Here is a 59300-nt window from a genome sequence, read left to right on the forward strand (position 1 = left end):
GAAGTTCACACGTGTTCGATTAGAAAAAAGTTGACACTTGTATCTCAAGGAAAAACGTAGTGATGACAAACACACCTTGACCTCGTTCATCTATTTGAGATTAAAATAAAATGACCTAAATACCCTTATCTTTAAGGTTAAATGAAAAAAAAAAAAAAAAAAAAACCTCTGTGATTCTACTTTTCAAAATCGTTCCTCATTTTTTAACTTAAAAAATCTTCTTTTTCAAACATTTAGCTATCAAGATACAATTTTTTGAGAAAATGAAGGTAGAGAGAATAGAAAATTCAAGAGTCTTCTACAAGAATTTGAAAATGTTGTATTAAAAAAGAGGTTGTATAAGTTTAAAATAATTCAATCCAAAAAGTTTTAGGGTTTGAAGAAGGAATTTTTGGGAGAGGAAATCAAAGGCTTATGATTAGAGGTCAATAAGGTGTATTTGGGTCATTTTTAGTAATTTTTCACGTCAGATTAAGATCAAAGATGTATGTTCATTTTTGAAAACATAGGATTATCTCAAATATTCACCAAAACGTGGATCACCTTAATCGGTGGTGTTTGATTCCGTTTTACAACACCGCTCCTGCCTTTTAGTGGGTAAAAAACATAATTTTTCAATGTGATATAGTTTGATTAAAAAAAATTGCATTCATATATCTCCTATTTTAACGCAATTTGGATGACTGGGTGTCAATAGCTTTTCACATACGCGTTTGCAGGAGAAGCAAGTACTATAAAAAACAGTTTCTGTGAAACGATTAAATTAATCTTCAAGAAATCAAAATATTACATACCATATTCTCGTTCTTATACATCTTCTTCATCAAAAGCTATTCATCTCTTTCAATATATCCTAAAACCAACAACCGTATGTGATCATTTAAGTTAAACCTTCGATTGATGGCAATCAATCTCGCATATCTAACTCCAATTGACGCACCAAATACAGGTATTTTTGAATAAATGAGCTGAAATTTTCTTGGGTTTTAGGTTGACAAAACCTAGAGCGTTTAGAAATTGACGGAAAAAAATCTAAAATCTTGTAATTTTAAAGTTCAATTGAAGGAAAAAATCTGAAATCTTGTGGTTTTAATGTTAGATTTCAAATTTTTATGGGTTTTTGGTTGACCGAACCATGTGGGTTGTTTCATTGATGAAAAAATCTGAAATCTTATGATTTTAAAGTTCTATTGATGACCAAAAATATGAAATTTTCACGGGTTTTTTGGTTGACCGAAGCTTGTGAATTGTTTAATTGATTGATTGAATATCTGAAATCTTGTGGTTTATGGTCCACCAAACCTTGTGGGTGTATAAATTGATGAAAAAAATCTGAAATCTTGTGGGCTTATAATTCTATTGATGAATAAATCTGAAATTTTGATGGGTTTATGGTCAACAAAACCTTGTGGGTTTATTGATGAAAAAAATCTGAAATCTTGTGTATAATTATATTGATGAATAAATTTGAAATTTTCTTGGGTTTATGGTCGACCAAACCTTATGGGTTTATAAATTGATGAAATATCTTAAATCAACACTTTTACAAGACTATCAAAAAAGTTTTTCAGTGTTTTAACTTTTTACAACTATATCTGACAATTATTTTTAGTCTCAGAATCTAATAGTAAAAATTAACAATGTTATCAAATGGGACCTTAATTGTTTGCAAAGTGATTCTCATTTGTCATTTTTTTCCTTTAATTTAAAGTTCTCTTTAATAAAAAGGTAGTAGGTAGCTTAAATAGTTGTATATTGATCTTTACAGAACTATAATCATAAAAGATTAAAAGTCAAATTTATAAGAATTTTATAATCCAAGTAAACTGGTTCATGGTTTTACAAAGAGTCTTCATACTAGACGTCCCCCTCTAACATACGGCACCATCATAGAATCGTAGATCATTTGTCTCGAAATACACAATAAAAAGATATATTTTTATACCTATCTCGAAGCAAATGATCTACGATTCTGTGAGGGGGCATATGTCAGATTTTGGTGGCATTAGAACATCACTTAACTTTTAAAAGAGCTGATATTCTAGCTAAAAAATCTTCACTCGATCAATACTTGGCAGTTGGCATGTATCAGATTTGACAAGTGAAGACTTTTTAGTTAAAAAATCATTATTGTTTTAAAAATCATCGAGAATGGCTCGACAGTCAAAATTAGGATTCAATATTTTTTTTTCTCAGTTTTTCTTCTTCTTTCTTGAGATTAAAATTTTTTCCGGTTTACAGATGAGAATTGGCTTAACAATCATCCAAAACCGAGATGACTCACCAGATGCAAAACCAAGAAGAGTAGGTCAAGTGTTTGAAACCCCCCCACGAAGCTATGAATATCTTGGGGCCACCCTCTAGGGTCCGGTTGACCCTAAAATCAACTTGTTGCACGTATGACTTTTCAAGGGGGCGGTGCATGTGACCATGGGATTAGTCCCACCCAAAGGGTGGATACCCACGATATCCGAAAATAATATATTGCAATATAGACCTTGACGTCATGAGTTCAAGTCCAACTAACCTATTGAAAATAAGTAAATAAATAAACGAGGGAGTAGGTGTGTCAATGGATAGTCGAAAATCGAATCCAAATTCGAATAGTTTTATATATTTGAATCCTTATCGGATATAGATTCGGATATAAACATTTTGAATCCGATAATATCCTATCAAAATAATATAAATATATTATTTTATTTGATTAATTTTTTATATAAATAATATAATATTTTTTTCTTTATTATATAAATAATATAATATATATAATAAGTTCTTTTTTATATATAATGAAAAATCAGTTGGATAAGAAAAATTTTTTTGATTTTTTGATATACAAATTATATGAATTCTAATCGGATATTGTCCGATATCCGATAAGATAATCATATTTGAATCCAGATAGAGTTTTAGAACATTTATTGGATTCAAATTCGGATCTCAGATAAAAATTTCGGATTCGGATATTATTGTATCCATACCAATAAGCATCCATCGACAGCCCTACAAGGGAGGGGAGGCTACCAGTAGAAAAACTAGCATCATGGCTATAAATGAAACTTTATCCAAAAGCGAGATTTTGGTTCAACAAATTTTATTCCTCCATTTAATTCAATTTTAAAACTAACTGAAATAAAGGATCAAGATTCATGTTACGAGCTAGGCAAAGTTTTCACACTACATCACCAACTGAACAAACATTATACAACATTACACATCAAGCCTTTCACAAGACCCAGAACAAATAGTTGCAAGTCACATGCCAAGGCCACATCAAGAGTACACCAATCTGTAATCTCCTATCAATCCAGGTGTATTTAGGTTTAAACCATGTTTTCAAAAGATTTAAAAAAACTATTTTAAATGCCTAATAAATTAGATATGTATTTGACCCATCAAAGTGAAGTCAACTTACATTGAGTTGACTCGAGGAGAGCTTTTAGTTAAAATTAGAGAGCTGCTATTGGCACACCCAAATTTTACTTATTAAACCCCAATTAAAAATAAAGAAAATAACTATAAGGTGAATCTCAATTTCGTGCACTGAATATGATGACATTCCGAGTTCAGTACATTGTTCATTTTAATTACCAGAACAAGTATTTGTCATTTTTATAACCTACAAACTTGTGAGTTCATCACTTTTATCATTTCTAATAAACTTCATTATAATGGTTAATATACAAAAGAAAAGATATTTCATTGGTTAACATATTTATACATACTAAATATGCAAGGGGAACAACACCACATCCTACTTACCACAAATAGATCTGATTCACCATGAATATTTTATGTCTCATCAGGCTTTGGTTCAAGTAGTACAGGGATTTTTTCTTTTTGATCGCCGCGCAATACCTCCACGATCACCTAAATGTCAAGAATTGTTTGATGAAAGGTTTCCAACATAATCAGCATTGAACTGAAAAGAAAACATCACTCACAGACATTTTCTGACTACAACAGTTATCAAGTGAGTTGTGGATACAGAGAGAAGAAAAAAATATATTATATATTGTAACCAGTAAGATATCTTTATAGGTTTCTGAGAACATTGTTAACAAGCATTGTTTCAATGGGTATATAGAAAAACATATAAAATAAACTACATGTTGTAAGAACTCCAAAACAATGAATTAGTATGGCGGCAATAATAGTAGCTATTTCTAACAAGGAAGTTGTGTCATACATGCTTAGGTCGTACCAAGTAGGATTGAAGGGAAAAAAATGTTCTGGAGTACAAAGTCGGACAGCCAAGAAACAGCATCCCTAACTCTCCTCTTTTCTTTTACTAGGCAAGCGAGATTAGTTGTCGGTAATTAGTAGGTGAAGGAGTGTTTTGATCCCAGGTCAGGATATCAATACTGAGACTTCAACAATCTTAGCAAGCCTTCCCATCCATAGTTATCCTTACTATTATATAAAAGCAATTATTACCTCGAGTGTCATAGTACACCCCAGACCAGTAATCAAAACCTGCCTTCACATTTGCATCTATCAAATTTAGAGGGAGAAAAAAGGTAATCCACCACTCCTTAATTGTGTTTGTACTGATATCATCCCATATCAACACCACACAACAGTGTGGGAGGATCCAAAGATGGATGGGCGAAAAGATTAATAAGGGAAAAGTTAAAAAAATAAAATAAAATGAGTACATCTAACAAAAGATAATTGGGATAGATGAGACTCAAGACATCTACAAGAAAACAGGCAAGGAGTTCATTGGAGGAGGTTGAAAGCTCTGAACGGATGATAGGTCAAACAAAGTGAATTTCAGTTCCAGTAGTAATAAAAGATATGAACATGTTTGTTCTAAATATAACCATAGATAGAGTGGAATGGTGGAACACATATAGAGTAGCTAAATGAAATAGTTCAGATAAGCCTTTGTTAATTGGTATAGTGAAATTGAAGGTCTTCTAGCGAACAGACGCATTTTACGTTCTTTTATTGTTCCATTAATTAAATTTTTTATTTGAACAGTGCTATGTGCAAGTGTTGTAGTTTACCTCTAAATTTTGGATACAAGTTATAAGTACTAACTTTTACAGGCGTGTATATTAGTTGATAAATTTGAAGTAAATAATCCCTCTCCAAGAACATGAATCAGCATCTTACCCGATCGCCAACTTTACATTGGTCAAGGATCCTGTACAAATCACTCCCACTAGTCACTTTTTTCCCATTAATAGATGTTATGATATCACCCAATATGAGTCTGCCATAGGTGTCCCGTTTGGTTGGTCGCAGACCCTGCAGAATAGAGATAATGATCAGCTAAGCTTGAATGCAAGCCATATTGCATTAGAGGTTAACTACAAAACCACACTACACCACACCCCAAAAAAATAAAAATTAAAAAATCAATAATCAAAACAGTGCCAAAAAAAAGGGAAATCTACCAAACAAATAAGAATGTAAAGTTTAAATAATGCACGAAAGGAAGAACTAATACCGCTTTGCCGGCAGGACTATTTGCAGGAGCATCTAGGATGAGCACTCCACTAAGTCCAAGTTGCTCCACAGATTGATCAGGTGCAAATTTGATTCCTAAAATAGGTCTTGTAACTTTCCCAAACTTCACCAACTGGTCAACAATGCCACTGACCTGGAAAAACAGGGGTGAAAGCAGTTATATTATTTCCCTGAATCAATGGAAAACGCCTGAGCTATGTCAATAATATGTTCAAAAAACCTACGGTGTCAACTGGAATTGAAAATCCGACTCCAGAGGATGCACCCGATGGAGAATATATTGCTGTATTAATCCCAATTAAGTTTCCTGAACTATCAAGGAGTGGCCCTCCACTGTTACCAGGGTTTATGGCTGCATCAGTCTGTATAACATCCTGAATTGGACGCCCAGTAGCAGCAGAACTGATTTCTCTGCGAAGACCACTACAGAAAACAAAAAAAGAATGTCTCGGTAAAATCTAAAACAGATACTTTAGAGTCAACTTAAGCTCAGAAGAATATTTTATCATAGAAAGGCACAAAAAGAATCTGTATCTTCCATTCTAAAATTCCTTGGAAAAAAATTCAAGTACGGCCATATGATTATTAATACAGTACTTCGAAAACTCGGGACTGACACACTTGAGTCACCGAATGAAGTTGCTTTTAAGGTCAGGTGAGACATTTTTTTTTTTTTTAGTACTGGGAAAAGAAAACAACAAGCAAAACGGTGAGGATGAGCTGACCTACACCTAAAAGAAAGACAAAAGAAAAGATACAAGAAGAAAGCAGAACACAGAGCTAAGACTCTGACAGATTACAAACATTCTCCCAGCGAAATAAGAAGTCCTCAAAGAATACCCCTTTAAACTCTTTAAATTGCACCGAAAAAATAAAAGCCCAAGAACTGAAAAAAATAACTCTTGAGAGGACTATTCCTTTTCCTTCAAAGAGTCTAGCATTTCTCTCCTTCCAAATACCCAACTAATCGCCAACGGAATTAAGCTCCAAATCAACTTTTTGGAAGAATGGAACCCGTTCCCCAAAAGAGGCTGGTCTTCCCGTCCTTCATGGACAACATTAAGTTGTTGAACACAAACTACAATTGTTTGATAGTCTTTCCTATTCATCTTTTCTACTTTTCAGACATTCCTATTCTTATTTTATTTGAACAAACCTTTTAATTTTCATATAATTAAAATACTATATTGAGTCTCTATGGTTTTTCACTCTCAAAGGCACTATATTAGCTATATCAATGTAGTTCACATTTTTTCTTCCAACACTGACATGCATGACTGTTTCATTTTAATACAGTAAAAGAATCTATATTTGGATGTTCCATTCAAGAATACTTCCAAATATGATACATGTATTCAACCCAACTAAAATTGGAGCAGACGTTAAAACGTTACATTGACTATTTTCTTTGATGGGTTGGAAGTTTCAAATTGAGATGATTTTTGTAAGGTATGGAGATCCTCACAAAAAATCAGTCAGTTCATATCTTGATGTGGGCCTTGCAGACCCATGTAAAAAAAAACAAGAGAGAGAGAGAGAGAGAGAAAATACAATGGTACAACAGTTTGACCATGCCTTGGAGACCATACTGAAAATTTTGATCCGTCTAACATTCTAAAAGTTCAGTGGAAGTTGAAAATTTCACAGTTATTTAAGCCAACCTCTTGCACTATAGTTACTATCTTAGAATGGACAATATTTTGTGAAAGCGAACATGTAGAGATTGATTCACTTTACAATTTGATCATCCATGATGTCATAATAAATTTTATATATATAGGCGAATGCTAACGTCCAAGACCTCATGGGGACGTTAGCATTGTCCAACATTTTCTTTTTCCAATTATATTCCTCGTTGTTTTGTCTTTTAGTGAAAAAGACAAGGGTATGTTAGTCTTTTATATAAGAAGTACATTTATTATGTAAACAAGCCTTTATTGTGTAAAAGACTAATACAACCTTGTCTTTTTCACTTAAAGACAAAATGAGTAGTAGTATTGAAAAAAAGTATTGGGCAATGCTAACGTCCCCATGAAGTATTGGACGTAAGCATTCCCCATATATATATATATATATATGTAGAGAGAGAGAGAGAGATCCAAACCTGATAACACCGGTTGTAAGTGTATGGTCAAGGCCAAACTGCAAAAAAGATGAGAGAGAGAGAGAGAGATATGTAAACAAGCAAAGGTCATCTAGTTAGTCAAGTGGATATACATCTGTATTGCCCTTAGAAAAATGACATTTATGCACTGAGATGCATATATTTCGCTAGAAGGTTCATACACATTGATTTCTCCAACAGATAGACATTATATAACAGTATCACGTCAAATTAACAAGTAGAGTGGAACCATACTCACGGGATTTCCAATGGCATACACTTTCTGACCAACAAGCAAATCCGCAGAGACGCCAATGGGTACAGGTTTTAGTTTATCTTTTGGTGCATCAATAAGCAGCAAAGCAACATCCTTGTCTTGGTCAAATCCAACAACTTTTGCTTCATACGTTGACTGATCAGAAAGAGTGACCCTGTATATGACCAGTGGTAATTTGATTTGTACAATGTTGACAATGAACATACTAAATTTAGAGAAACTATTTCGGAACTTTTCAAAACTGAAAATCAAATTTGGAACCAGAACTTGACATTGAAGTAGGTCAAAATTTATGAAGAAAAAAAAAAGGCATCTAACTTACCACAACACTGAAAGTAGAACAAATTAAGAGAAGAAAAATGCAAAAGCCAAATAACAATTGAAACCAAAAACATAAGCTTCATATACTTTGTTAGGAAAATCAAGCTTGGGTACCCTAGTAAGTGGTAACCATACCTTTTTATATAAGACACTTTAAACTACTAAAATTTACGTGCCCAATTGAAACCACAAGCAAAGATCACCTAGTGCAAACTTCAAGTGGAAAACATGTCAATGCAGAATGAAGATCCAGCGGCCCAAGCTTGGAAACATAGTAAGACGTGCCTAAAAGCTCTGGCCACCCCAACCCATTGACATACCTACTCATGATTGTAACAATAGTTCTCCTATGCTAGCAACCTACATTTTCAACAATTGTAAATCATATAAAAAAAGGTAAAGATGAAGCATGGGGACAAGAAAACAATAATTAGAGGTTAGCTATATCCTAGCATTTTCACACTTAAATTAATTATTAGATGCCTCGAGAAACCGATTACAACCATCACTTATATTGAACTAATCAAAGATAATCACTTATCCTAAACCTAATCCAAGTAACCACGCCATTATGTAGCCCTAACCACCATATTATCATACTACTCCCTACCTATCCCCCCCCCCCCCCCTTTCTTCTCCTTCTAGTTGAACACTTCTTGGTTTGCTTCGACAATGTTAGTTGAACACAATATAGTGTAAATTTTAGTAATAAGGATCCGATAACATGAAAGGCAACAATTGCAATTAAACAGCTTTGTATGAATTTGTAGTTATGGTTGTGTGGTTGAGAGACTAGTTCTGTAACTTGGGCAGGCTGGCCCGGGCTCAACCCGATTTATGGGCAAGCCTGAGCCAAGTTATGTAGAATTCAAGCTGAACCTGGGTTAGAATAATTCAGCTCGACCTTAATTCAGGCCCTAATGCAACTTGAACCTGAGGCGCTATATAATAATATATAGATATTTTTCTATTATTTATAATTTTTTATTTATTTTTAAAGATGAAGATGAATCACGGCCTAACTCTAACTCAACTCGAGTTTAGTTACATATGAGATTTAAAAATATATCAAATTCTACTTTACATTTTGCTCCATAGCCCGATAAAAAAAACAAACAAACAAAAAAAAAACAACCTGAGATCAGAAGCACCACGAATCACATGATAATTAGTAACAATGTGACCATCTTTGTCCCAGACAAAACCCGACCCAGACCCCTGTGGAACCTCCAAGACATCCAATGTGAACGCATCTTGCCTAAAAAGAACAACAACCCATCACCAAATACAGGCCAAATTCAATCAAAATTCGAATCTTTTAAACTTTTGAATTTTCTCAAAAGATACCTTACAGCAAGATTAGTGATGTAGACGACAGAGGGTGTATTATCCTGAAATAAACGAACTGTAGAGAGCTCATCGGCCTGTAATTTTCGAGGAGTGGTGACAACGAAGGCTGATGCGGAATCGACATCAGAGATGAATAGAGAGAACGATAAAGCAAGAGAAGTGAAGAAAACGCACAAAGATTCTAAGGAAGAAGAGATGGTATGGCTGGTGAGGAAGAATTTGGGGTAGAAGGAGCGATTCTGATTGATTTTGCAACTGTTGGTGTTGGTGTTGGTGTGTAGAACACATCGAAGAGGAGAAATGGTGGAGAAATTAGGGTTTCTGTGGAGAGAGAAAAGGGGAGATTTGGAGAGAGTGACATTGTTAGGTTTTCTGGTTGGACATCGAGGAGAGAATGTCGTTGGAACAGTTGCAGAAATGAGTGTAAAAGCAGAGGCCATTCCTGCTGAGACGGCCAGCTGTTTGCACTTGGGACTTGGGAGGCGAGCTATTAATATAAGTGGTGTATCTCGCTGTAGAAGCTGATACAACCTTCTCGACTCCCAAGTCTCAAATAAAGTTTATAGGGAAAATTACTTAAAAGGACCCGTTAATAAGGAAAATTACTTAAAAAAGACCCTCGAGAAATAGTTTGTATGTCTTTGGATACGACTCCTTGACTACTTCTAGCTCTTGCGGGGAGTTAGAAGTAACTTCCATACATTTGGATGAGAAGTTAAGCTCCAAGATCTGCTCTTATGAGGAGTAAAAATGCATTTTTTGTAGGAATAAGAAAAATGAGCTTTTAAGATTACTTTTGTACGGGGTAAAATTATCGTCAAAATAACGATCCTGATCACAAAATTGCCCTTTTTAAAATATCATTTTACATGAATGTCCCTAACCTTATTTCATTGAACACCGTCTTCTTCCCTCATTTCATCACGACCTTGGTTCCTCCAACATCCATCTATCTTTATCATCAACTCCATCTTTTCGATGTCGAATTCACAATCGGAGCAGGCATCACAATCACCTTCACTAGTAAGCTTTGGGTGATTCTTCTACCCTTTATATTTAGGTATTTATCCCCTGTGTTTGGAAAACGATGAAACCCTATAGGTTTATGCCCTCATATCTTTTTCTCTCTAAGGTTTTTAGTTCTTGAAAATTTATGATGAAAACGAAGGTGAGTGCATAGGTCATGCATGATGCAATAGTATTGTAATTGGTATTGAAAAGATGTGGATGTTGGAGAAATCAGGTCTTGTTTTCTTAGAGGTTGAAGACAAAAAATACAAACTATAATGACTACATAAAAGGGCATTACAGTCTTTTTCCCAAAAGTAGGATATCTCCCAAATATCAATCTTGCCCAAGAGCACTTCTCAAAAGTACTTTTCAAATTTGTTTCCCAAACACATGTATACCTTAGAGTACTTTTCCAACTCCTTCAAAAAGTACTTCAACTCCAACTCTTTCTTGGAGTATTTCTATCTCTACGGTCCACACAGACAACTTTTTCTTTCTAAATGGTCCATTGACCTCATCTCTCACATTTCTCACGATTGAATGTTATAATCATTCAAACTCATCGTTTTCATCCAAAAATTAGATTTTCGACATTCAAGTTTCAGAGACTCCATTCTATTGAAAAAGATTTAAGAAAGAATAATAAGTCATTTTCAAAGGTTTGTTCAAATATTTTGAAGATACATGTAAAAAACTAATATTTTTTTCACTTTTTTCTTAGTTTTTGAATGAAAATCGATCAAAAATGGTTCTTTTTGGTTGAAATCATCTAAACAAGTCGTTCTCAAGTTTTTAGTTGATCTTTCCATGTATTTTAGTTGAAAAAACTCGAAAATTGAAAATGAGTGGGTTTTACCAGTGTTGAGTTCGATAGTAAAAATTGTGAACTCTACACTAAATAAAAAAGCGTCGAGTTCGACAATATAAAAGTGGTGAACTCGATAGTAAATAAAAAGGTGGTGAGTTCACCATAACAAAGGACCATTAAGCAAGAAAAAAGTTTACTAAATGTCGTACCATGCTAACTCGCAAAACTTAGGGACTATTTAGCAAGAAACCCTTTTAGGAAAGTCCTTTACATAATTTTTCCAAGATAATATCTAATGATTGAAATCATTATAGCTACGTGATTTTCGAGTCCGAAGATCACCTCCACGAGGATTTGGTGTTGCCACCATTCTTTTTTATAAAAAGGTGTGAATGATCACCCAGAAATTAGTTTTGAAAAAGACATTTTTGGCATCATAGTGACTCTTGTACGAATTTAGACATTGATCTACCTAAGATCTAGGTAAAGTTTTTGGTTAGAGATCGAGGAAGGTGTTAGGCGCCTATTTTTCTCCACCTTAGGTGGTAACTTTGAATATATGGCCATTTATAAATAAATAAGAGAAAAATTGAGTAAATGACGATTTGTACCTTTAAATGTAAGGGGTTTGATATGGACTTCGATCATAGGGATCATCTCTATACATATCTTGCCTTAATTCATACAATTTTGAAAAGTGTTAGTTCTTGTGGTTATGCGCCCACTCTCATAGAATGAAGGGGCCCAATCACTTTTGGCCTCAAAACGATTTGAATGGTGTACATAAGTTGTGAGTAGAGATTAAAGATATTAATATTTTATTTTGAAACTACATTTTCAATCGAATCGAAAGTTCGATCTTACATCTTATGATTTTCTAAACAAAATTAAAAAAAGAAAAGAGAGGTAAAAGAGGGATATGGAGAGGAGAGAGAGGGAGACACAGAATAAAGTTCTTACTTTAAACCCACCTTGTAGCTTTTGCTTTCTTCTTCTTTCCTTCTTCTTCTTAGGTCCTTGATGTAATATTTTAGGTTAAGTGTTTTTTAGTTAAGATAATAGAGTGAGAAAGGAGTGAATAAAGGGTTGAGTAGTGAGTTGAGAAGAGCTTAGAGAGGTTTGAGAGATTGAGATTTAGAGAGATGGCTTGAGAGGGAGAAGTTCAAGCATGAGGAATTTTGTGGGAAATAATGGGATTTTTATAGATGTTGGTGGATTATTTTTTAGGTTAAAATGATCATAGGTAAAAGGTGGGGAAAAGTCATGAGTTTTAGGCATGTATTGTTTGGAATCTTAATGTTAGGGAGGGCTAATTAGGTAAAAAGGATGGATGGGTTGCTTTTAATCCAAACCCATAAATAACATCCAATTAGGTTGAGAGCAACTCATTCCTAGGTTAAATGTTGGTTAGTATTGAGGGGTGTGAGTGTTAAGTAAAAAAGAATGGTCATGTAAGGGGGGGTAAGTATTTTGATTTTGGGAGGTGAGTTTAGTGGTGACATGTCCCAAAATGGTAGATGTGTGTATTTTATGTGAGTTAAGTGAGAAAATTAAAGAGAAGGGGTGTGGGGATTGCTTATGATAACGGTTTGGAAAAAATGATGGGGGTCACTTATGACATGTGGTGTGGGTTGATTAGCTTTTGATGGTTATGATAAGATTGAGTAATGATTTTTAGAGGTGAGTTGTGGTGGTGACAAGTGTCTACCTTGATGATCATTTATGGTGTGGACTTTGATTGATTAAGTTTATAGACATGGGTTTGGGCTTGAGTAAGAGTTTTAACTAGAGTGAGTTTTTGCATGTTGGGCTTAGGACTTGGTGATGGCTTAAGTTAGAAATTGTATTGGACTTAAGTCTAGGGTTGGGCTTGTTTTAAGATGGGACTAAAATGGGTACTTGGGGTAGTTGAGGATTGGTGGGCCCTAGGTAGGCTTAGAAAAGGGTTCAAGATTCGATTTTAAGTTTTGGGTTAGAATGGTGAGGATTTGAGAAGGTAGTGTTTTTTAAGAACCTTATTGTGGGTCTATGAGATTTTAGAGGTCTTAGGATTTTTATTTTTAATAAAAGGATTGGATTTTGAAGACTTAGGCCTCGAAGCACGTCTATGACCATTTCGAATAAAAACACATTTTGGAACCCCTTTTCAAGTAAGGGCCCGTTCAAATTGGAGTGTCTACAATCGTGATATAAAATTAATAGATAGGGTGTTATTCGACATCACGTATATGGTTTGGAGAATATTTGAGGTATCCTTTTTTTTTTTTTTTTTGTAAACTAAAAAGAAAATGAGCTTTGATTTTATTTTTATTGTTTTTTTTTTTCCACAAAATCAATCATCTTCAAATCTTATTTTTCATTTTCAAAATTTGATCATCTTTAACAATCAGAGGGTATAGAATTTTGTTTAACTGAAAAAACAACGATAGAAGAAAATTCTAGATTTTTCTTTTGAGTCGGGATAATTTGACGCTCTTTTTTGTACACTTCCTTCCTAGAACCATAGATCATTTGCTCTGGGAGAGCAAGGACTGTGGCGCCCCGCCAAACGCTAACACAAATCCCAAGGCCAAATCCCAAGGTACTAGGTGGCACCTCGAAATTTCGGCATGGTCTCCTCTGTTTATGTTAGCGTTTCACGGAACTCAAACCTGATAACCCAATTCATAACAAAACCTGTATATAAAAATGTAGATACAGGAAAATAACAGCGGAAGACTAATTACATCTAACATGTAAGTAGATCAGAGTGCGGAAGATTTATCAATATACAGGCTTACCAAAACATTCTCACTCTAACATAGTCCTAAACTCTCAATCCAAAAACTACACACATCCTGGATGAAACTGACAACGCTAAGGGATGTGGCCCTAGTGCTCACCAGGCAATAAACTCTGATCGTCGATCTGATCGACCAGATACTCCTCAATTACTGCCTCTACGCCTGCCTCGACAGCTGCAAGTGCTGAAACTAAAAAAAAATAGGAAGGAAAGGGTGAGTAACGAAAGTTACCAGAAAGTCCACAGCCAATTCCTACCAATAACCCTTCCTAAGCATGATCGAATAAAGCATACTGAACATTTTAATACATGCAAGATTTACAAGATAAAATACGATCAACTGGTACGTATAGCCAGGGATGAGCAACTAAACAGTTTAAAGATTACACATGGCATCAATCATCCATACTCATTATACATTTTCCATTCTATGCAAATACCGTTGACAACATTAAAATAATAGACATGCTTCTCAGTTTATAATTCGAAATATAACAACAGATACATAATACAAATGGTGGAGTATTGGAATTAAAGAGTTGGGATTCACGACTGGATCGCTCCCAGTCAGGACATGATATTCCCCATAACATCGTAGTTCCTGATTTTGTGGCTGGTCGTGTCTACCACGCTTGCGGAACCATTTATCCGGCTCAGGCTGGCCGTTTGACGTGACCGTAAGCAATGGGTCTCTTTTCGATGTGTCAGAACGTTTGACTACTACTAGATTGTTAGTGATCACTGACTAATCAACTTCGTCTATGCCTATCAGGCGTGCATGTGATTCCCAAAAGATACTCCACTCGTATACGACCACCTTTACAAAACACGTTCACTGGTAAAGATAAGAAAGGAATGGACCCGGATTCCATTGTGACTCCACTCTCATACGCGTCCCATACCACGTATGAGTTTGGTGGTCCCTACCGTACATCCCAGGATAGTGCACCCTTCCGGATGATGTGACACACTATCCCTTCAGGCATTCACCAACCCTTAACAGCTCACAAAATAGCTACGTATATATATATTTTCATTTAAAACAAAAAGAGAAATTAACAGAACAGGGTTGAGAACGGATATCCAGTTCCTACCATGCAACCGTGGCCACGCGGCCTAAAATAAATAACAGTACTCAGCGCAAGCGCTAACATAATCGGAAATAAACATGCAACCCTTTCATTAATAACCTGGATATCCTTTCACCAACCTACACACAACATACAATGTAAAATGCAGACATCACCCCTCGGGCGTGATTCTGACATTTTACCGTTCATTCCCTTTTCCCATTCTCTCAACATTCTCATTTTTCATCCTTTCAAATCAACCATTCATTTTCAATCTTTCAAATCATTCTTTTGTCTTTCCATTGAAAACCTTCAAGTTTATTCACAAACAAGGTCCCGATGATGCACGGGGCAAAAGCTGTTAAAAATCATGAAAGCTGGTGAAATTTGGCTAAGTGTCGGAAACTCAATTTTTTAAAGTTCTCAAAATTGAAAATGGATTTTTCGAAATGAAAGTCTCGATCATGAGATTCGACATCATATAGTTTTTGTAATCTAATTCAAAGGAACGCGAAAGTTATTTCATTTTGAAAACTTGCCGAAAACATCAAAAATTACATTTTGTTCTTAAAACCAAAATTCGGATTTTGATCCTTTGAGATTTGGATCTTAAAACCATTCCCATTGTTCCGAAATGGGGGGTAAAACCTTAATTTCATTAAAGAACTTAAAGTAAATGGAAAGTAAAAATTAAAGAGGACATTTACTTTAATGTTTTTAATGACATAAAGGGTGACAAACAGTGTATAAGGTGTGAGGAAGTCAAGCCAAGAGTCAGAACACTGTTCTGAAGAGAACTGTGTCTGTCGGTGGCTGTCGGCGGCAGGAACAAGATGCTGTCGGTGGAACCGACATAATACACATCGGCAGATGTCGGTGGGACCGACGGTCCTGCCGACAGTGTAAAATTTCTCGCGCTGTTTAGCTTCGTCGGTGGCAGAAGCTCCATTCTGTCGGTGGGACCGACAGAATGCCTTCGGTAGGTGCCGGTGGAACCGACCCTACCCGCCTACAGCCTGAACCTCACTCGCGATTTTGGATTTTTCGATCCCTTTTTCGATTTCTTTTTCATTCTTCGAACCATTCTACCCACCCACGATTTTGTTATCAAAATTCGATCAAACATAAGCAAAACACCTACTTCTACCATGAATTTGAAATCGAACAACCAATTTCTACGATTTAAATGCAAACAATAAGTTTTGTTTTAAAACCCTAAATGCACATTTCGGAAATCTAAAGCTACCAATAAGAATTGGAAGTCCCTTACTTGGTTGTGGACGTCGAACGTGATAAACTCACACAATGATCAAGGTTGGTGGCTCGAGAGTCGAGGTTGGGCTGACTTGGATGCGAAACGAGCGAGGGTTTGCAAGGTATCCGACAATGACGTTTCCTTTCTCCTCTAAAATGAAGTATAGACCTAGCTCCTAACTTGATGAAGCCCTCGGACGGAAGATGTGGAGGTTTACTCGAGCTACCCGACTGATTTTGATGGAGGATGGGGAAAACAAACAAGAATGAACAACCAAAGGTGGTGAAGTTGTAGCTCTCGACGTGGCCGACAACTTTGTCTTCTTCGTCGAGGTTCAACTCGACTTCGTTCGGGCTAGAACTTGAAGGGAATGGGTCGAAACCCTTGGGTTGAAAGTGGCTGTCGTTTGGGTTTCTTAGAGAATGAGAGAAAAATGAAATAAAAGAAAATCAGATTTTTCTTTTTATACCAGCTAAGGGCATACTTGTAATTTCCCCTTATTTCTAGTTTCGATCGTAACTTAACTATTCGGACTCGGAAAACGACAAACGAATATACCATTTCGAATAATTTTTCGATTCGGATCTAATGGTGTCATCAAATCTTTTTGATTCTCGCTCTAATGAAATTCTACTGTTTTGGGTCCCACTTAACACGAAATTCGAGGATTCTATAACTTCTCTATCCGAATTCGAATTCGGACTTGCTTACAGGCTAATGTATATATTTCGATCCTTTTGAATCTAATGGCGAAGTTGATTTTCCTCGAAATTAATCATAACAAGATCCGAGTATTTTACTCTAAGTTTCTCCTTCGATATTTTCTTCCAAATCTCACCATTTAATTTCCTCGAGATATGAGTTGAAAATCCGGGGTGTTACAAGGACAAAGATTTATGATTCTTTGAAGTGCCATGTCAGATAGCATACAAAAAAAGTGTCAGATTATCACAATTATTTTATTTTCACAAATAGTTAGGAGAGGATTGTAAACAATGGATAGATCATTTGCTTCGAGATACACAAGTACAAAGATTTAAGGTTTTTTGAAGTGTCATGTCAGAGAGCTTACAAAAAGAGTCAGATTATCTTGATTATTTTCTTTTTACAAAGAGTTAGGGCAAGGTTGTAAATGATGGATTAAAGACGAAGTTTAATATATTATAAGAAATTCTTCATAAAGGTTAAAAGAACTTAAGATGAAGGATTTTGAGAGAAAAAACAATGGATTTTTTGCTAAGAAGTTGAGGTTAAGGGCATTTAAGTATCAGATTTGACAAGTGAAGACTTTTTAGTTAAAGACAAAATGCAGTTTCTAAGTAAAATTTTTGGCAGTTGGCATGTATCAGATTAAAAGGCAGTTGGCATGTATCAGATTTGACAAGTGAAGACTTTTTAGTTAAAAAATCATTATTGTTTTAAAAATCATCGAGAATGGCTCGACAGTCAAAATTAGGATTCAATATTTTTTTTTCTCAGTTTTTCTTCTTCTTTCTTGAGATTAAAATTTTTTCCGGTTTACAGATGAGAATTGGCTTAACAATCATCCAAAACCGAGATGACTCACCAGATGCAAAACCAAGAAGAGTAGGTCAAGTGTTTAAGTTGTCTATAATATTTATAATAGAAAACCTCAATAAAGACGAAACAGGTCATCAATTTGAAAACACGTGAGTATCTCAAATATTCGCAAAAAATTGTGGAAGGTTTGGAACCAATCATCATTTTTTTAATTAAAAAAAAAAACAAAGAAAAATAAGAAATAAGAAAGCTGCTTAAACACTCCCTTTAGAACACTAACACCTTTCTTCTTTACGTAGACATCTAAATCAAAGATGTTTGGACAAGGGATAAAAAAAGAGAGGAGAAAGCCACTTGATAATGCTTCTATTATGAGTACACCTTAATAATTTAGCACTTTAATATATACAACTCTTCTATTAAGTGTATTTACCTACCAAATCCATTCATCTATCCGCCAGTGTTCATCTTCTTCGTTTCATCATCACCTTCTTCTTTTTCTTCCTATTCTTTGCATTCCACCTCTCTTTCTCTCTCATTCATTCAATTATTTGTTCATTCATTCTTCTTATTATTCTTTGCATCTTTGAAGGTTTTAACAAGGATTTGGTGATATAAGACGCAATACCCCTTAGAATATGAGTAATCAAATTCATTTTATACATAATTTGAAATTTTAAACATCTTTAAAAAAAATTGAGTTTGTGATGACAAAACATGTTGACATTGGCCTATCGACATAGAAAAAAAATCGATTTTTGTCTGTGCTGATAAGCACTTGTTTACACAGGACTTTTTTTTTTTTTTTTTTTTTTTCTTTTTTACAAAAATCAAAATAAAAAATAAAGCAAATGGTAAAAAAAAAATACCTCTATTAAGGTAATCTTTTTATTTTTTATTTTTTATTTTTTTATCATATATATATAGGTAAAATATCATTTCATCAAGACGGCCGAGAAAATTGGCAAAAGAAATAATACAAACTGTAAAACTTAGTGGGATTCAAGACAACAAATTTGATCCCACCTAACAAAAAAATCTTCAAAAAATACCTTTTTAAATTTATTAAACACCTTACACCAAAAAAATAACAAACCCCACACCAAAAGAGTAATGTTGTTTTTGTCTCACATTTCCTTCAAATATGCGACTACACTCCTTTCAAATCCCTCAACAAATTGCAAAAGGGATAAGTCTTTACGAGTTTCTAAATGAGTGCCCTCAACCTGTCCAAGCCTTGAAAACATTTTTGTTGACGACAATAGGCACCCCTCCACCCCAAATAATCCCACAAAGTGTCTTCATATTCGTCGTGCCACAGGGCAATGCATCAAAATGTGATTTGTGGATTGCTCTACAACTTTAATCTTGGAAGCTTTACATAGGAAGAATCAATTGAAGAACCAAAATGTGAGTTGCTCACTTCATCTTCCACACAAGAGGCACAAATGCGGAGGTTAAGGCTTCTCTCTAAATATGGTTGGAGTGAACATATATAAAATGTTAGGGGATATGTTTAGTATTTGATTTTTTTTTTTTTTTTTTTTGGGGATAAGCAGGTAGTCTACTTAGGTCAAATGATAGGTGCAAAAACAGTGGCCTCCTCATAAGTTATAATGCAATTATAAAAAAAATAAAAAATAAATATAAAAAAACCTTTCTAAATGCCCATCACACCTTCACCGTCATTCCCATTTACCTTTGAGTCGTCTTAGAGTAACCTCAGGTTGGAACTTCATATCGCACTTCTTGACATGAAAGTAGATAGGAACCATAAATGTTATTTCATGAAGTGCGAGATGAGGTTCCGACTTGAGGTCACTTTAGCATTATTATTTTCCTTTATAGATTTCTTTTGAAGGGTTGATTCATGAGAAAACACATTGATCTCGATCGTGTATGCACGAAATTCATGGTTGGGATTTATATGCATCTCGAGGATTCTTGTCTCTAGGATAAATCCTTATTATTGTATTTTTTGTTAAAGGGTCGTGATCATATGTTTTTACTATGACCCTTTTTTTTAAATGGAATGCTAATGTCTAATACTTCACAGGACATTAGCATTGTACAATACTTTTTTTTTTCTAAGAGTCGTGCTGGGGTGACACAGGATTTACTGTGATTCTCACAATTCTGATGTGGACATGCATACATAACCGTAGATGATTTTTACTCGTATCTTGAAGAAATTCATATATGGTTATCTACACATCCCACGTCAGACTTGTGAGAATTGCAGTAAATACCCTGTGTCATTCCAGCATTTTTCTTTTTCTAACAATACCTCTCCTCGTTTTGTTTTTAGTGAAAAAGACAAAGATGTATTGATCATTTACATAATAAATGCTATTAGTATTTAAATATTTTGAATTAAATATCTTTTTCTTGTTAGTAAATATTTTGACAATTAATACCAACATAATTAATGTATTTATTAATAAAATAATAAATGCATTTATTGTATAAAGACTAACATAATTTTATCTTTTTCACTAAAAGAAAAATTAATAAAGAGTATTATTGAAAGAAAAAAAAGTATGGACAATACTAACATTTCCTATGAGATCTTGATCGTTAGCATTTCTCTTTTAAATATATAATATATATATAATATATATATATATAGATATATATATATATATATATAGATAATATATAGAGGGTCAGGTTCAAGGGCCATATGAGAAAACATATGAGAAAACTTCGTTTTTCAAAATATGGGTTAGAGTTTTGGATTGAGCTAATTTTTTGCAAGGATGGTCACTATGATGAGAAGATCATCCTCACAAAAAATCAGCTCAATCAGAAACTTCTAAATCCATCAAAAGTGATTTATAATTAGTTATAAAAATTGGTAAAAAATCGACGGTCCACATTCTAAATCACTTTTAATGGGGTTAGAAGTTTCAGATTGGGCTGATTTTTTTTTTTTTTGGATGATCTTCCCATCATAGAGATCATCCTCACAAAAAGACTCAATCCAAAATTTCTAACCATATTTTAAAATTTTTTGAAAAACGAAAGTTTTCTCATATGGCCCTTGAACCTGACCCATAATATATATGAAAATATAAAATAATTGTATATTTATATTCCGACTGGGCATAATCTAAACTACCTAGTAGATAATGAATCGGATTTGAAATCTTTTATAAAATAAATCACAACCGTTGAAATTAGCACAACTGTTGGACTTATCAATCATAGTAATTGTATATTTACATTCCTATTATATATTTGCCTTTTCAATCCCGACGTAAACCTGATTGACGAGCCAATGCTCATTAAAGGTTTTAGCGTCCAACATAGTTGGATTCCCATAACGTTTAACAATAATAATAAATTGACACGTGTAAAAAATTTCAAATTATTTAAAAAGGAATTCCAAGGCGAACCTGTTCTTTAGGTAGCCGGTTATTTATGTAGAACATCCGGATGTAATATCGGTTTTCTTGAACAAGGGAAAGAAATATCACACAACACAGTCATGACATTTTCTTGGATTGGAGAGAAATGGTAAAATTCTGAATGGATCGTTATGGCAAAAAGCCAGGTTTGGAGAAGATGATATTATTGGAACCCTTGATACTTGTAAAAAAATATTTTATTTTATTTTCTTTCTCTTCTTGTATTTATATTATATGAACATTTTAGAAAGAAAAATGGATGATTGGCTTCTAATGTCCTCTCAGTTTCCATGGTAACTTTAAAAATATAAAAGAAAAAAAAAAAGAGAGAAAATCTACATGTATTTGGTAGGTTTCTATATTTATTTGATACTAAAAAAATCTAAATTTTATTTGATAGAATTTTGGTTATAATAGGTTTATATATGTATTTTGTATTAAAAATTTATACATCTAAACTGGGGATTTGATTTTTCAGATTTTCTAATTTTGCAAGAGAGATAATAATTAGGAAATTTTCTATTTTTGAAGAATAGGTTCTTGGAAATCGACGATTTGAGCGATTGAACCACGGGTTTTCAAAAACAATAACGGTTCATTAAGAACCGAATCGATTTTTATAGGAAATCCGGTAGGACCCGTTCGAATCATTGGCTCGGTCCAATGTTTAAAACATTGGTTTACACATTTAATGGGGTATTTCCCCAAAACTTGCGCAACTTATGTCTAAATTCTGGGTTCGATACACTGTTCATTTTAATTCCCAAAATATGATTTTGCAGTGAACCTGTCACTTTTATAATCAACGAATTCATTGATAAATTATTAGCAAGATCGTTGGTAATTTATCAACGAATTGACTGTAAAAAACATGTTTTGGGAATTAAATGAACGGCGTATCAAAATTGGAATTTCGTCAGATTCAGGACACGAAATGGGGAGATTCACAATATTTGTTGGCTTGTTAAAAGTAAAAGCTAGATAGAGTGCTAATAACATCTCTCGAAGAGAGCAACTCGAATGACAATTGAAATTCTCGATCAAACGAAAGTTTGAGATAAGAGATATTTCCTAGACATTTTCGTTTTACATAGACAAAATCGATTGAAGAAGCAAAATGTGAGTTGCTCACTTCATCTTCCACACGGGAGGAGCACATGAGAAGGTTAAGGCTTCTCTAAATATGATTGGAGGGTGAAAATATATAAAAAGTTAGGGGATATGTTTTTATTTTTTGGATAAACAAGTAGCGTACTTATGTCAAATGCTAAGTGCAAAAAAGTGGTTTGCTCATAAGTTGTAACACAATTAGCAACCATCATACCCTCACCGTCATTCCCATTTTACCTTTGAGTCGTCTTAGAATAACCTCTGGTTGAAACCTCATATAGCACTTCTTGACGTGAAAGTGAATAGGATTCATAAATGTTTTTTCATGAAGTGCGATATGCGGTTCTAGCTTGAGGTCACTTCAACATTATTTTTTCCCGTTATAGATTTCTTTTAAAGGGTTGACTCATGAGAAAACATATTGATCTCGATCGTGTATGCACGAAATCCATGATTGGGATTTATCTGCATCTCGAGGATTCTTATCTCTAGGATAAATCTTTATTATTGAATTTTTTGTTTATAAGGTCATGATCATTTGTCTTTACTATGACCATTTTTTAAAAAAAAGGGAATAACTAACTTCCAATACTTTATGAAGACGTTAGTATTGTACAATACTTTTTTTTCCTAATAATATCCCTTTTCGTTTTGTCTTTTAGTGAAAAAGACAAAGATGTATTGATCTTTTACAGTATAAATGTTTATTTACATATAAATACTATGAGCATTTAAGTATTTTGAATTAAATATATATATATTTTAAGTAAAATACTTTAACAATCAATTTCAACATAATAAATATATTTATTAATGGAATAATAAATATATTTATTGTGTAAAAAGACAAAATGATGAAGGGTATTATTGAAAAAGAAAAAAATATTGAATAATGTTAATGTATTTTATGAGATCTTTGACGTTAGTATTTCTCTTTTTTTTTATTTAAATAATTGTACATTTATATTCTTATTGGGTACAATCTAAACTACCTAGATAATGAATCGGATTTGAAACCTTTTATAAAATAAATCATAACCGTTGAAATTAACTCAACTGTTGGACTTATCAATCATACTAATTGTATATTTACATTCCTATTATATATTTGCCTTTTCAGTCCGGACGTAAACCTACTATTAAAGGTTTTAGCGTCCAACGTAGCTGGACTCCCATAACGTTCAACTAATAATAAATTGACACGTGTAAACAATTCCAAGGCGAACCTGTTCTTTAGGTAACCGGTTAAACAATGTAATTATCTCTATTTAAACATGACTTACAAGTAAATTAAAACGGTAGAGAGAGAGACTTAATTATATTTCTTCAAGGTTCAAAGAAACGGTCCACGGACTCTCCCTCCTTTTATTGAAAAATTGAAGAAACGAGAGAGCTTTTAAAAGGAGAGAAGAGAAACAGAGGAAAAGAAGACATGGAGATTACAAGACTTTCTTTTGCTCTTCTCTTCATATTGTTTTTCTCTCTGTTTCAGAGACCCACCACTGCTCTAAAAAAGGTGAGAGAATTAGTCAAATTTTAACTTCAAAAATTCTATTTTTCTACTAATTTGATTGATTTCTAATAAGAATCCTAATATCCTATCTGGGTAGTTTTAATTTCAGAGAATTTCATTATTTTAGTGAAATTAAGTAAAAAATCATATATAGGTTTTCTGATGAAATATGTGAATTATTGGTTGATTTATTTTTTGTTTCTTATTTTGTAGTCTTATATAGTGTACTTAGGTGGACACTCACATGGTCCTGAACCATCTTCGATCGATCTCGATCGTGTAACAGACTCTCATAACGAGTTTCTGGGATCATTCTTAGGAAGGTAATTAATTGAATTTTACAATCATTGCCTCTACATTGCCCTATTTTTATTTTTTTTTTACTTTTATTTTTACAGTAAAGAGAAGGCCAAAGATGTGATATTTTACTCTTACACAAGATATATCAATGGGTTTGCTGCTTATCTTGAAGAAGAAGAAGCAGAGGAGATCTCAAGTAACAAATACTGATTTTATTTCCATTTATTTGGTTCCCCATTTTTTAAATTTTTTATTATCTAATATTATTTATTAAAAAATTTATGTAGAACATCCGGATGTAATATCGGTTTTCTTAAACAAGGGAAAGAAATTACACACAACACAGTCATGGAATTTTCTTGGATTGGAGAGAAATGGTAAAATTCTGGATGGATCGTTATGGCAAAAAGCGAGGTTTGGAGAAGATGTTATTATTGGATCCCTTGATACTGGTAAAAAAATATTTTATTTCTCTTCTTGTATTTATATTATATGAACGTTTTAGAAAGAAAAATGGATGATTGGTTTCTAATGTCCTCTCAATTTCCATGGTAACTTTAAAAATATAAAAGAGAAAAAGAAGAGAAATTCTACATGTATTTGGTAGGTTTCTATATTTATTTTTATTTGATACTAAAATATCTAGATTTTATTTGATACAATTTTGATTATAATATGTTTCCATATGTATTTGGTATTAAAAATCTATACATCTAAACTAAGGATTTGATTTTCCAGATTTTCTAATTTTGCAAGAGAGATAATAATTAGAAAATTTCTATTTTTCAAGAATCGGTTCTTGGAAATTGACGGTTTGAGCGGTTGAACCATGGGTTTTCAAAAAATCAATTACTTAAGTAACGGTTCATTAAGAATCGAATTGATTTTTATGAGAAATCTAGTAGGACCTGGTCGAATTGTTGGTCCGGTCCAGTGTTTAAAACATTAGTTTACATATTTAATGGGGTATTTTCTTCAAAACTTGCGCAACTTATATTTAAATTCTGGTTTCGGTACACTGTTCATTTTAATTCTCAAAATATGTTTTTCCACTCGTCACTTTTATAATCAACGAATTCATTTATAAATTATCAGTAAGATCATTGGTAATTTATCAACAAATTCACGGTAAAAAGCATGTTTTGAAAATTAAAATGAACTATGTATCGAAATTAGAATTTTGTCAGATTTAGGATACGAAATGGAGAATAATACTATTTATCGGTGTATTAAAAGTAAAATCTGGTGTGCTAATAGCATCTCTCAAAGAGAGCAACTGATTGAAATCCTCAATGAAACGAAAGGTTGAGATGAGAGATATTTCCTAGACATTTTCAAATGAGACGCATCCCTAGAAAAAAAAAAAAGTAATAATCCCCTGGATACCTGTCTCTTTCCTTCCATTTATGTTTGAATGTAGAAAAGGAAAAAAAAAAAAACGAAATATGTATCCCAACAAAATCTACACCGAACAAATCTCTAGGAAAAATCTGTGTTTTCTTACTCCTTATCTCAAATTTTGCTTGATTGGGTTACTCAAATGTGGCATGAGGTTAGAAAAATTCTTGAAAATATTTGAGATTTGACTCTCTTCATCATACAAACGTTGATATGAAAGATTAGGCCCATAGCCCATCAATTTTAAGATATTTAGGCCCACCAATTCTTAATGGGTTGTGTTGTGACAGGTGTCTGGCCCGAATCAGAGAGTTTTGACGATGAAGGAATGGGACCCATACCAGCAAAGTGGAAAGGATTCTGTCAAAACGACACCAAAGTTGGAGTTCGCTGTAACAGGTCTTATACTGTTTACATTGCTTTATCCCACCAACGGTATTAGATTTTTCCACCTGTAATCATCAAAACCAATCATCTCTAATTAATCAATCTCCAGGAAGTTGATTGGAGCAAGGTACTTCAACAAAGGCTACGACAACTATAAAGACTACAAATACAATACCGCACGTGACACAAATGGACATGGGACCCACACGTTGTCAACGGCTGGTGGTCGTTTCGTTAGTGGGGCCAATGTATTTGGATTGGGGAATGGTACGGCGAAAGGCGGATCACCGAATGCCAGAGTTGCTACGTACAAGGTCTGTTGGCCACCTGTCAATGACAGCATCGAGTGTCCCGATGCAGACATAATCGCAGCCTTTGATGCAGCTATACACGATGGGGTTGATGTGCTGTCGCTATCTCTTGGTACGTATCCAACTGATTATTTGTCCGACAGCGTTGCAATTGGTTCGTTTCATGCTGTGATGAACGGGATCGTGGTGGTTTGTTCTGCTGGTAACACGGGTCCGGATGAGGGTCGGGTTACTAATGTGGCCCCATGGATAATAACCGTTGGAGCAGGATCCATGAACCGAGAGTTTGTGTCTTACGTTGAGCTTGGTAATAGAACGCGCTTTCAGGTTAGTTATTTTTTTTAGAACTGCCATTGGCACTCCAACTTTTATTTATCACACCCCAATTTAAAGGAGAGATTTTATTCGCACGCTAACTTTTACTTTTAACGCACCAATCCTTTTGAATTCAAATGATAGTCAAGATGAGATTGGTGTGTTATAAGTAAAAGTTGACTTGTTAATAGAAACTCTTTTTTTCATCATATCTCGGGTGAGACCCATGTGATTAGGTCTTTCAATGGATCGGGTTGTGACTTGACCCGACCAACTTGGTCCGTCATGGATCAGGTGTGGATTGTGTTACTAGCTAGGCCAGTTTGGAAATTGAACTAGGGTACAATTCATGTCTAGGATTATATTCCAACTTTTGATATTTTGGAATCAATTATTCCAATTCAAGATCTACTTGTTTTGATACAAATTATATTCGTGACGATTGTATATATATTTTTTTTCCTCCCAGGGGTATAGTCTTTCCTCTAATGTCTTGCCAGCCGGGAAGTTATATCCTCTGATTAGTTCTCTAAATGCTAAGGTCGCTAATGCATCGGATGAGGACTCGTAAGGCCCCTAACATATAATTCACATTAATTGAATTACCAATGGATGCTATTGTTAAATTACATTGATAATGTGATCTCATGTAGACGGCTTTGCTTCGTTGGATCCCTCGATCCAGCGAAGGTGAATGGGAAGATCGTGGTGTGTAATGTTGGCACAACTCCGCAAGTGCTGAAAGGGAAAGTGGTGGCTGATGCAGGAGGAATTGGGATGATTCTTGTGAATGAGGAATTTGATTATTTCGAGATAATTGCGGAGGCTCATGTTATACCAACTTCTCATATCACTGCAGCAGATGGTCATACCCTTTTCTCCTACATTAATTCTACCAAGTAAGTTTTCATTGTAGAGTATTTGAGGGTGTTTCGGTAATTTTGTTCATTAATTGAACCAAAAATTTCTCAAATTGGTTGGACTATAGTCACACTAGTTCAATTTGGTTGGATGGATTTATATTCATTAAAATATATATTAATCCTATTTAAGTTTTGAAGGACTTATTTATTTAAATTTAGGTCTCCAATGGCTTACATTTCGCCACCAAGAACTCAACTAGACACGAAACCTGCACCATTCATCGATTCTTTCTCATCTCGGGGACCCAATGGCATTACGCCGGAGATCCTCAAGGTTCATCAATAAATTTTTGTTCTTTAATCTTATTTATATTTATATATTTTGCTTCAATTGTTTAATTATGTTTTATGCTAAATATATTTTTATTGTTCAAAGCCTGATATTATAGCACCAGGGCTGAGTGTAATAGCTGCTTATAGCCAAGCATTGGGGCCATCACAGTTCCCATTTGACGAACGTCGAGTTCTATTTAACTCTATGACGGGCACTTCCATGTCATGTCCTCATGTTTCGGGCATTGTCGGCCTTCTCAAAACCCTCCATCCCGATTGGAGTCCGGCTGCAATTAAATCAGCAATCATGACCACTGGTAATTAGACATCTAATCTATGGACTACTATATATACATATATATTTGGAGTACTAATATAAAATTTAGACAACTTCTATTGCCACACCATTTTTTAAATAAATTTGTATGGCACCTGAGTCAAGAATTGGCCCTAGGCATAATGGAATGACCCTAAACCTTTGGGATAATGCTTTCTTATGGTGTTGTTCTTGTTGTGTTGTAATCCATATTAAATTTTTATAATTCTCTTTTTCTTTTCAGCTGGAGTTCTAGATAGCAAGAAACAGCCAATCCTTACAGCTTCACAAGTACTGGGTAACCCATTCAGTTATGGTGCAGGGCATGTGCAACCAAATCAATCAATGGATCCTGGTTTGGTCTACGACTTAACTGTCCATGACTACTTGAACTTCTTGTGTGCTGTTGGCTACAACGAAACACTAATCGCTAAATTCATTAGTGAGCCTTATGCTTGTCCCAAGTCACTAAGTCTTTTAGACTTTAATTACCCCGCAATCACCGTCCCTCATCTCTATGGCCCAATTACAGTTACACGTACCGTTAAGAATGTTGGTTCCCCTGGCACATACACTGTGAAGGTTAATGAACCCTTTGGAATATCGGTGATTGTTGAACCGAAAACCTTGAATTTCAAGAAGAAAGGAGAACAAAAGACGTTCAACGTTACTATGAAGGATAAGATAGGTAAAGTTATTGAAGACTATGTCTTTGGTGATCTCGTATGGTCGGACGGGGTGCATTATGTGAGCAGTCCTATTGTTATCATGGAAGCAATGTGAAAGGGTGGTAGAATCTAGTTCATAATGTGGCTTGAGTCGTGGTTCATGATTAAATGTTTTGGTCTAAAACATCTCAATTTTTTTTTTTCCCTTTATCAAGACATTGTCTTGAAGCGTTGTTTTAAACCTTGGTAATAAAGCTTTTACTTTATAATGATGAACTCGTAACATGCAAGCCAAAATGGGCATAAATCTCTGAAATTTATTCTATCCTGGACATAGATAATCTTGTAACCAACCACCCCAAAAGGGTAATTAATCTTGAATTCTTGATCTCAATTATTGCAAAATTAGAAGGAAAACCATAAGTAAGTCTGGAGTGACAGCCCAGGCTACCTTTTTCCACATTGATGCTATATATAGAGCTAGAAAGACCTATTAAGAATTTGAATGGGTGGACCCCATGTTCTTTTGGTTTGACATTCTATTCGGAGAAGTTGATGGGTGGTAAGAATAAGAGCAAAGGTGGTACCTTTGTAGGAGAGGTGAGAGGGTATCTTCAAAGCTAGAATCTATTGGGTCCCACCACTGTCAAAAGATAGAGAAGAAAGTTTTTGACTTTTTTTTCCATTAAGTCAAAAGTCAAAGCCTTACCTTTTCCCAGTCCTCACCTTACCCAGGCCAGCACCACAAACATGCATGAAAAAAACAAAGGAAGGAGTTATCTCTTCTGAGGGAGATCTCATGCAATATGATCTAAAAGAGAAAAACTGTGTAACCTCATCTACAACTCAATTTACTTTTGCCGAAAGTATGAAAGATTAAGCTTGATGAACATGAAAAGATCATCTTTAATTTATCTTTCTTCATGTGTCACCCACCCTTCCCCCTTGATTGATTTGAAGAGATGTATCTATCTATCTATCTATCTATTTTGATGAACATGAATCCCTAGATTTAGGGATGAAAAAAAAATCAAGAAATACAAGATTTACATGATTCGGCTAAGTCTACATCCACAGATATATGAAGGGTTCCACCTCGTGTAAGTCCCCCGAACAAGTTGGGTATGCATGAACAATATATACCCATTGAGACCTTAACTCTAGACATCCAACACAACATTTCTATCATCCATAGTTACATACCAATGGAAATGGTCTATAATTGAGTTTTTCATTTTAAGTAAACTGTTTTTCATAGATTGTTTTTATTGTTTTGGTTTTAATTAGACTTATTTTATACTTTTTTCGAGCTAATTGTATATGGTGCACAAATTCTCATAGTTTTAGACATCTTGTGCATAATTCCCTCATATTTTATGCTAATTGATCTTTAATTTCCTCAACACAACACATGCATATAAATAAGACAAAGCATAGGTTCATTCCAATGAACATCACACTCATTGTCCTTTAAGTGAAAATTACTTAATAAAATACCAAAAGTGAGGCGATGAGAAACCAAATGTGTGGGATATACCTTGTTTGAGGATTTAATTCGGTCAACCTTCACCCCCTGGCACATGTATGGGTATTAAGATTAAGATTCTAGTTGACAAGTGGGCCACAAATATTTGGATTGTAGTAATAGGTTAGATGTATGGAGGAATGTGCGGATTCGTTCGATGACGCCATAATTTTAGGATGACTTTGATGAAAGACGATGCAAGACGAAATAAACACCTACTCATAAAATGCTAATCGCTGCAATCAGCTTCATCTCATGTCATGTGGGCTTCACCTCATTATTAAAAGTTGACTCATTGATTCGCTATTTTTTGGTTAATGAAACTAATGCTTATCAACAAAAAAAAAAGTTGGCTTCCATGAATGCTATGAGAGAGCTCTCTCTATGTAAGCCAAGTCAGGAATCAATTTCGACACTCAAGTTGAGCCATTTTTATTCCTCCAATCCCATATAAATACATACCTCCAGACCCTAAATCTTCATCCTCAACTCCTCTAGCTAATTAGCCTCCTTACTAGATACAATTATCATGGATAGCAGACCTGAGACTTCGGAGACTCTAAGGTACATTAATTGTTTGCTCTCTATCGCTCGCATGCACGCACACACATCATGAAGTATAATATATTAAATTATGAAATATTTGTTTGTGTTTCGAAGATCAGCGCTTACCCATTTATTATCATCAACCAGGAACAAGTGTGCAGCATGCTTCAGGCAATTCAACAGACTTGAACACCTAGTAGATCACATGAGGACCTCATATCACTCGGTTCATGAGCCCATGTGTGGGATTTGTAGAAAGCATTGCCGCTCTTTTGAATCACTGAAGGAACATCTTATAGGTAAAAAATTCTCAAATTTTTTTTTTGTGTCTGCCTCTTCAATGCCTAGATCAACTCGCACCTAAATTCTTTGCTTTATCAGGTCCATTGCCGAAGGTAGAATGTGCTAGGACATTTAGCACCCGAGGCTGCAACATTTGCTTAGCCATTCTTGATAGTCCTAATGCTCTTAGGGCTCACCGAGCAACATGCCAACTCTCAAGGGTGTCTCCTGTAAGTTTTTTATATATTAAGAACAAAATTGAAATTTCATCTCCAAGTTCTGAAATTAACATGATCTAAGGTAACTTTGTTTAGCTCAAGAAATTATATTATTTGTGATGTTGTTTCTTGTAGGGACTACTTTCTCGAATGTCTAACTTGGGCATACACGATGATCTCAAGATCGATAATGGAAGAACAAGACAACCACAAGTAGTTGCAATAAGCTGCAAAATGGTTGGCGGTGGCAGTGATGGCTCACTTGATCTCTGTGCAAGGGTGTGTCTCATCGATGAGGAAGAAAACATAGTCTTTCTTTCATACATTAAACCCCAGATTCCAGTTACTAACTATAGGTATAAAGTATAAATAGCTTGATATCATGAACTTCTTGATTCTTTAATTGTGTAACATCAACTTCTCACATTTAGAGATTATTGTTGTGATAGATGTCTTGAATATGGTTGGTATTTCAGTATTCCCAATAGAAAATACTAGTTTCAATAACGACGTAAAGCATCTAGCTTTCTACTGAGATAGGAAGATATTCTTTGGGAATCCCTTACAAAGCGAAACCTAGGAATCTTGAAAAACAATCCGTATGCTTTGGGTTTGTTCTCCTTTCTCAGCCACATGTTTGATGCTTTTGAGGCTAGACAAGTCCTCTCAAATATTTATGCTGTTGTAACTCACTTTACGATTAGGGCGAATAAAATCAAATGGGAAAACTAGAGTTTTCGGTTTCGGAGGTAAGGGTATTTGGGAGAAATCTGGCCTACAATTTTGTTAAGTGCCTCAGTGGTTAAGGGCTTAAATTTGATGTGTACCAACAGGTCTAGGCCTTTTGACGTATTGGTTTAGGTTCCTGACCTTTGGTTTCAGAATCAACCACACATCTCGAATTCGAGTCACAGAAAAAACTACTTGGGAGGGCTACAACCTAGCTACGAGAAAATCCTTGAGAAAAGTCCTAAAAAGTGCCCGAGGGCTATGAGCGAAGGGAATAGAAACCCTAATTAAAAAGAGTCCTGAGAAGTTCTCCGCCCAAAGTGAAAGTCGTCGTGGACGTCAATTGCGGAGCATGATTGTTTGTTATGTGCCTAAGTGGTTAAGGGCTGAAATTTGACATGTTCCAACATGTCTAGGCCTTTTGTTGTATTGGTTTAGGTTCCTAACAAATTTCTTTCTCAGAATTAGTGAGTCAATCTCATCTCATCCATGGACATAAGCATTGTTGAACCCCATTAAATATTGTTGTCTTATGTATTTGTTTCTTTTATTTTTATTACTTTTGTGGTTTGATCTCCAATTGATTTCACGCTCACGTTTATAATTCAAAATTATTTAGGTACGAAATGACTGGAATACGACCAGAATACTTGAGAGATGCAATGCCACTGAGGCAAGTGCAAAGGAAGATTCAAGACTTCTTGTGCAATGGTGAACCAATATGGAAGATCCGGTCCAGGACCGGAAAAGCCAGGATTCTTGTAGGCCATGGTTTGGATCATGATCTTGATTGTTTAGGAATTGAGTACCCGACCCATATGATCAGGTATGCACTCCAAGTGATTTTATAACAAACCCATATAAAGAGGATCAACTAACATTTGTTGTACATTGAATGCTGATCAGGGACATAGCCAAATATCCTCCATTGATGAAAACAAGCAAGCTCAGCAACTCACTCAAGTACCTAACACAAGCTTATCTTGGGCAAGTACCAAACACCAATTAACTGTGCACTATTTACTTTCTTTATAATAATAAAAAATAAAAACTTGAATTTTTATTTAAAAAATTATATTTCCACACCAACTTTTCAAATAACTCATCAACTAGTATATTGTATATGTAACACACTAAATAAGGAGATAAACACACCAAGCAAAGTGGTTACAGCACAAAAGAAGAAAGAGAAAGAAAACAGTATTGAAAATGATCAGACAGTATAACCGTCGAATTGTTGCCCGATTAATCTTTCATAACATTTCCCTTTTGAGATTGAAGGGCTTTTCTCACATGCAAGACAAAAAATGGAAAAGGGGTGCAATTGTTGAAAAATGAAAGGGTTAGGTGCACTCCATACATCATATTTAGCTTCATCACAAAAGTACTGTGTCATAATAAATGTTGGCATGGAAAATATAAGCTTTTTTTTTATAAGAGAATTAATACTAAAATAGTTATGAATTTTCCTAAATTATTGAATCAGCCATTTTTATAATATTTACAAAATGATAATTAGCCCAATTTCATTAAAAAAATTATGAAATCGAGTATATGATCGTTTCGTAAATATTAAAAAAATGGTGTGTTCGATAAGTTTTGCAAAAATTTCTTGGCCATTTTGGTAAAACACAATTTACCTCGTGGGGTTGGCTCAATGGCAATTTCAGACCAATAAGTGGTTAATGCTCGTAGGTTGTGAGTTTGATACTCATATGAGCATTAATTCCTAAGGGCCACCCGTATTTGGGCTTTGCCCAGTCCATAGACCTTGGTCTTGTACAAGGACTAGTCCTTGAACCAACCATTTTTATAATATTTACAAAATGATTATTAGCCCAATGTCATTAAAAAAAATAATGAAATCTAGTATATGATTGTTTAATAAATATTTTAAAAAATGACGGGTTCAATAAGTTTTTGCAAAAATTTCTTGACCATTTTGGTAAAACACAATTAATCTCGAGGGGTTGGCTCAATGGCAATTTCCGACCAATTAGCAGTTAATGCTCATAGGTTGTGAGTTTGATACCCATTATGAGCATTAATTCCTCAGGGCCACCCGCAAGGGCGTACCCTCAGTTACATGGTGGTGCGTGTGATGTGGGGTGTTGCACGTGCCCCAGGACTAGTCCTTGGACAAGACCATGACCTATGGACTGGGCAAAGCCCAAATATGAGCTCGGTCCACTGTCTATAGAGATACCTGGTTATTAAAACAAAAACAGACAAAAAAAACACCATTTTTTTTTCTATATTAAGACGAGATGACTTATTCAAACAGGTATGATATTCAAATTGGGATACAAGACCCATTTGAGGATTGTGTAGCCTCGATGCGACTTTACATGAGAATGCGTTCGCAAGTTCATCAAGCGGAGGATTATCCGATGGCCACAGATGCTCAAAACCGAAACAATTTTGCGACTTGGAGGCAGAATGAACTTGAGGGAATGAGCCCTGATCAATTGTTGGACATTTCAAGGTCTGATTACTACTGTTGGTGTTTGGACTCCAAGAAAATGCTGGAACCATGAATATCAATTAGTCCAAGGGAGGGGACACATGCTTCCTTATTGTAGACAAGAATATTTCGAATTATGGTTGTTAGGAAAGAGTACTAATGAAGTGTGTGTGGGGACTAAGTTATTCCCATTAGAGATTAGGTATCTAAAATGCCCTTTTATTACCTCTACTACCAAGTTAATACTATGTAATTTGCTTTGAGAATGATGTAGTTCAAGTCCATGGAGTATTAAATAATTGGTCCTAGTATTACCTCTACTACCAAGTTAATACTATGTAATTTGCTTTGAGAATGATGTAGTTCAAGTCCATGGAGTATTAAATAATTGGTCCTAGATCAATTGTGTGTTACACACATTGCATTATTTTTTAACTTGATTGGTCATCGATTAATGTTAAGGCAGGGCCCGACATAAAGCAATTCAAATTTCAAACCCATGTGTCCGTGGACTCATGAAAAATGGCTCTTTAAAAGACACAATCCCAACCATTAAAACATGAAATCTCACTGGCAAAATTTATTGTGGCATGTACTCCCTGTTGTATACCTACTGTTGGACTTCATCTTTTAATGTTCCGGTTTATAGTTAGTAATTCTTCAAATAATTCGTGAATTATATCCGAATTTTCTGAATGATACAAAAAACATATAAAACTTTCGTCAAATTCAACTCCTAGTAAAATTTGTGATTTTTTTTTTTTACTTTTTTGAATCATTCATAATTTTTTTTTTTTAATTAAACAAATCAAAAATACTTTCTGCAAGGGGGGTTAGCAACAAAGATTAACCTGTATTTTATTAAAAACAAATTTATTTCAATGTGGCATGATTATATTTTCATTATTCTCTCTTTAAGCTTAAAAGTTTCATCATTAGAAAATCACTAATCATTGTTTGTTTGCTATCAAATCTCACATTTATCAATCAATAATTATTTTTTTTTATAGGTAAGTTGGACTTGAACCCAAAAGCTCAAAGTTGTTTTGCAATGTGTGAAACCAACAGAGATATGGGTCTAAGCCCATCAATCAACAATTAATTTTTTCACTCTTTTTATATACTCCATCTTCTCAGATTTTTTGAACCTAAGTCTTGCGATGCAATTGACTAAGACAGTATATGCTTTAAGTATGAAGACTTGTATTCGTAGTATGATTAACCATAAAAAATAAAAATAAAAAGAATTATGTTTTAATCTTAAATTTTTTCAATATCTTCTATTTTAGAATAAATATTAAAACATCTAATAAATATGTGTAAATTTGTATTAAGGCTTAAATGTTTGATAAACATGCATAAAAGTATCAAATGTCCTTAATTTCCGTAAGGATTAGTTTAAAGATGAAGGATACTGGTGGTGATTTTGAAAATTGAGAAATAAAAATGATAAATCATAAAAAGGATAAGGGAGTTTTCTAAATAATAATTGGATATGAATACTGTGAAAATTTTAATATGTATACATACGAATATATTAAAGTTTTATAGAGTGTTGAACTCAAATTATACCTGAATCATCCTCGTATCGCATTTTTGCCTCTCCAAATTTTTAAACAAACTACTAAATGTGTATTCTGAATCGTATTTGAATTAGTCTCGTAATAATTTTTTGTTGTACACCGAGCTGCTAACTACAGTCAGGTTTAGGTGTTTTAAGAGTCATTTTTTTCAGGAGTCCATGATCCCTACCCTATATATAATTTTGTAAGTTAATCTGAGTTTAGGCAGACTCCAACATGTCATATCTTACTAAAATGAAATTAAAACCTAACAATATAACCCACCACATTAGGGAGATCATTAGAAAGTAATTGAACATTCTTGGCAATCCTAAAACCAGCCACCCTATTTGTCTAGATGTACACAAAAGTAAAGATAAACCTCAAAAGAGTCTTACTTCTATTTCATGTGGGACTAAACTTTTATATATAACAAGCACGTCTCTAAAAAACTTAAAAGCCTTAAAAGAATTTTCATTTCCCTCCAAAATATTCGAATTTATAAAAATGACCATGTTGTTTTAAGAGTACATCCACTTTTTAAACAAACTTTTTTTTTTAATGTTCCAAAAAGATTTTTAAATAAATAATCAATATAATTTTATTTTATAATGCAAAATAAATAGAAAATTTCTAACAGGTTACCCAGTTCATTTATTCCCAACAAGGTACTTCCATGTTCATGTTCAAAGAAACTCAAAAAATTGCAGGCTTGATTATACATACGTAAATCCCCAGAAAAATTGTGCAATAGTACCTTGAGCAGAACCTGATCATTCTCACTTCTGGTATTGGAACTTCAGGTTCAAATATCATATCACGATGAAACCCCTCCATAGTGTAGGTATACCCATGGAAGCTGGGACATCATAACAGTGGAGATCGTTGTGTTCTGCAACCAATATATGGAGATAATGGTACACAATTTATAATACGATGTAGTACATGGGATGGGATGGGGTACAGACCACATTGCACTTATGGGAAATGAAGCTAAGTATGTATTATAAATTGCAAAATATATTTGGCTGTGTAAGAGTTACAAATGAGCATTGAGAAATCAAACTCTAACCGATGAATCTCTCTTTTCTATCTATCCATCTGTACATGAATAACTTGGGAACTCTTTTAGAGTTACCATTTTTATTTCTAAGATTTTTTTTTTTTTTCTATAAAATGTAGATAGATGGATGGGGTGAATATAATTAGGGATTCTGAGTACAGAGGTTGTAACCAGAAATAAGAGAACTGGAAGCAAATGCAGTGAATGCAAGGAAGGACATCGCAACAGATGCGCTTGCCTTCTCTGTAAACTTATCCTTCCCCCAATTGGTCTGCCAGTCGTCCACCCGTGTTGCTGCCGAAGATGAAGCTGATATCAGGAGATATGTCAATATCTGCCAATTCAATGAAAAAAGCCCATTTTAGTATAAACTATGTAGGGGTGAAAAACAAGATGTTTATCCCTTTCCCACCAAGTCTTGAAGTTGGAGTCAGCCATGGGAGTCCAAGAAGTTCTAGAAAATACGATTATAACATGAAGAAATCCCTACGGCTATTTGGTCATATATTACTTAGGAGGCCCTCTGATTGTCATTAAATACAAATTGAGAAGATGATTTTCTTTGCGATAGGGGAAGAACAGGATCAGCGCACAATTCTCATAACTCTGAAACAAATATGTTTTTCACCTTTGTTCAACACATTTTAAATTTGGGAGTTCAGTGACCATCCATTTTCAAAATCTTAAAAAGATATATTTTTTTTCTTCAAATTATTAACCCAATCTAAATCACGAACCTTAGAGGACTGAGATGACATCTGGGCCGGGCCAATGTGACAATCCACGATGCCCAAATGCCCAAATGAAGACCTCGGTCCAGGCTTCATATGGTCCTTCAATCCATGTAACATTTTTCCTACAAGAGTTCTAAAGGGGTCTCCAAAAAGAATCACGTATTGATTTTCTTATGAGCAAAAAAAAAAAAAAATTCTCACCCATGATGTAATCCCAACTCCAAAGTATAGTAATAAAGTTCGGATTTGGTAATTATTTGATGAGGGTTCAATTCAGATGAATTCAAGAAAGTTTAGTAAAAAATTTAGGAGATTATACAAAATATTTTGTCGGATTTGTTACCAATACCTTCATCTTCAACCGTTTTTGTAAATCCTATCTTTTTCTTGGTGTTTGAATGTTGAAAAAACTTAAATTTGTAGAATATGATTATTCGAGCGATCGGCTTACCCTTAATTTGGAGAATTTTACAAATTTTTATGCAAAATTCGGAGAATTTAGTGACTATATGTACCACAACGGGCACTAAATGTGGACGAGAACGTCTCACCAACTTCCATTGATGACGTGGAACATATTACACGAAAACCAAGGCAGTTTTTAGTAAATAATTTGAACCATGAACCAAAAATAAAAAAATTAAAAAAACTTGCCTGATCCATGAAGAAATCAAAATAGTAGCGGAGGTGATGTTGGATAATATGTTTCTGTGTGACCAAATGGTAAGCCAAATCGTACGCCTGGAATCCCGAGTACACAAATCCTATAACAGTTACGGATACACAGTATCTGCCAATCATCATAGTCTTTCAATTAATCGATTTTTAATGATTTTAAAAAGCTAAAGCAAACAAACAAACAAACCCTAAAGAAGACTAACCTGTACTCCTTGTATCGATCGAAGGAATCACCAGCCCAACCTTGTGTTTTATCTGCCACCATGACCGAAAACGAAATCAAACAAAACACAACCGCACAAACCCTAAACCCTATCGCCGCCCTTTTCACCATAATTTCTCTTCTCTCTCTCAAAAGAATCGATGAAATCGCTTTCGTTGATCTCCGGTCAAAACCGTCTTCCACGATTCCTCCAAGGCTACCGGACGAGAAACCATCTCCAATCGGATCCACCTTCGTCAACACCGCTACTTCCTCTCGGACCGACCGGTTCACCACAATAACCGGAGATAGAGGGTTTACGTGAACCAATTGTGGTTCCATTGGTGGTTCGATCGGTTTTTTCTCTTGCCGAGGAGATCGAATGGGTGAGACTCCTCCATAAGATCGTTGTGTGGCAGTCGGTGGAGGTAGTCTTTCTTCTGGAATTTTCGATTCTGGTGAAGAAATTGATTTTTGTTGTTGGTGAGATAGAACTCGAAGGGGTGAGACCGAGAATCCATAAGAGCGTTTTTCTACTGGAATTTCCGAATCTGATTCATTTCGAGAAATCGATTTTTCTTCTTTGGGAGATCGAAGAGTTGAAGTCTCCATTAGAGTCTCTGCCATTGAAATTAAATTGGTGTGTTTGGAAATTGAATATAAAAGTTTCTTGCTTTGGCTGTAATTGGTGTTTAAACTTAACGTGTTGTTGGAAAAAAAAAAGGTGGGTTTAGGAGTTTGGACCACAAACACACACACACGTACGTAGGTTAAATAGAGATCTGCTTTTGTTTTGTTCGTTTTGGGCGAAAATGCTTACTTTACAACGCACGAAAAGGATAAATGAACAAGAGTTACAACTTACAAAAGGCCCAACTCATACTCCCACCACCATTTAATATGTGAAAACTGTAAAATAACAAAAAGAGATGGATATTATACTCTCTCTTTACTCTTTGTATATTATTCCAATTAGAAGTACTTTTATGGAAGAAAAGGACAGATTTCCTACAGGTCAATTTTTTATAATTATTTTTTAGAGTTACTATTGCCACACCAGCTTTTGCTAATGTCACCCCTGCTAATTTGGGGTTTAATTTATGTAGGATGAATTACCATTTCGTCTAATGAAAATGACAAAATTTTGAGTTTTGTACACTGTTTATATTAATTTTGAAAACATGCATGAGTCATTTTTCAACGAATTCGTTGGTAGGTATTTTTAATTTAAAGTGATGAATTTGCTAATAAATTACTAACGAATTCGCCATTAAAAATAAGAATATTTTGTCTTTAAATTTACCTGTGAATTTGTCACTTTTAAAATTGATGATATTTTGACTTTAAATTTATCAACGGATTTGTCACTTTAATATTAAGGAATTCGTTACTTTAAATTAACAATACCTACCAGAGAACTCACTGGAAAATCATTCATGTATGTTTTGGGAATTAAAATGAGTAGTGTATCAAAATCGGAATTTGGACCTTAGATGTGCATGTTTTGGGAAAAATCCCATGTACATGTGAATTGGAGTGGCGTTAATTAAAGTTGGTGCGGCAATAGAATATCTCGTTTTTTCTTTAATATTAATTTATAGATTATTAAAGAGAGCTATTATTACCACAACAACTTTTGCTAACGCCACCCCAATTATGTACAATTCTTTGGTGATTTACATAAGAATTGATGTGGCAATAGCACCTCTCTTATTAAATCAACGTCGTCGTCAAAACTTTATCCTAAAGTTTTCAAGTCGGCAAAATAAATTATATTCTTTCATTCAATTATGTCAATAGTAACAACTTTAACTATTTAAAATGAATTCATATGTACTTTCACGATCTAAATCTATGTTCTTTTGAATAGATCTACGTTCTTTTGAATTTCTTTTTAGTTCTTTTATATATTGGATCTGCCCAAACTATTTCATACGAGCTTCTCTTAATTCATCCTCTATTGGAGTTACCATACATTTTGTCCAACGTGCTAATTTTATCTTTTCTATTTTCACTAACATCCTCATCTACATCATTTACAATCTATTAATGTATTTGATCATCCATTGTTTATGTGGTAACCCGTTCCTGGAGATTACACAACACGGGGTGAGAGGTTTAATCTCACATCGCCTAAGAGTGCGGTGATGTATTCATAAGAGGCAAACCGACCCTACATAGTACCTTTTGAGGGTAAAAACCCAAGAACAAAACCCTGGGACTATGAGACGATTAATTTAAGAACAATATTAATACTGTTGTGGGCCAGGATGTGACAGTTTAATTCTATAAAGTATATTTGATTTCATTATCGTTTTATAAAAAAAAAAAAATTCTTTTAATTTGATTAATATATGTCAATGACATAACATTTTAGAAATCCGCATTCACTTTAACCATCTAACTTTAATTGTATGATCAGATAGATAATTAGATCACTATCTCACTCTCATTATTTCGGATTGGTGGCATAAATATTTCCGTATCATCAATTTCATTAAATTCTATTTCCGGACACCCCCGTTATCAAAAATAGAATTAGGATTGCAAGATTCTTGTTTGGTGACGGTAGTTAAGAAAATGTGTTTTGTGGTTAAAAAGCTATTTCAGAGTCAATGGAGCATTTGGTGAAAAAAGGCTTCTTAAGAACTTTTGATCATTAAATTAAAACCCTAAACAAAATTTATATGAGGCACCTTAGCCATTATACTGAATATGTGGACATTTAGTATAAAATAAAACTTTAGATTTTTGGCCCATCTCAGAGGTCATCAAAAGCTCTTTAATGCCAAAAGAGCTTTTGAGGGACGCAAAGCTAAAAGTTACACACACAAAATAAGACATAATTTCCAAATTATTAGCTATAAATGCAAAAAAAAAAGTCATTTACAACTCAACAAATTCCAATCTTTATTAATACAATAATTAATAATTAAAAAAAATGAATATTTAACATCACTAATAACTTTTAGCTTTGAATATAAGAATACCCCATAGAATACATTAAATTGAACAAATAATTTGAATAATTAAGTGAGTTAATGTGCAACAAAGACCAATTACAGCATCAATTAGAAGAAATGTGTAAGTCGAAATTTTTAAAAGAGTTCAACGGAAATCAGAAGAACATAAATAAGTTGTGAGAGCTGATTTGAACACGCTTGAATTAACACAAGGCATTGCTTTACGCATAATTGAATAGAAGAACAAGATCCATTCACCCAATACCAAATTTTTGCGTCATAGGGCATAGATGACACAAGGAGAAGAGAGAGAGAGAGAGAGGAACTATAAGGATTTTGGCCAAAAGGAAAATCACTTTGGTAACCAACCTTGAAAAATAACCTCTTTTTTAACCTCTATTTTAGCCTTCTAATTGCACTTCATTATAGGAAAAGTTAGGATTTAAGGTTATTCACCTTCTCACAACTTTGTCTCCTTTGTTTGTGTAAATTGTAAATATGCTTGTTATACAACCAAGTATTTCTTAAACTATTGAACCAACACTAATTTACGTGAGCATGGTTGAAGAAGAATAACAAAAAAAGAAATGCAATATTTTTATTTTTAGTTTGAGTGTAGTGCAACAATCCAAATGGAGTGCAAAGGGCAATTTTTAGGTGATGGGAGTGCAATTGGTCGTGGGTGCAACTAGTCGGTCCCCTAAAAATATTAATGGTCCTTTTTTTGGGCAAGGAAGATCACCATAGGGAGGACAACTCAGTGTTTGGCAGGATCATCTAACAAGATATCAACATAAGCCAAGATTGACAGATACACACCTAAACAATCATTTGGTGGAAAATACATATGAAAGTTAACAAATCCCAACATAAGGAAGGAAAAAAAAAAAAAAAGAAGAAAGAGAGATGAGTAATCTTTTTAACTATAATACATGCAGTTTTTAAAACATAACAATTTTCCTACTAGCAAGTCTTGATGGCCGTCAGCAAGTCAATATATAACTCATACAAAGTAACACTGAAACGTATACAACAGAAAGGGACGATTATATATAAGACAAAAAACAAAAAAACTTACACGGTGGGGGAAACTGCCTTTTGTCCTCGAAAACCACCAAGAAGAAAACTCTTCTCCATGTACAGATGCCCCCTTGATCTCTGGCTAAAGAACCAAGTGTGACGCAGAGTCGCAAGTCAAAACACACATGTACGAATATGTGGATTCATTCGGGTAGTTTCAAACGATTCAACAACACAAGGAAGCTTTTCTCTGGGACAACATAGAGGAGTCCAAGATCTGCGCCTCCGATATATGGCCACATGCCCTGGTTACACAGATGATCAATAGGGAGTTAACAATTACATGGATAAGCAATTGGTAGTCATTTTAATGTGGGACACAAATCAAGCCAACAGTCACGGGTTGCAATGAAAATTTTGTCATTATTTAGGTTTTCACTTATTTAGGTCTAGATTTATCATTTTGCATAAAATTTACTTATCAGGAAAAAAAGTCATAGGAGATACTTTCGATTTACAAATCATGCAAGTAAACTCCAGTAGAGTTGTCACTAGGAAATAATGAATATAAACTGTGAAATCTCTTATGAGAATTCTCATAGTACAACCATTCAGATAATTACGTACTTCCCCACCCATCATCCAATAAATGGACCATGGACCATCCACTCGATGGATGCTTCACAGATTGATTTGCATTACTGAAAAAAAAAATGCTTGCAACTTCTTGAGCATGCTTTTACCTTGCCACTAAGCTGGAGTAGTTCACCATCAACCCATTGAGGATTTTGGAACCCAAATTCTGCTACTCTTCCTTGGCCTTTGTAACTTGCAACCTGGATAAACAATTCCAAAATCAATTTTAAACTCAAGAGAAGGAAAAAAGAAAAAAAAGCAGAAGAAATATAAGGAGCAATTCTTATATTTGTCCTAGTGATTCCCCATAGTCAGATGCTAGATTCATAGATAATGCAACTCTGATTCTGATTCTATAGTTTTCTGTTGGAGGGACTGCGTTCATTTGTCTTACTACCAAAATTCCAGCTTTCTACTAAAAGAGAAAATAAGTAATTGCTTTGAGTTCGGAAATTGAAATATGACATTGAATGCCCCATTGAAGATATTTCACCAAAGCTGAGTACTTTAAAAGCAGATCACAATGCCCAATTGCCTACTTTTTTAAGGAGTTTCTAGTGCTTGATAGAAAAGATAAAAGAAGAAAACAGGGATCTGAAAAGAAAAAAAAAAAAGGAAAACCAAGAACAGCAATAGTTACCACTCCTATGTCATCAGGATACTTTCCACGGTTGGAGATGCGATTCCCTTTTCCAATTTTAGCACGAAAAGCAACCTGAACAAAGGAAAAAAAAAAGAGAAAGAAATGTTGGGTCTACAGACAGATACATGTAAATTGATCCTAACAACTAAGTCAAATATTTACAAACCTGGCCAGCAGGAACATTTAGATCCCCAGTCAGCTTTACCGCCTCAACGTACTCGAAAAATTCAACCTCTGAGGACTTATCCATTTCATTCGCACTATGCCAGTGACCGAACTTACGCCTCAACTGCACCACCTCAGTGCCGAAGGGACCAAAGGCTCCCACATATAAGCCTGCACTTCAACAACCGGGATTTTTATCCTAAGGAACTTTTATTCTCTATATCAAAATTCAATGAGATTGAGAAGTCAAGGTACCATCAAATGGATCTAAATTGTCTTTGGAAGTGGTGATCCGACTAAAAGATGTATTCCCAGATAGTCTGTTTCGCTTACTAAAAGCAAGCTTGACAATCTCATGCACATCTCTAGAACCCTAAAATAAAGTTAGCAATTGATCAAGTTATTGTTAAGGAAATACTAAGACATCAAAAAGAAATAGAGGGAGAGCTTTAGCCACGATGGGAATTCCTTAAAAAGAAAAATACTATATTACCATGATGAGAAAACAAATATAGTCCCCAAGAGGAAGAGTCCACTCAATCATTCGGGTATGAATAAGAAAAAGAACATTAAGAGTCTATGGTACTTTGTGAAATTCACAAACTGTTCAGTTCTGTGTTAACGGGTTCGCTAATACTGGGCCGAACCACACGAACCGGTACAAAACGAACCAGTTTGACGTTAGGTTCGTAGTGGGTTCATCAAGAAAGCAAACCTGATGAACTTGGTGAATTTTAGAGATCCCCCACAGTTTGGTTAATACTAGATATAACCCTTATTTTGAAAATCCCAAGATTTGGTCAATATTAAAAATACCCCTTTCTTTTCAAACTAATGATATTTCCCCTTGACCAGAGTTTCTTCAATGAGATTTACATGAATGACTTAAATATCCTCTACAACTAACTCTGCGAACCAGGTTCCTTCAAGAGTGGCAAACCACGAACCAATGAACTAGGTAACACAGGTCCAGTTAGAACCAATCGTCATTGTCAGGGGCAATTAACAAGCAAAACTATCACAATTGGGTTGCTCAAAATATCTAAAATCTGTTATTCATTTTTTAATCAAAGTAGAATTACATAATTTAATCTTCTTATCAGGAAAACAAAATTAATTTTAATATTACCTTTGAGGGAACCTTATCTACACCCCAAAATGCCTTGGCGATATCAGAAGGCATGAGCTCAGAAACACCTTGAGCTGCAATGGCTGCTACTTTAACCTTAGAAACTTTACTGCCTCCAACATCAGTATCTTTATTTCTCCCGGGAACATTTAGCACGAAAGAATCCCTTTCCATATCCTTTATTTCAGCCGGGAGACGCACAAATTCATCTTTTAAAGGTGTATCCTCCCTATTATGTAATACTCCACCAATAAAAAGTTTTGTAGCCATATTGTTTCCCTCATCCCTTGTGTTGGGTCCCCCTACTTGAACCCCACCTCGCTGAATATCATCCTGGCTACCAGATCCATCTTCCTTATTTTCATCAGAACTTTTATTTTCATCGTCTTCTTGTACTAACTGCTCCATGGACTCACTTTCCTCTATTATCTCCTCTGGAACATTTATATTCATGACTTTAACTTTTAAACCGGGAATTTTGTCTTTAAGAAAATTTATAACACTTTTAATCCCTTCTTCACTTGAATCCATATTATTACTTGCATCCTTAATATTTACTTTTTTCTCCCCACTTCTCTCTGCCCCATTTTCAACATCCCCCTGGATCTCTCCCACAGTTGTGTTTTCAGTGTTGGGAATTGATGGATCAATTGTCGGTTTTGATGGTAAAGAAGTGGAGTCTGTTGAACTTCCTTTGGCTCGATGTAAGAATACTACCTGTTTAGAAATAAAGAGTACCAGAAGTAAGGACTCTAAACATTACATTACATCTGAGGACAGATGGTACATGCATGGGAAAGGATCAATGGGTCCCAAGTAGAAAGTATATGACAAAAATGAAATATATATATATATATATATATATATATATATATATGAGATGACCACATGTTTAGGTGGCCAATTCAAATGAGGGGTCAGAGATGACACCATCAATGAGCCCAAAACATACACGGACACAACCATACACATGTATTTATAATATTTTAGTAAAAATAAAACCAAAAGTTAAAAGGAAAAAATATATGATAAGTAAAAGAGTCTATACACCATAGAGAGATCCATAACTTTTTCTCTTTGGTAGGTATAAGGTTATTGGTTAGCAAATGAAATTGGGTTCAACGGGGTTTGAACCTAGGACGTGGGAACAACACTCCACATGTCTTGAGTTAAATTGTGGGGATTAGGATGAGTGTCGCACAGATGCTAGGTAACGAGGGGCTAGGTCCGTGACAATTGGCTGAAATCAAATAGTTTCAATTGAATCAAGCAAGGAATGTATGCACTTTGCTGAGACAGAAGAATAGACCCATGCATAAAGATTCTCACTTTACAATAACTAGTTCAAATCCATGTGGGCCGAGTCTGCAGATTCGTGACTGGATAAGGCATTCTCATATTACCTGCATTACGTACGTTTCATCAGCATCTTTGGTGACAAAAATCTCAAACAAGGGCGTCCCAGTAGATGCAGAAACCAATTGTCTGAAGAAAAATAAAATTGATCATCAGTAGTGTGTCTCATGGCGGGTCGGATATTTGCCAGAACCAGAAAATCTTTATACCTGGGAGTATAACTCCTGGCCACAAATCTGCCAACACCAGGGGTTATTCGTACTACTCTGCCTAACGGATCATCAGAATCTTTTGAGCAACCCAGCCACCAACCTACCTGCAAATAAGATTAAACAGATGCAGATATGTAAGGTATTCAATATTTTTCAAAGACCAATTGAGCTACATATACCTATATCCGTCGGTAAACAATGATCTCGAAGATACGTATCCGAGAACACAAGGTTCAAGGAAGAGTTTGTAGTACATTGCATATTAAACAAAATAAATTACCAACGGAAGTTCAGTACTCACTAGTAACAGTCTCTTTGTAATTGTTTATGCTAAATTATCTAAACCAACTTCCTGACTTGGTTGAAAGTCCCATGTGAATTGTAATTTATGTAATTAAACAATAAATCCTTAATTGAGTCCATACACACCATGTTACCCTTATAGCTACAAACCCCTTTATGTTTGCTTTTGTTCTTGCACTCAAGACTAACTCTATCCTCACAGCTGGTAACACTTCACACATTTCAACCCCAAAAGTTTTTTAAGCTTAATCCATCCGTTTCTAAATTCTAATTAACTTAATTTACAGATTTTCTTTTATGTTTTCAATTTGGCGTCCAACTTGAATTTGTGGATCCAATTGTAAAAATAACTTTGTAATTATCCAATGATCATTCTGGTTTTCTAGTCAAGGATGTGTTGGCCCAAAGGCCAATATCAGAGCACAATGAATTTGGAACGCTGACTGACCTCAATTTTGGTTCACCTTAAACTAGAAAACTGTAACTGGTTTCTCCCTCTCCAACGTCAAGTTCCAGTGGAGTTTTTATTTTTTTCCCCTTCAAAAGTGTAAATTTCACTCAGATTGAGAAAGAAAACATACAAAATAGGTCAAGGACACACACACACACAGACCAAATAAATGTCAACCCAACAAACGAGTTCCCACCTAAAAATAAGATGTTAAAGTGGTGCAAATAGACCATACATAGGTATAGGAGATCCACTTTCCAATACTTATGCATTTCTTTACTTTTTTAATACATTCTTGTCACTAAGTAAAAATTGAAGGAGATAAGTAACTCCAGAAAATTCATTAGTTATTTTCTGGGTGTTTCAGTGTACCTGAACTGCCTAAGAAAACAGTAGCAGCTTATAACTTAGCATGCTATAAAGAAAATTACAAGTACGTGTGATAAGGTAAGTTACCAGTCCGCTCCCTGTAAGCCTACACAGCCTTGATGCATCATGGTAATGCTCTTCATCTATCGCATTCTGCCAATAAGCAGATATGTAAGATCATTATCCATAGTTTTTTTTTTTTTTTTCTCTCATTTTTTGGTACATATCATCCATAATTCATGCAAACAAGCATATTGCTATTTACTCAACAAATGATCTGACCTTCAATTGACACATAATTTCAGATACAGTATCCTTTGATGTTGCTTCTGCAATAGCTGTTTTCAGTTTCACGGCTTCCTGAAAGTCCTCCTTCTCAATTGCATCTTCTAGCTGAAACTGTAAAAGATAAAAAACCAACCATAAGAACAAATAAAAAGAACTGATAAAAGATGCTATATTCCACAAAAAACATGTTGCCATCCCTATGAATTTTGTATATTACGTGTGATGGTTATACGTTTACATTAATGTCACACGCAGAGCAAAAATGCTTTAATATGAATGTTTGCAAGGAAATTTGAAAGTTATGTAGGAATGGAAATCCTTATGTATATGGCCTATTATTCTTATGGATGTATTGCATATTTAGAAGGGAAGCCAACTCCATCGCAAATGGTGACGTATATTGATTTGGTCCATTTCCCCACCTTCAAGGTAGTTATGGTTCTTATGAACCATAAAATGAATAAACTATGAGGACTACTTTAAGACCACATAAAGATACAAACTAAGGAATATAAACTAAGACCACATAAAGATACAAACTAAGGAATATAAACTAATGTGAATGATCACACAATTAAACACGAAATAAACAGTTTTCCGAGAGGAAGATCAAATGGGTACCCAAAAAATTCAGAAACAAAGATAAATAAAATACAGATAATTAAGAAATTCAACTAAGTTTCTCCAGTTGGTGCACTAACTTTTTCCCAGACGAAGACGAAACGTGAACCTTAAAACTCTAATATTGAAAAGCCAGAAGATAAAATCCAGAGAAAATTAAGAACTTGAACTAAATTTCCCAATTGGGTGAACTACCTGAAGAACCCAGAAGGGGAAAAATGCAAAATCACACAAATAGTGCAACATGGCAACATCTTCTGACCTTGAAAAAATATTTTTTTTTTAAAATCAAAACCCAGAAGCCAAAATTTAAAAATTACTATGAAATTAAACTAATTGCAAGAACCCATAAGAGAAACTATTAAAAAAAAATTGAATTCGTGTAAGAACCCATAAACTATTTAATCACACAAACAGTACAACAGCTTCTGACCCTGAAAAAAAATCAAAAACTTAGAAGCCAAAATTTACAGATAATTATGATATTAAACTAATTGCAAGAACCTATAAGAGAAACTATTAAAAAAACACTCAATTAGTGTACCTTAAGAACAGATGCAAAGCTCTCCGCTTGTTCAATTTCTGAGAAGTGTCGGCTCCAACGATTCCAATCCCAATCAGATGAATTGCTGCTGCACCTGCAAGAAAGGTTTCTCGAAATGGGTTTGCTGAGAATCGAACCCGCGAAGCTTAGATTGCTTTCTTTCTTCCCCAATAAATCAAAACATGAGTTTCTCAAGTGAGGTATTGATGGGGTTCGCATGCCCCATGCATTTGATACCACCATCTCTTCTCTCTCTCTCTCTCTCTCTCTCTGTGATCTGCGTGGTTTCAGACTTTACAGTGTGGAAATTGGAATTGTGGATAAGTCAAGAAATCGTTATCTTGTTAATAACCATTTATCAAACACTTGGGATAATCTAAGCCGTTGATTGGAAGGAAATCTCTTTTGGTAAAAGCGTTTCTGTGAGCTGTGATTCAGAATAGTTTCGTGGATGAAACGTACGTTAGGACAATTAGGTGGATGAGATTGCTGGATTATGTTGATGGGGTTCTTCTGTGGGTCCCCAACTCCATTTCACATCACTCTTTGAAAAAAATTAATATAGCGATTTTTATCCAATCAAATATTTAATAATTAGTGTATAAACTCTCCATCAAGGCCGTCCATCAACCTGACCGTCGGGATGTTCAAAAATGTATCATTAGGAAAATGAGTGCTAATCCCTAGAAGATCAGAATTGGTTTATAGGAAATCTGACATTTTCCCCAAATTCATGTTGACGGAGTGTTTCAAAGTGGGACCATAGTCACCAAGTCGAAGAACAGGTTTAAAACAACAAAGGAAAATTTTGGAGAAAACAGAAAAGAAAAAAGAGAAAAATGGAATGGCTAGATTATTAATAGCACCTGGTGAAATTATTTCATTATCAGTAAAATGGAAATCAAACCGAAAAAAAAAAAATCCTAAATAATTTTCGAATTTTTGTCTTCATCAAATTGGAAATCAAATCATCAATCCCAATATTAATATAAAAAGAGTGATGGGAGGAGAGAGAGAGAGAGTACTTGTATTCGTTGAGGGTGGAGGGGGGGGGGGGGGAGTTCGAGTTGCAACCAGCAAGAGAGTGTTACAGCGAGTGAGCAAGAGAGAGGGAGTTGCAGCGAAAGAGAGAGGGACAGAATTGCAGCGAGATTGTATGTAGAGAGAGAGAGAGTTGAAAGCCGTTCGAATAGGATTTTAGTGAGAGCGAGAGAGAATGAGAGAGCTAATGTAAAACAAAACTATTTGTTTTTCGTTCTTTGGGTTTTAAGTTGCGGGGAGGTAATACTAAATACCTATAAATTGAATGATGACATTCTAAATAACATAAATTTTATAGCTTAAACGCAAATCGACTAACTTTCAATATGTGTCATCGATCTGTGTCTTATCCAACGGCCTTATTACGTTTGCTAAAACGTATGGTATTTAAGATGGTGCCGAACGGCTCCCATATATATATATATGTGTGTGTGTGTGCATGTGTGTGTGTGTGTGTGCGCGCGCGCGCGCGCGACCAGATCATGGGACATATATAATATCATATGTAAAAGTAATGTAATAATAATAATTTTTCAAAATATGGGTTAGAAGTTCCGGATCGAGCTGATTTTTTATGAGAAGATTATCCTAAAAAAAAATCAGTCTAATTTGAAACTTCTAAGTCCATCAAAAGTGATTTAGAATGTGGATTGTCGACTTTTTTTATCAATAATTTGTAAATCACTTTTGATAGACTTAGAAGATTCAAATAAAGACCATCCTCACAAGAAATCAGCCAAATTCGAAAGTTCTAACCTATATTTTGAAAAATCATTGTGTTTACATATATATATATATATATTAAAAATTATGAAAACAAATATGGTATTCATAATGTAAAGTATAATATATTAAATATTTATTCTAAGGTTGCAAAATATAGACCTGCAAAAAAATGGGTAATTTTGATTCTTATTATGAATTATGTTGAAGTGACTTCAAGATTGGACTTCACATTGCACATCCTGACGTGAAAGTGTATGGGAACCATAGATGCTTTCCTCGAGATAGGAGTGAAAAAGCATCTAAGTTCCTATCAGCTTTCGCGTCAAGACGTACAATATGAGATCCAATCTTGAGGTCACTCCAGCACGACTCTTTTATTTTATTTAAAAAAAACATATTTAAAACATAAAAATTGTGTTTAAAACATTAAAACATTTTTTATTATTATTATTGTTTTAATCATTAAAGGTACGAAGCGTGATTTAAAACGAGACTTTTTGTTACTATGACTAGGTCAAGGTTAGAAAAATCCTTGACATATATTTTATTCAGTATTAATTATTATAATTTAGAGGCCGATTGGCCTTAATAAGGGTCCTTGAGGTCAGTTTGTGACATCATAAAATATGATATGGTGCTTTAAGGTTATAGAGGACAAAATTCTATGAACTTTGAAGAAATAAAAATAAAAAAAAAATTATTTTTTACCTTTTAATTTTAATTTTAAATTTAGGACTTATGTGGAAGTTCAATAGATGTCTATTTTCAAAACCTTGGATCAAGTCCAAAACAAAATGTTTTTTGAATTTTCTTTTTTTGGATATGAGTTTTTCGATGAACTTTATAGGGCTGTGATGTTCGATTACTAAAGTGGTGATCCATTTTAGCAAAATGACCCTTAGTGAGGTTTACAAACTTTAATAAGTTCGCAAGGAAATTGTTTCTCTATAATGTAGCATAAACTTCATTATCATTTTTGTCAAACTCTTATCCCCAAAGTTTGTCATATTTTTGACTAAATTTGACAAAAATCGTAGAATTAATGGTTAACCTATTTAATCCATGATTAATCGAACAAATCATTGGATCGTCAATTAAATTGTGGTTCGTCGATTAATTTTAAAATGTGGTTGGGATACACATCTCCCCATCTAAGAAATTAAAGAAACTTTACTTGGTAATCCCGTGAGGACTTCAGTGTAAATAGAGTCTGGTAAAAATATCTTTCTTAAATCTAGATTTAAACTGTAGTGTACATGAAAAATACACATATTTTCATATATATTGAGAAGGGAAATGTCCAGCAACAAACATTTTGGCAAAACATTTTTCAAAACATGGGTTAGAGGTTTTGGATTGGGCTGATTTTTGGTGAGGATGATCTCTACGGTAAGGAGATCATCATCACAAAAAATCAGCCCATTCCAAAACTTCTAACCCCATCAAAAATGATTTACAAAAAATGGACGGTCCACGATTTTTCAACTTATAAACTGGGGGTAGAAATTTTGGAATGGCCTGATTTTTGGTGAGGATGATCTCCTCACCGTAGAAATCATTCTCACCAAAAATCAGCCCATTCCAAAACCTCTAACCCATGTTTTGAAAAATATTTTGCCACAATGTTTGTCAAAATGTTTGTTGCTGAACGGGACCCTATTGAGAAATATCATTTTTATAGTCTTTGAATATATTTATCTTTCAAAATTAATCGAATTGGCTCCTCGCTGAATAATAATTGAATATGGATTTTGTTACTATGGTTGCAATAACTCTTACAAATTGACGCCCGCAATAGTTTTTGAAAAATTGAGGAATTTGACAATAAGATTTACAACAAGAGAAATATCAACTATGCAATAGCTTGAATTAGAAATTTTAAAAAAATTATCGAACTCGATAATAAAAAGTGGTGAACCCGATATTGTAAATGTGATCTAGATTCTTTCATGCATATTTTTTTCTCGTGTTTTTCGACTTTAATACTAGATAAATCTTCTCAAAATACTCAGAATGAATGTATCACAGATGCGAAACGGACTAGAATCAAAATTACGACGTAATCTAAAAAAAAAAATAGAATCTTAACTCCGTTCTTCATTTTATAAATCAAAAAAATATATCTAAATGTTCAAAATTAGGATTACAATTATAAACTTGTCACAATCACAATTAAAAACTTGACTATGTGAAGAAGATGAGAAAAATGGTAATTTGGGTATTCCAAAATCATTATAATGAGAAACAAGGTAGAGAGACCATTAAGAAAAACAAAGTTAACTAAATGGACTATCAAACTACTACCCAAAAATCAGGGGCTATTTAGAAGAAGAAAAAAATCTTCCATGGGGTCTATTAGTAATTTTACCTAAATTATCAAGGGGAGGGGGTTCCACGTGGTCAAAGATTATTTGGATACTTTAAGAGGCCTAGATCATGGTTTCAAAACTCGTCCGAGACCGAAACGTATCGCCCGAGTCATCTTGATATCATGCAAGGACGAGACAAACACGTCAATTTTTTGGATGAGATTTCAAATCCTACATTCTTTTATTTATTTATTTTGAATGAATTGTCTCAAACGTATTGAAAAACTCGTCAAGATGACTCGGTATCTGACATGGACAAGACAAGACACGAAACCAAGTTTTAAAACCATGGCCAAGATACCTCCACATAAAATTTAAAAACAAATATTGAAAGAAAGAAAGGAAGGAAAATACTCTTAACTTGAACCTATCAAAATGCAACTTGAGCCCAAGGAGCTCAAACCTTCATTGTGTCAGGCTCAGTAAGAATCTTGTTACTGCGTCAGTGGGTTGCCTCAATATTATTTATGAGCTCAAGCAAGTCATGTTGCAGATGACTTTTACAATAGTTTGGAAATCTTTTACAAGTTAATGAAAAATCAATGGAGTAAAGTGGGTCTTGTGAGTTTATGTAAAATAATCAAATATTTTATGTAATTTAAATGTTTGTTATCTATTTTAAAAATGATTTTCCAACCAAGCACCTATTAATACTATGTTTTATAATATAAAAAATATTTTAATACAAATTACATCAATAAATAATTTAAATTATTTTGACTCATCCCAGAAGAAATGACTTAAATTAATCAACTTAATATCAGCGGAGGGCGGTGTGTGGACTATTTTTTTTTTTAATATCCCGATTTATGGTACTCTCTGGGCCACAAGTTGAAATAAAATTTTTAAAATATATTTATTTTGGGATATTTAACTTTCATTATTTTAAAATATATTAAGATTCGATTAAAGCCTCCAATTCATTATTATAAATGTAGAGATTGGTAATCTAAGGCTCCCCCTTTGACATACGCTCCTCGTCATAGAATCGTAGATCATTTTACCTTGGGATACACAAGAAAAGATTTTATGATTCTATGTATCTCGAGGCTAATGATCCACAATTCAATGATGGGGTCATAGGGGGTGTATATGAGAGGGGGGCGTAAAAAAAAACATTATTCTATAATAGATTCATTTTAAGTATGTCGAAATATTTATCTAGTGACAAGTTTTTCATTGTATCTCATCGAAATATCGAAAATACGTGTATTATTATAATAGCGCAATGGACATTAAGATTAAATGTTACATATTATGAGTATTATGTTCTATATTCGTCATTGGCCATAAAAAAAAAAAAAATTCATTAAGATGGATCAAAAGTTCTTCTAAGATTTTGAAATTATATCAATTAAAAAATATTTTAAAATTATGTGTATGATGTTATTTGTTTGTCATTTCCTGTCACAAATCATCATGTAAATGAATTGTTAATATCATTGAAAAACTTTCTTAAGGTAACAAAAACAAGAAATAGTATTTTGATAATCTAAAATTTGTCTTTAGGGCAGAAGGCACATTCAGATAGAATGAGTTTACTAACCAAATAATTAGTTTTGGATGGAGCTTTTCTGCGTGCGAAGCAATCTATGGATAAAATGTGGATTGACATCTCTCCTAAGGAGCGAAGACTTCGTTTGGTAAAACGGGGGAAGCCTGATTACACTACACACCTGACGGTACTACACTATTTATTAGTAGAGTGCTTTTGCTCTAGACAGAAAAAAGACTCCTTCATGTAAAAGTAGTGAAGAATCGACACTGTTTGAGAAAATCAAAACAGACCATGGGGGACTAACCCGAACTATAGACAAAGAAAGACTTTTATAGATAAAATAGAATAACGCATTCAGACATAAAAAAGAGGGTTACTTCACTATGAATGGTAACATATGAATTGAAACTAATGCGACGGGTGCCAATTACCGTAGTTAGGCCCAAATTGTGGGGTATTAAGAAAGAAGATCCAAATTAGAGAAGGGTCGAGATTAGTAGACTCATGGAAAACGAACTTATATGTTCACACACCATCACGATTGTGTATAAGTGAGATCCAATAGTTGGGATAAAAGATTTATCTTGATAATATATTATGGATCACTAAGATAAATCTCCATAGTTGGATCTCACATATACGCAATCACTGTGTGTGAACATATGACTACAGATCCCAAGCCATTAGAAATCCAATTGATTTCGATATCTGTGTGAAGTGGTTGGTAATTATGCTCTCGTCACTTTAATTGATAGAGGTTAAAGTATCAAATACGTTATAGACCAATGATGTCTTAGTCATAATGGTAAGCTACTTGGACACAAGACCAATGGAATTACAAGGGTGGGAGAATATCATAGAAGTACAACAATGCCATTTATTCTGCATCGGTTGACTTGTAAACTAGGCAACTCTATGTGTCACACTCTTCTCTATCCCACACATCAACAAAGTAGTTTGACCTCTAAGGTACCTAAGGGTTTTATTTTTATTATCAATAAATCTGTTTTTAATGAATTTAATAACTCGATGTTGAGGGGATTTGAACTCAGGTCTCTCTGGTATCATCACCCAAAGACTTTACTAACGAAATTAGTTGACACCTACAACGCACAAAACGTTATCCACTACATCTATAACCATACACATTAAATGAAGATTGCTGCTTGAGATTTCAAATTGCAAGATTGTTTATATGTTTCCTCTTAAGTCTATAGATAGTGAGATCATATATGTTATTGTTGTTTCCATCCTAGGATGTAGAGGAAGAAGAAATGATCAACATAAAAAAAATTAAAATTGTCGAACACAATCCATCGAATGTGGATAGGCAATGAATTTTGTATGTTAGATTGTATTTTAAAATTTTTTAATCTGATTTTTTTCTATGAAATCTATGAGGCTGTGGTGTTGGATTGCAATTTGGTAATCCATTTGAGCTGAATGATCCTTAGGAAGTTGGAAATCTTATTAAGTTAAAAAAGAAAAATATTTCTCAATGCAAAGAGGGGTGAATGTTACAAAGTCTAAAAAAGTGTTGTAAAAAATATTTATGGTCAAGGATGATAAAATTTGTATTGTCTTGTATTAGAAGTTAAAGGATTTTGTTAACATGTGCCTTTAGGGCACATGTTATAGTGCAATATATACACTTTGAAAATTGGATTTTGTATCGAAAATGTCCTTAATTTTTTTTTATATTATTATTATCAAAATACCCTCAAATCCCAATTTCCAAAGTGCATTTATTGCACTTTAACGCGTGGGCAAGAGCATACGTTAACAAGACCCGAAATTAAAATATTAATGTTCTAAGAGCATTTATGAGAGAAAAAACATTTGTAGAAGGTGCCCTTACCCTGGAAGTCTTGGTTGTTAACATTCCCCACATGCATACAGGAGGATGGGAATTGATGCAACATGTGAAAGCAAAACTTATCTCAACTTGAGAGAGAGAGGTAGGTGAGTCAAATTAGATTTTTTTTTTTTTTTTTTTTTTGAAAATTAAAAGGGGGTGGGAGGGGGGGGGTTAAGCAGACCCCCCAACTAGAAAACAAAAGGCCCTTACATTCTTTTATAGACATGCCCGCAGACATCCTTACATATGATGGTCTTGAGACTAGTAGGGGGGACTTAAGAATCCAACATGACGCTACCAGGGTGAAAGCGCCCTCGATCCGCGGGGTGCGCGGATCCGCTTTTGACCCTTGAGGTTTGGGAGTCGCCACCTAGTTATTACGGTCTAGGAATCGATCAATGACTCTAAATAGATAAAGAACTAATCTAGAACAGAAAAAATTGAATTCGGGGATCATGTTACGGGGTTGGAAGGTGTTAGGCACCAACCCCTCCCAGCCAAAGCCGGTCTCTACTAATTTTTCAAATAAGTTACATTGCTTAAAAAAACCTAGATAATAAAAGAAAATAGAAATTGTACCTTTCCGATAGCAAAGACCTTATTCCCTCAAATCCAATAAAAATTGCTCCTTGTATCGTATTCCTTACTTCGTTCTGTCTCCGGATTTGAATTTCTGATCTCTGAGGCAAGGTGTCTCCTTTTTTTATCTGGATTCTTCAAGTTTGTTATGAGTTTTGGGGTGTTTTCGAAGGGCTTTTAGGTGTTTTTTAGGCTAAAATCGAAGGAGGGATGTTAGATAAGGAGTTGGGACTCCAAAACTAGGGTTTATGGGAGGCTTGGAGGACTTTTTGACCTACTTCTCTTATGATTTATGATTTGATACGAAAATAGGGTGTGGGGACCTCTATTTATAGATTTTTTTAGGGGTTGATTTAGATAGAGTTAGTGTTTAATTAGAGTTGTGTTTTAGTTAGAATTGTTTTAGGTAGAGTTGTATTTTAATTAGAATTATTTTAGGTAGAGTTATATTTTAGTTAGAACTATATTAAATAGAGTTATTATTTAATTAGAATTCTATTATGATTTTGACTTTTGGTCTTATTTGATTGACTTTTAATATCTTTGACTTCAGTCTTGCTTAATTGACTTTAATTTTAACTTTAGTCTCACTAGATTGACTTTAAGATTTTGACTTTAGTCTTGCTTGGTTGACTTTGATTTTTTGGAGAACCCCTCTCTATTATATCTTTAATTCTTTGGACCCCCAAATGGAGGGGTCCTTAAAGAAATATCTCACGAACCCTCAACAATTTTACTTGAAAGTCCGATTGATCGACTTTTTTAATTCAAAATTTTAAATTAATTTCATCAATGTTTCAATTTAATTATTTAATATTTTATTTATTAATTTTGAAAATTTTAATTATGAAAATTGTGAAATTACCGTTTTACCCCCGGAGAGGACTTTTCACGTTTTAAGTCGATTTTTAATGTTTTAGGATGTTTTAGAATCAATTTTTCGTAAGGAATTCAATGGAAATATTAGTTTGTGTTATTTATGAAATTTTTCGTGTGAAATGGTCATGAACTTTATGAGGGGTATTTTCATAATTTTGCCGAATTTTGTGAAAATTGGTGAAATGATTTATTTGATTTCGATTTGTTATTTTATATATTCGAAAGGATTTTCCTAATCGTAACGTAGGCTCTAGGGATATTTTAAGATTAGGGGTATTTTGGTAATTTGATCATTTTTAGTGATTTTTATCGTGAAACTTCTTTTTGGGTCTACAAGATGATGATTTCTATGTTTCTGGAGTCGTATTTTCTTAGCGTAGCGTGATTTCTAAAGTGTTGTCAGTTTGAGATACCTCATCCGTATTTCTAAAATATTTCTGGTAACAAAATAAAACAATGGAATAAACATCCATCATTGGGAATCATTGCGATCGGGTTGACGAGTTGATTATTCAGGCGAGTACAAAAATGAGGTGTCTACACAGGGGCAGTAAGGTAACTAGTTAAGAAATCCACAATTTGATTTGTCTTTCTAAAGCAGAAGGAGAAGTCAATCTTGTGGAACAATAAGGGTTTAACTTTGATGGCTTTAACCAACTTCTCTTCTTTCCAAGGGGTTTTGTTGAGGCCATTGATGCAGTTGATAGCTATTTTTGAGTCCGTTCTAACATTTAGAGATCTAA

General features: G+C 34.2%; 5 protein-coding genes across 5 annotated transcripts; 2 read left to right on the forward strand and 3 right to left on the reverse strand.

Annotated features, from left to right (window-relative positions):
- Nucleotides 1-3516: 3516 nt before the first annotated feature.
- Nucleotides 3517-10079, reverse strand: LOC147398858 (protease Do-like 1, chloroplastic). The gene is made up of 8 exons (XM_086448192.1): nt 9531-10079; nt 9319-9441; nt 7845-8016; nt 7586-7623; nt 5706-5904; nt 5462-5614; nt 5125-5259; nt 3517-3873 (listed from the first exon to the last, which is right to left on the reverse strand). Exons 1-8 carry the CDS (start codon nt 9971-9973, stop codon nt 3796-3798), a joined length of 1341 nt encoding a protein of 446 aa, XP_086304318.1. The 5' UTR covers nt 9974-10079; the 3' UTR covers nt 3517-3795.
- Nucleotides 10080-23813: 13734 nt separating this feature from the next.
- Nucleotides 23814-29257, forward strand: LOC147398859 (subtilisin-like protease SBT5.4). The gene is made up of 11 exons (XM_086449004.1): nt 23814-24016; nt 24227-24336; nt 24412-24509; nt 24601-24765; nt 26002-26110; nt 26208-26736; nt 27194-27291; nt 27378-27623; nt 27807-27921; nt 28024-28237; nt 28481-29257. The coding sequence occupies exons 1-11, from the start codon at nt 23933-23935 to the stop codon at nt 29017-29019; spliced, it is 2307 nt and encodes a 768-aa protein (XP_086305130.1). The 5' UTR covers nt 23814-23932; the 3' UTR covers nt 29020-29257.
- A 1535-nt stretch (nt 29258-30792) lies between these two features.
- Nucleotides 30793-34963, forward strand: LOC147398860 (RNA exonuclease 4-like). Its single transcript, XM_086449005.1, has 7 exons — nt 30793-30993; nt 31123-31274; nt 31357-31487; nt 31611-31831; nt 32824-33030; nt 33111-33191; nt 34489-34963. The coding sequence occupies exons 1-7, from the start codon at nt 30959-30961 to the stop codon at nt 34739-34741; spliced, it is 1080 nt and encodes a 359-aa protein (XP_086305131.1). The 5' UTR covers nt 30793-30958; the 3' UTR covers nt 34742-34963.
- Nucleotides 34964-37232: 2269 nt separating this feature from the next.
- Nucleotides 37233-39647, reverse strand: LOC147398861 (CASP-like protein 4A3). The gene is made up of 3 exons (XM_086448194.1): nt 38909-39647; nt 38682-38817; nt 37233-37627 (listed from the first exon to the last, which is right to left on the reverse strand). The coding sequence occupies exons 1-3, from the start codon at nt 39532-39534 to the stop codon at nt 37436-37438; spliced, it is 954 nt and encodes a 317-aa protein (XP_086304320.1). The 5' UTR covers nt 39535-39647; the 3' UTR covers nt 37233-37435.
- Nucleotides 39648-42777: 3130 nt separating this feature from the next.
- On the reverse strand, nt 42778-49928 carry EX2 (UvrB/UvrC domain protein (DUF3506)). The gene is made up of 11 exons (XM_086448193.1): nt 49608-49928; nt 48437-48553; nt 48242-48307; nt 47029-47135; nt 46867-46948; nt 45464-46180; nt 44590-44707; nt 44336-44505; nt 44167-44241; nt 43634-43726; nt 42778-43195 (listed from the first exon to the last, which is right to left on the reverse strand). The coding sequence occupies exons 1-11, from the start codon at nt 49848-49850 to the stop codon at nt 43094-43096; spliced, it is 1890 nt and encodes a 629-aa protein (XP_086304319.1). The 5' UTR covers nt 49851-49928; the 3' UTR covers nt 42778-43093.
- Between the last annotated feature and the right edge of the window lie 9372 nt (nt 49929-59300).

Source organism: Akebia trifoliata, chromosome 7 (genome assembly GCF_017979445.1).
Source record: "Akebia trifoliata isolate Shusen 1 chromosome 7, ASM1797944v1, whole genome shotgun sequence".
NCBI lineage: Eukaryota > Viridiplantae > Streptophyta > Magnoliopsida > Ranunculales > Lardizabalaceae > Akebia > Akebia trifoliata.

Excerpts from the sequence above, each read along its gene's own strand:
- LOC147398858 (XM_086448192.1), bottom strand. The coding sequence starts at position 9,973 with ATGGCCTCTGCTTTTACACTCATTTCTGCAACTGTTCCAACGACATTC. Across the intron at positions 8,017-9,318 it reads CGTGGTGCTTCTGATCTCAG|GGTCACTCTTTCTGATCAGT; the intron begins GTTGTTTTTTTT and ends GGTCATATACAG. Across the intron at positions 5,260-5,461 it reads ATAGTCCTGCCGGCAAAGCG|GGTCTGCGACCAACCAAACG; the intron begins GTATTAGTTCTT and ends TCTATTCTGCAG.
- LOC147398859 (XM_086449004.1), top strand. The coding sequence starts at position 23,933 with ATGGAGATTACAAGACTTTCTTTTGCTCTTCTCTTCATATTGTTTTTC. Across the intron at positions 24,510-24,600 it reads AGAAGCAGAGGAGATCTCAA|AACATCCGGATGTAATATCG; the intron begins GTAACAAATACT and ends AAATTTATGTAG. Across the intron at positions 28,238-28,480 it reads ATCAGCAATCATGACCACTG|CTGGAGTTCTAGATAGCAAG; the intron begins GTAATTAGACAT and ends TTTTCTTTTCAG.
- LOC147398860 (XM_086449005.1), top strand. The coding sequence starts at position 30,959 with ATGGATAGCAGACCTGAGACTTCGGAGACTCTAAG. Across the intron at positions 31,275-31,356 it reads ACTGAAGGAACATCTTATAG|GTCCATTGCCGAAGGTAGAA; the intron begins GTAAAAAATTCT and ends TTGCTTTATCAG. Across the intron at positions 31,488-31,610 it reads AACTCTCAAGGGTGTCTCCT|GGACTACTTTCTCGAATGTC; the intron begins GTAAGTTTTTTA and ends TGTTTCTTGTAG.
- LOC147398861 (XM_086448194.1), bottom strand. The coding sequence starts at position 39,534 with ATGGCAGAGACTCTAATGGAGACTTCAACTCTTCGATCTCCCAAAGAA. Across the intron at positions 38,818-38,908 it reads GATCGATACAAGGAGTACAG|ATACTGTGTATCCGTAACTG; the intron begins GTTAGTCTTCTT and ends GATGATTGGCAG. Across the intron at positions 37,628-38,681 it reads TTGATTTCTTCATGGATCAG|ATATTGACATATCTCCTGAT; the intron begins GCAAGTTTTTTT and ends TTGAATTGGCAG.
- EX2 (XM_086448193.1), bottom strand. The coding sequence starts at position 49,850 with ATGGTGGTATCAAATGCATGGGGCATGCGAACCCCATCAATACCTCAC. Across the intron at positions 46,949-47,028 it reads GCCAGGAGTTATACTCCCAG|ACAATTGGTTTCTGCATCTA; the intron begins GTATAAAGATTT and ends ATTTTTCTTCAG. Across the intron at positions 44,242-44,335 it reads TAAATGTTCCTGCTGGCCAG|GTTGCTTTTCGTGCTAAAAT; the intron begins GTTTGTAAATAT and ends TCCTTTGTTCAG.